This window comes from Dermacentor silvarum, chromosome 4 (genome assembly GCF_013339745.2).
Source record: "Dermacentor silvarum isolate Dsil-2018 chromosome 4, BIME_Dsil_1.4, whole genome shotgun sequence".
NCBI lineage: Eukaryota > Metazoa > Arthropoda > Arachnida > Ixodida > Ixodidae > Dermacentor > Dermacentor silvarum.
The window spans coordinates 166,010,862-166,082,950 of record NC_051157.2 but is presented as its reverse complement, the minus strand read 5'-3'; the positions used below and the strand labels follow the sequence as shown (position 1 = coordinate 166,082,950).

The 72,089-nt window shown below is 47.2% G+C and overlaps 1 protein-coding gene and 1 long non-coding RNA gene across 2 annotated transcripts in view; both read right to left on the bottom strand.

Moving 5' to 3' along the window:
• The window catches only part of LOC119449027 (uncharacterized), a 59,467-nt gene extending 54,523 nt beyond the window's left edge, over window positions 1-4,944 (bottom strand). The window contains exons 1-2 of the mRNA XM_037712224.2: window positions 4,694-4,944; window positions 3,888-4,164 (exon numbers count right to left, since the gene is read on the bottom strand). Coding sequence (XP_037568152.1) covers window positions 3,888-4,164; window positions 4,694-4,826 — 410 coding nt within the window. The 5' untranslated portion in view covers window positions 4,827-4,944. The remainder of the gene's footprint in view (window positions 1-3,887; window positions 4,165-4,693) is intronic.
• Window positions 4,945-21,725: 16,781 nt separating this feature from the next.
• Window positions 21,726-41,313, bottom strand: LOC125944833 (uncharacterized). Its single transcript, XR_007466539.1, has 3 exons — window positions 41,192-41,313; window positions 34,783-34,875; window positions 21,726-21,904 (listed from the first exon to the last, which is right to left on the bottom strand). It is a non-coding gene; the product is annotated as an uncharacterized LOC125944833 (long non-coding RNA).
• Between the last annotated feature and the right edge of the window lie 30,776 nt (window positions 41,314-72,089).

Here is a 72,089-nt window from a genome sequence, read left to right as displayed (position 1 = left end):
TACTCTCGATGATCAGTCCTAACACCTTAATTTTATCCACGGTTGGTATGATGTGACCGTCGCTTGTCGTGAGTGTTATATCGGCGTGTGTTTGTGCTTGGTGATGTTTGGGTGGTCGGCCCTTGAGTGTAGGGCGATATAGCAGTAGCTCGGATTTCTCCGCCGAACAGGATAGTCCTGTCCCTTGCAGATACCGTTCTACTGTGTGAATAGCCTCCTGTAATATTTGTTCTGTGAATCCATCACTGCCCTCGCATACCCAGAGGGTGATATCGTCGGCATAAAGAGTGTGATGGAGTCCGGGGATTTTCTGAAGTTGTGACGGAAGGCCTAGGAGGGCGAGGTTGAACAGCATCGGAGATATCACGGAACCCTGCGGGGTGCCCACGCTTCCCATGGTTATCTCGGACGATGTGAGCGCTCCTACGGTGATGGTGGCTGTTCTGTCCGTTAGAAATGCTCTGATATAATTGTACGTGCGAAGGCCCAAGTTTAGGGTGTTGATCTGATTTAGGATGGTGCTGTGTGTGACGTTATCAAAGGCCTTCTTAAGATCTAGGCCGAGAATGGCCTTAGTGGAGCGGCCTGTGCAGTCTATGATGTGGTGTTTCAGCTGCAGCATGGTATCCTGGGTCGAGAGATGCCTACGGAAGCCGATCATGGTGTATGGAAATAGGTCATTGTCCTCTAGGTAATTTGTTAGTCTATCCAGGAACATGTGCTCCATCAATTTGCCCATGCACGACGTTAAGGAGATGGGCCTAAGATTGTTAGTATTTAGTGGTTTGCCTGGTTTAGGAATGAGGATCACCTGGGCCTTTTTCCACTGCGGGGGCAAGCTGCCGGTAGTCCAGCATTGGTTAATGTATTCTGTGAGTTGCGTGATTGACTCGTCGTCAAGATTACGTAGTGTCTTGTAGGTAATGGTGTCGGGACCTGGGCAGATTTGGAGTTAAGTTTGTGCAGGGTGGCGCGGATATCCGCCTCGGTGAATTCCTCGTCTAGGGTGGTGTTGGACTGGCCTGCGTAGTCTGGGTGCTGCTGAGGAGGAACCTGAGAGATGTATTTGAGCTCTACCTCCCTAAGGAAATCCTCCTCTGTGCCCTTGTACGCGTGTATGAGTTTGTTTATGGTTTGTCGGTGGGCAGATTTGTTGTCTTCTGGGTCGAGTAGGAATCTGAGAAAGCGCCACGTTTTACCTAAACTTAATTGCCCGTCCATTGCATTGCAGGTTTCTTCCCAATGTTGTCGGCATAGCTGTGTATAGCCCTTAAGCATTATTCTTTAAATGTGAAGCAAATAAATTCCTTGCTTACTGCAATTGCGAATTTAGGAAGAAGTAATTCCACCTATCTGAGAAAGCGGGCCGAACTCTGTAGAGTTCCGAGTTGGCGTTCCACATATGGCTTACAGTATCTCAACAATAATTTTCTAGCGCTTATAAATAAATTTCATATATTGGGCAAAGATATTTCACTATTGAAAATATATGATTTGGCGGCATATTCAATTAGGTCATTTATTTACTTATGAATGTACTAATTATTTTCAATGCATTATCAAGGTAACTTATGTGACAGCCTGTATTTTCTTTTTTATTGCTTTAAGGCTTAAAGCCTTGTTAAACTTGTAACCCCACGTTATTGCCATTGCTTGGGTCTTGCTGATAAATTTGCAATGCACACCTTATAAATTTACGCGTTTATCAATGTACATGTATCTGAGGTGTTTATTGTTGTGTGTGTTGACAAGCTGCGCGTCTTACTTACGCCTGTATTGTATTTTGTTTAGCAATTTCTTTTTGCGACTGTATGTTCTGCTGCCCTCCCTCGCTGTCATATGTTGTCAGGGAGTTGAGGGTTCTCGAGCAGTCTTTTTGCGGCTTTTCGTCGCCCTCCTCCATTGTTCGATTTAATATAAAGCCTCAATTATTCAAGTAATAACCGCCTCATGGAGTAATTTATATCAAGTTTTATAATTGTGCTATCTGCCACTGGCAATTTAAAAAAAGTTGGTGCAGATAAATAAAGACATCCTACATATATCGTCAAGAGCACTATTTAAACAAGCAAACATTGCTAGGATTCCTATGCCTATGTTACCAACGAATGGATAGGCAAAAAAAGGGAGATTATCGCTATCTCGCGGATTGGCGTGGTGACTGCGTGACGTCCATACGTAAGACTAACTCTCTGTGGAGCCCGACGTTAAACACTTTCGTGCTACAATGTGTAGCCCTATGTACAACGGTCGCATTAGAAATGTGGCTAGGCACCTGTGGTACTAGGAAGCACCTAAGAAATTGTTGTACCGTCACCTCGCGGAGCTTCGACATTACGTTTTTGCATCAGCATGCATAGTAAATACGGAACGTGACGGCACAAGAGTGGTCGAACTGCACGGCGTAAGATTAACAACGCTACGATACGGAAGCCTTCGTCAACGCAGGAGTACAGCGATAATGAAATCGTCTGCATCGTCATTTACACCGTTTGCTGCCATCTGTTTTGCCGCTTTTGATATCGAGTTGCCTCAGTGTTTACTCGCCTCACTCCGTTGAAAGGACCACCGGTGCCACTACTACCGATAAAAAAAAAAGTTCACTTCAGGGTGGCCCTCACAATGCTAAATTTTTATTACATGGCAGTGAGCAACACTAAAGCGCCCAAGTAGCTATATGTTGCATAAACGAAATACAGTAACTTGGCTTAGGCTTGCCTCTGCGTTGAGGCGGTGCCGTATGTCGCCTTCATATATGGTGTGGCCGCGAAGCTAGACCTGTCATCCCTCTGCTAGAGCTTCAAGCACAGTGCGATCAGACATGCTTTCTAGCATGTGTCAAATAAAATAGACGTGACCATGGTACGTACGCAGCTTGAAGTTTTCTCAACTGGCCATCACAATTACACAGTTGTGTTTCGAAGCAGGCATAGGTGACAGCGACGGGTCGAACAAGCGGCGGTGTCCGCTTTTTTCTCATCCCATGCAGCGCAAGGTAGCGAACATTCTGCGTCGTGCCGCCGCTTCCCTTCGTACGCGCGAACTTCATCGTGATAGCTCGCTCCATGCAGCTGAGGTGTCATTCCTATGCAATTTATTTTCGCTGACCTTCGTTTGTTCCAGACTTGTCTCCGATTGCGTGATACGAAAATATAAACTAGCTTTCATAGGGCGAGGCACACACACTAGAATCAAGAATTCTGCTGAACGATATTTTTCCCCTGTATTTGTTTTTCTGGGGATTTACGTGCCAAAACAAGTGCCGATTATGAGGCAGGCCGTAGTGGAGGGCGCCGAATTAATTTTGACCACTTGGGGTTCTTTAACGCGCACTACAACGCAAACACACGGGCGCTTTTACATTTAGCCTCCATCGAAATGCAGCGGGGATTCGATCCCGTGACCTCGTGCTCAGCAGTGGAACGCCGTATCCCATGAGCCCCCACGGCGGGTATTTTTCCCCAGCCATGTGCATCCTCTTCGTGCTTGCGTTCTGCGCCACAGCACTTGTTTTCTTCGTCCAATGCCTAGGAGAGGCCACTACGAGTTGTCGGGAGAATGCTATCGGCAGGAGTACTGCCCAAATGCCGTTATTTTTGTGTGCCGCAGCGAAACAGCGATACTGTGCAGAGGCAGGCCTTTGAGTGCACCAGTGAATAATTACAGGCGGAAGCTGCAAAATAGTACGAATTAAAAAGTACGATTCAGTGACGATTACAAAAAAAGGCAGTAAAGTGTCTTGAGTGCACGGGGGTACTAAAAGAAGGATGCCGGCAAGAAGACGCGGTGGAAAGACACTTTATTTCACGAAAACAATCATGGTAATGACGATGACAACGGCGAATGAACATTTACAAGATCAGCACCGTGGAAGGCTGGAAAGTGGCTAGGCACGTTCGCCGCGTATGCGTCGTGCTAGTTGTATATCTTTCGGCATTATAGTGACGCGCTTAGCGTGAATCGCACACAAGTTGGAGTCTTCGAAGAGGCCCACAAGGTACGCTTCGCAGGCTTCCTGCAAGGCCTGCACGGCAGAACTTTGAAACCGCAGGTCGGTCTTGAAGTCTTGCGCTACTTCACGAACCAACCGCTGAAAGGGTAGCTTGCGGATAAGCATCTCGGTGGACTTCTGGTATCGCCGAATTTCACGCAGAGCCACTGTGCCTGCAAAAGAAAGCAAAGAAAAAAAAGAATGGCGCAGCGTTAGCGGAAGGAGGCCTTCAACTAAGAATGCACTGGCTGACGTGGTACTGGGAGCATAACAAATTTTCATGGAAGAAAGGAGCGCAGTGTCGACGTACAAAAAGCCACTTCCAGGCGCAGACCACTATTAGAGGCATGAAAGAAGCAGCAGCCAGCATGCACATTGTGTGGTACGGTGCAGTCACGAACGATCGCATACTTGACCACGCCATTGGCCATATTCTGGGCACATCTCATCCAAGGTCAGCTTTGCTTTACTGCACTGAGCTGCACAAGTTCAGAGCGTGTTGAAGCCATACTAGTAACGCATAATGCAAAATGCTTGTACATAATTTTCGGCATAGGTTAAGCAAACCCTGGTTAAAAGGGTTCCGAAGCCTTCCAGTAAGGAGTCCCTCGTAGCGTCAATGTCGCTGTGCAACGCGAGGCTCCAAATAATAAATGGGAGGAAGTTGCAAAAAAAAAAAAGAAAAACCGCAACCGAACTCACCAGGTCTGTAGCGATGCGGTTTTTTGACGCCACCAGTGGCAGGTGCTGCCTTACGGGCGGCCTTCGTTGCCAGTTGCTTGCGAGGTGCCTTTCCGCCGGTAGACTTGCGGGCGGTCTGCTTGGTACGAGCCATGGCGTGTTGCGACGTACCGTAGGCTTTCCGCGTAACCGACTGCGATTCAATACCACGTTGTCCGCCTTTTTATGGCCTCGACACGAGCATGCGCACTTGGATAGACATTAAGGTGGTCTTGTCAGCATGAGTCAGTTCTATTATTGGAACATTTCAAACCACTTGTGTTGGTGATTGCGGTGAACCCGGAAACCACGCCTGATAAGTGCGATTTATCATGTTCCATGCACAGCACACTGCACTGCCGCTTCGTTTTACAGGGCTCTTGACATGACTACTATGTACAGAACTGTCAAATAAGCGCCCATCAGCATTCTGTAATGCGCTGAATTCGCTTCTGTGCGCCTCTAGATTCTGTGACAGGACAAACAAAATTTCACAATGAAAACTGGCAAACAAAAAATAATGAACTTTGTCATTCACCGTTCGAGACTGCACAGGAGTTTATGAGGGACGTTATATTAGAGCTATCCGGCAAAATATTAACCAACGGGGCCTAATGCGCCAATAAATCACGTACACAGCGTTTTTCACTTCACCCGCTTCCATGAATAAACTTGAATAGGCAAACTTAGTCACACTAAGAAAAAGAAATACTGGGATTTGACGTGCGAGAGAGACAGGGAGAGATATAAAAGAAAGACAGGGACGTTAACGAGAGATTACCTCCGGGTGGCTACCCTGTACCGGGGGAGGGGGAAGGGATGCGATAGATGAGAGAAAAAGAATACGAAAAGAAAAAAAAATCCACACACACAATACAGAAGTGCTTCTGTGGGCACTGTCACTCAGTCTGTGAAGGCCTTGCATAGTGTTGCACAGCGTCGACGAACCACCAATACATTCTACCTCACACAGTGTACGAACGAAAATCACGATATGAATATGAGGCAAAGGAATGCGCAGAAAGTTTCATGTGGGGGGCCAAACTATTTTGCAGCGCCCCCCTCCGTCCCTCATCTTCTTTCCTCTTTCCCCTCTAAAGGGCCGCAATAAAGGGCGCCTCTTCGCCACTGCAATCAATCTCTCCCTATGGGCATTTACCAAAAATTGAAAACCTCCATAGAACATGATATTTATTTATTCAGTGGCCGCTTACTGCGCCTGTGGATTGTAATGCGCGAGGCTGTAGTGTAATATGTGTATTTGGCCAACACCTTGCTTTCAATGAACGTCAACCAAGCATAATGCACTTTGATACATATAGGTGCATGGAAACGATTGTAACTGCTCAACAAAAGGCAAAACCATGCCACAGAAGGCGCTCATGCGACATGGAAGTTACGACATGGACATTAAATACCACAGGTCGTTAAAATTACTCCGGAGTCCACCAGTACGGCATGCTTCGTAATGAGATGGTGGTTATAGCATGTACTATCCTATGAATGTTTGTTTGTTATCCAGCAGGCGCTTCTGGGATAGAAAAGCTTTGCGCTCGATTCTTTTTCTATGTTTATGTTGCCAGCGCTCACTTCAAATGCATTTTTTCCGTTTTTTCTGCGTTCTCGTTTTGTCAGTTCCTTTTTTACGAGCGGCTAAAATATATGCCTCAAGGGCGTGCTTCTTGAAGTACTACACTTTTGTAGCCGGTTTATTTATATTTATTAAATAAAAACGCTAGATTATTCTACAGAACTAACGAGTGCACATAGTATCGCCACATTAGCTGCACGCAGCAAATAAAGCAATATTAATCCTTGCGAAACAGTATGACTGGAAAGTTTAATATAACCGCAATCTCATATTTAAAACCTATTTTGCATACATAAAATACTCCCGCACTCGCAAACACTCCCTACAACCCATTCCACGAGAACAGAAGCATACGGAGCTTTTTATTCTTTTTTTTCATGCACGGTTTCAGACTGGCACTGTCCTTACGAATATATGTGCGAGGCAGCTAATTATCGTGAAGCTATCGAACTGCATACGTCATGAGAAAGATTTCTTTTTGCTAGATTTGCTGCAAGAATTGCTACACCATTCTATAAGAGTACTGTTGCCGAATATTTCTGTGTTCTTTTTTCTCACAATATTGCCAAGCATGTTCATGTTGTCTTTTTCTTTATTTTTCGTTTTCTCATTGTATTGTAATCCTGCTCCTGCTTGGTCCAGCTAGGGTGGTCTGGAGTATAGTGAAATATATAGATGAATGAATTATGAATGAATGAGCGCAAGACAGGGGTAATTGGAGATCACAGGGAGAGGCCTTCGTCCTGCAGTGAACATAATATAGGCTGATGGTCATGATGAAGGCGACACGTGATACTCGCATTGATTTAGTACAAATTTGTTTACGTGGGCCAGTTGGCACATATTTTACTGGAGGAGGGGGATTGGACGAGAAGAAGATTTATTTGAAGGAATAAATGGCATTCTTGGGGTGCAGCGCACTTCGTTCATGGCTCCCAAGCGGAGGTGGCTGCCCTATGCCCAGGACGCCGCAGGCAGTTGCCGCTCAGGGCCCTGTTTATCAAACTGAATTGATCTTTAAGGCTGTCGCTGGCCAGCAGCTCTTCCCACCGCTCCACACTCGCTTGGTGTATAGGGGTCAGTCCGGGGATGGCCCGGCACGTCCAGGTGGTGTGCAAAAGCGTTGTTTTTTCAGAGCACCATAGGCAGCGCGCGTGGTATGCCGTTGGGTGAATTTTGGTAATAATACGGGAAACGGCGCCGTTGCCTGGGTGGTGCGGTAGCTACCGTCTTGTTTTCATTTTCGTTCCCTCGGTGAAAAAATGCCGTTGTGTAACCGTTTATCCTAAGGTCCCAGATTACTGTGTTCTTTCCTTCCTTCAGGGGGGGGGGGGGGAGACGAGTGATTTTTTTCGGCTGTCTTGATGAGGCGTTGGACTAAAGAAACCTTGTGCCAGGTAGGGTAATTAGAATTAAAGTCACGATATCGCCGTGTCTGTGTGGGTTTTCTGAATACGGGAAAGGAAAATTTCGGTCGTGTAACACGCAGGCATGAGGGAACAAGGCATGCTTTTATTGCACAGTGCTCTGGTATTTATACCTTGCGCTTTTGGGCTGAGGCATGCGCAGTAGCCGTCTTGTGCGCGTGTGCGGATGACGATGCCTTCTGCCACATCTTCCCTTCAGCGGGAAAAAAAAACTTGGAATACGTGATTAAGTCCGGAGTTCTGGCAAGAGAAACCGTTGTGTTTCTCTGCGCTGGCGCGTGCTCCTACGAAGCCCGTCTTCAGGCGTCACCTCCTGGGTTGAAGTATCACCTGGCGGTTCCGTTTGGAAAGGTGGATCCTGTATTTCTGCCTTTGTAGTTCTTAGATGCTCTCTCGTGCGACGCAGATGTCCGCTGCCGGTGTCGAGTATATAGGATCGTGGCGTGCCTGCCGTGCCTAAAACTACTGCTGGAGCCCAGGTTCTTTGTAGGCGACACTTCATTTGTAGTACTTTTGTTGCCTGCTCCTAATGTCTTCTAGACGGCTTCGAACGGTTTCGGTGGGTATAGTCTTTGGCTTGAGATGACAGTCCAGTACTGGAAGCCTGGTTCTGGTGCGGCGACCCATCAATCTTTCCGATGGGGACTGCAGAAGGTCGTCTCTCGGCGAATTTCTTTTTTTTAATTATGGGGTTTTACGTGCCAAAACCAGTTCTGATTATGAGGCACGCCGTAGTGGGGGACTCCGGAAATTTGGACCACCTGGGGTTCTTTAACGTGCACCTAAATCTAAGTACACGGGTGTTTTCGCATTTCGCCCCCATCGAAATGCGGCCGCCGTGGCCGGGATTCGATCCCGCGACCTCGTGCGCAGCAGCCCAACACCATAGCCACTGAGCAACCGCGGCGGGTGGCGAATTTCTTCATTCCAGCATGGCGCTACAAATTTCAAAGATGCCAAATGAACATTTCTTGAGTAACTTTTTTGCCTCTTGAACGGCACCGCTCTGCCATGCCATTTCCGCGTGGATAGTAGGGGCTCGACGTGACATGGTTGACGTGAAAATGATAGGTGAACGACCTGAAGTTTGCACTGCTGAATGAGGGCCCGTTATCACTGCAGATGTTGGCAGGGTGTGTTGCAAAAACTTCCATGCATGCTTGGATAACTGCTTGCGCTGTTGTACGGCGAAGCTGTCTGATCTCGAAAAAGAACGAGTAAAAATCAACTATAATCAAGTACTTGCTGCCCCCGTAGTGGAACAAGTCCACACCAACAGACTGCCAAGGTAAGCTGGGCACCGGATGACTTAGCATTGGAATCTTAGCGTTTCTGTTTTTGTATTTTTGGCATACGTGGCAAGAATTTGCAAGTGCCGCAATGTCCGAATTCATGCTAGGCCAGAACATTACCTGTCGGTCCCTTGCCGTCATTTTCTTTCTTGTCCGCCATGGGCTGCGTGTAGTAAGTGGAGGACTTCCCGGCGCTTGGCTGGCGGGATGATTAACTTGTTGCTCCAAAGCAGCAGACCGTCCTCGGTATGCAGCTCATCGCGGTAGGCCCAAAAGACTCGCAGGGCATCCGGTACTTGCAGCCTTGTCTCGGGCCAGTCTGTTTTGGTATAACAAAGCAACTGCGACATAAGTGCGTCGTTCTTGGTTGACTCCCGGATGCTTCGTAGCTGGTCGTCTGCAATCGGCAGAAAAGAAACGGCATTGACTTCAAACTGCTCAGTTTCTTCTTGCAGTTGCACTTTACTTGGAAAACGTGAGAGGGCATCAGCTAAGAGAAGTTCTTTGCCTGGCTTGTACGTAATGGTGATTGGAAACCTTTGAAGTACTAGCCTCATGCGTTGGAGGCGTAACGGGCATTCACACAAAGGCTTCTTGAATATCATTTCCAGTGGTCTGTGATCCGATTCGACCATTACTTCTGGTTGTCCAAATATGTAATCTTGAAACTTTGTACAGCCATGGACGATTGCCAAGGCCTCCTTTTCAATTTGTGCGTATCGCTGTTGTGCTGCGGTTAGCGAACGGGATGAGTAAGCGACCGGCTGTCCGTTTTGCAAGAGTACGGCCCCCACACCGTACTGGCTAGCATCAACCGACACTACCACGGGTTGGTCCTGCCGAAAGTATGCCAGGACTGGTGCCTGCATGAGAGCGGCACGGAGATGTTGAAGACTATTTTCCTGCAGGTCCGACCAATTCAACGCTATGTGTTTCTTTAAAAGCTCTCGAAGTGGAGCAGAAAGAGCGGACATATTGGGCCCGAAGCGCGCCAAAAAGTTGACCATGCCGAGGAATACTTGAAGGCCCTTACGATTTTGGGGTGTTGGTGCTTGTAGAATGTCCTCTACTCTCTCCGGGTCCAGGGAGAGTCCCTCTTTGGTGAGTACATGGCCCATGTAATGTACTCGGGGCTGCATGAAGTGACATTTTTTTCTGTTAAGCTTCAAGTTGTTTTCTCTGCGACGCGTCAGCAACTTGCACAGATGGCTATCGTGGTCATCGCGAGTGTTTCCCCAGACCAAAATATCGTCCATAACAACGACTACACCAGCAAGACGCTCTACAACTCCGTACATTGCTCGTTGAAAAACTTCTGGAGCCGACGCTATGCCGAACGGCATGCGCAAAAACCTATATCCGCCATACGGGGTGCTCATAGTACATATTCTTGAGCTCGGTTCGTCTAACTTCACCTGCCAGAACCCCGATGACGAGTCCAAGGTGGAAAAGTACTGTGCTCCCGATAGACGCGGTACTACGTCTTCTAAGGTTGGCATGTGGTAGTGCTCCCTGATGATAGCCTTATTCAAATCTGACGGGTCTAAGCATATTCGCACTTTATCCTTTTTAACCACCACAACCATGTGGCTTGACCAAGAAGTTGGCTCAGTTACCTTTGCGATAACCCCGTCACTTTCCATCCTTTGAGTTCTACTTTCACGCGGTCTTGAAGGGCAACAGCGACTCTTCGTGCTGGTTTAATGGTACCTTGAGCACCGGGCTTCAGCTGTATGTGGTAGGCCACGCCCTTGAGTTCTCCTAGGCCCTGAAAGACATCCTCAAATCCTTAAGGTGTATTGCAACCGGGCGCATCAATTGAACTTATGCGGCTTATCAGGCTCAGACGTTCAGCAACGCAGCCACTCAGTGTGACTGGGACGTTCGGCTTGACGATAAAAAATTCTCCTTCCGTGCACTGTCCTTTGTGGCTAATGGGCAGCTTAATCTTTTTAGATGCAATTCCTTTATGACCGAAAAACGTGCGTAGTGTAGCGGAGCATGGCTGTGCAGGATGGGATGTTATGCGACCTAACACCGCCTCAGGCATTACACAGCAGTTCGCACCGGTGTCAATCTTGCATTTTATATACACGCTTGCGATAACGACTCCCGTAGACCAACGATCAATTCGATCTACAGTACTGACTTCAACTGTTTGAAGAAACAGTTCTTCGTCGTGCGTTATGTGAACTTCTTGTACACTTCGTCCTTCGTTGCGCTGCCGTGACTGCGGCCTTTGACATGCACGCGCGAAATGGTGGCGGCCTCCGCATTTGTGGCATTGCTTACCCCGAGCGGGGCAATTTCCACTTTTATGTTTACCGAAGCCACGCTTAAAGCAAGTGTTGGCTTTTGATTTCACTGCATCTATACTAGTAGCACATGCGTCCTGTATTTCATTGAAACGTTCCTTGCCTTGTTCGCTTGCACGGCAGATTTCGACATTTTTGGCGTAAGACGGATTTTCCAATACGAGTCTCTGCTGCAGAACTTTGTCATTTATTCCAAGAATAATTCTACTGTGCAGCATTCGGTCTTCTAGTGCGCCAAACTCGCATTTCTGTGCGAGCATCCGAAGCTCTGTGAGCCAATCGTTGAACGACTCACCCTCTTGCCGATTCCTGGAGACAAAGCGAAATTCATTGAATGTCAGGTTGGTTGTTGGCTTGAAGTGCGCCTCGAACTTTTCGGTGAGAATCTTAATGTCCTGCTTGTCGTCGTCATTCTCAAACGTGAAAGTGTAGAAAGATCGCCTTGCCTCTTCACCGATTGCCATTAGGAATGTTGCCGTTTGAACCTCCTTTGCTTGTTCTTTCAGCTTCGTTGTCGTTGCGTACAAGTCGAGGTCTTTCTTCCAGACGGTCCAGCTGTGAAAGGCGTCTCCCGTTGAGTCCAGTGGTTTCGGCGGCGAAATTATTGACGACGCCATGCTTGTAAATATTTCGCGACGGTTCCTGCTGCGGCGTTTCCAACGTGGAGGGCTACGCTTTCAATACGAACGATGGTGCTAAACCGCGTTCGCCACTTCTGACACCATGTAACACGCAGGCATGAGGGAACAAGGAATGCTTTTATTGCAAAGTGCTCTGGTATTTATAACTTGCGCTCTTGAGCTGAGGCATGTGCAGTAGTCGTCTTGTGCGCGTGTGCGGATGACGATGCCTTCTGCCACAGGTCGCTCTCTTTTCCCGAGGACATCTAAGAAAGAAGAAGAACCAGAATTTTCACGTTCCACTGCAAGCTGTATTGCCGTTTCTATGGAGTTGAAGTGCGCGAGGAAATTTTCCACCTCGGATGACTTCCCCACGCAAGAAAAATCGTCCACATAGTGCACAAACATTTTTGGCGGGAGTGGGGTGGGTTGAAAGTTGAAAGCGCCCGCTTGTTAATGACCTCCATGCCGATTGCGGTGACTGTGACCGAGATTACGGCACCCAAAACAGTTTCATTAGTCTGTAGCACTGCTTCAGTGAGACGTAAGTGCTTTAAAGGCAGAATTCAAATAATGGCCAGATGTGATTAATAGAAAGGCGAGTGCGGTCTTTCAGTGTGGGGTCACGTTTGAGTGCACAACGTGTAACAAAAAGCACGAGTGGCTCAGGCATGCCAGTTAACAACGAAATCACATCAAACGACACCATGCAGTCATTTTCATTAGGACTCGCATGGGACGCCAATTCCATGAATAGTACTCAGTAGCGAATGTAGGTTCCCGTTTTACCAGTGAGATGAGAGATTATCCTAGGAAGATAGGTTGATAGGGCTCGTAGGGGGAACACGTAAAATCTGCTATGGGCCGTAGAGGAATTACTGTTTTATGAATATTTGGGAGGCCGCACAAGCTTGGGGCGGCCTCCCAAAGATGGCGTTCTAGAGCTCTCGAACGGAGCCAATAAGCCTGCCGGTGACTAATATTATCAAACCGATAACAATACTGCAGTGATTCCTGCTCTTCCACTTGATTGGTGTACTAAACAACACTAGTAGAAACCTTCTGAAGCCCAAATACGCACACTTTAGTATTCGCCAGGCGCCCGCGCCACGATCGTTTTCTTCCACTGAAGGTTAGGCTTAGCCTACCGATTGAGTCCATCTACACGTGATCCGCCAATCTAGGCTCGGAATAAACTAGCCTGACGACGAAAAATCATGCTATAGTTCTGATTTAGCGTCAATGTTTTAAATAAACAATTTTTTTTCTACAACGTCTGCAAAAGAAGCGGTGAGCGCCGATAAGACGCGTTGAATAACTTTCGTTGTGTAACCGTTTACCCTAAGGTCGCAGATTACTGTGTTCTTTCCTTCATTACAATCAGTGTTGTTGCACTTGACGGCTTAACAATCGATTGGGACAACATTCTTTTTCATTCTGTTAAAACATAAGCTTCATTTGCAAGGAGAAAGTGCACTATCGCCCTTGTGGGCGACCTGTAAGCACCAAGGAAAACTGCGTGTGGATGTTGATATGGTAATTTCACTCGAATGTTAACATCCTCCGGCGTGTCGTATTATTGCATTGTGCGTGTGTTAGGCATCCTGCGTAGCGTTACTGAGTGGATTTCGCATCTGGATGCTTGTCTGCCTTTGCCCGATTTTCAAAATTTCATTGTACGACGTAGCATGTGTGCGTTTGTTTTTCGTGTGTGTCGAAATGTAACGTAAATAATTTTCACATGACGTTACTCATACTTGTACTCCTATGCAATAAAAAAAAAAGATTCGGCTTGGCGTAGTGGTAAAGTACTGGGCTTGTGACCTTCAGTTCCGAGGATCAAATCCTGGCACTTTAAGGGTATTTATTATTTTTTTTTTGTTACGCAGAAGTGCTCTCTGTCGCTTTCCTAAGGTAAAAATCTAGGCGGTAGGCAGGCATCGAGTCTTTCTCCCTCTAGAGCTGCTTTTCGCTCCAGCACCCAACGCCTTCCGGTACGCCGCACCAGTCGACTGCCTCACCATCCATTGTGACACTGAGCCTATATTCCGGCATGGCCCCAGACACTGCGTATTGGGTGCCGCAAAAGGGATCGCTTGCTTTATTTCCTTGTTCAACTACTTGCGTGGTTTTCTCTATCCACTCTAACGATTGGTTGTCTGTGTATGTCTTTTCTCCTGCTGCATGACTTCTACGAGTAACTTGTAATCGCAGAATTCGGAAGGTAAATCCTCGATTTTATTTCTCGCCTCTTTTTGCTGTTTATGCTACTTGCTTTTATTTGGCTTTAGGTGATCTGCTGCTATCGCACCCTGTCTTGCGTCGGTGTCTCTTCTGAAAGTTTAAGGTTACAGACTTATGATCGCTTCCCGGGCTTTCTTTTCCTTGTTAATCTATCGTCATTTAGTATAGTCATTCCTAAACCGGTTCTAAGGCTAAGGAGTAGACCATGTTTTATTGCCTATTTACTCATTTCGAGGTTACCTGTCTATGATATTTATTTTCCCTGTTAACTACCACAAGGTTCTGCAGAAATCAATCACTAAATAACTGCTGCAATCAATAAATCTTTCCGAATATTTGATGTGCGCATTCGCATCTGGCGGTAATATTACTTGGTCGACATTCTGAAGTGATTCTTATCATTCCTAAGACAGTCAACCAATTCTGTTTTGATCTCTGCGAACACTACCTGTACACAGGTAAAGTTTTCCCATGTGGATGTGTTGCCCGGAGTATGTATGGCGTTGGAAAAAAATAGTGCAGAGGATAATGAGCGCTCACTTGCAACTTATTTTTATTTTTAAAAAGGGCAAGATATATACACTGGTGTCAAGCAAAACTAAACCATTGATAACGGAGACGAGTCAAATCATTCACAGCACGTGCCCGCGATAATCCCACAACCCGGCCAGGTAATCACGCTCAAACCATGATAGTGCGATAGAAGAGGTGGTTATGCCACAGCCACAATTAAATTAAATTATGGGGTTTTACGTGCCAAAAACCAGTTCTGATCATGAGGCACGCCGTAGTGGGGGACTCCGGAAATTTAGACCACCTGGGGTTCTTTAACGTGCACCTAAATCTAAGTACACGGGTGTTTTCGCATTTCGCCCCCATCGAAATGCGGCCGCCGTGGCCAGGATGTGATCCCGCGACCTCGTGCTCAGCAGCCCAACACCATAGCCACTGAGCAACCACGGCGGGTATGCCACAGCCACAATGCTTTTGCTTGTATTATTTCATGTGTTAACTCGTATCTGTGCCGTGCACTGAATTATGAGCAATATTTCGGCAATCACACAGACTGTGCTTGAGACATCTGCCAGTCTGCGCAACACACATTTTTCCACATGTCAGTGGGATCAATTAAACAACTCCCGCTGAACTACTGAACTATTTCTCTGCAGTATTTTTTTTTGCATAAATCAACTTGTGCACGGCGCAGGACACCGCCATGAACTATTGCCAAATCACGCAAGCTTCCGCCCTTGTAAACTATTCCCAAACACGTCTTTTTTTTACATGACTGTTAAGAGCGGACTCTTCGATGGTCCCGTCCGGCTGTAGACCAAAATGTCGCACTTTCACCCGAAAAGCGAAGCATCAATTGCGATAGCAACTTAGTAGATAGCTATACGGAGTAAGGGTAGTAGTTTTATCCACTGCGCGCGCAGCCCTGCCGGCCTCAGCCACCTGTGCCGCCGACTCTCTCTGGGCTCTCGCCCGCCTCTCCCCTAAAGCCCGGCCCACATTCAGCGTTTTCACCGGCGTCCCCTGCCGTTGCGTCTATCGGCGTCGTTGCATCAACGGCGCCGGAGAGGTCACCCAGCCACATGAGACTCACGCAAACAGCGCCAGTCTAGCGTCGCACAATGTGACCAGACAGGTTTAACCAGAAGCAGTGTGCAATGTCATTCAAGTGAACTATGAGAAATGTTCCCGATTAAGGTTTTTAAGCCCTATTTATTGTTCTGCGGCACACACTCGCGCACACACACACAAAAACATTCACGGCAGCACGCTCGAAGGTATGAGCGGCTGCTTTCTGAGACGGCGCCACCTCGCCGACGAGACACTGGCGCCACATGGTGGAACGCACACGAATTGGTTGCTGCGGAAGTCTGTTGCAAAAGCTGCCAGCAGCGCGGCCGCGGCCACGCGCTGGTTGGTCGGCGCCACGTCGGCGCTCATCGAGCCGCTTCCGGCGGCGGCGCCGGCGCTACAGTGCCTAGAATATACTTACTATACTCGCGGACAACTTTCTGTGGCAATGAAGGGAAAGCTACGGAGGCAAAGTGCGCCCAAGTGAGAGCGCTTCTAAAAAGAGTCCCGCGTTTTAATCCACGCTGGTTAGGCTGGGGAAGAGAAAACATAAAGAGCTTATTAGCAACAGTTAGATAAGACAGAACACACCACTGAATGTAAAAGTTTACTTATTTTGCGGCTTGCCCCTTCCGCGTCTGGGCAAACGCGAAACCGTCGCACGTAGAAGCTGCGTCGATTCAGCGTCTGCTCCGAGCAACCAAAAGCACTGTCAAACGCTGCCGGTCTACTTGGCGCGGTAACACATGTGCAGCAGCCACGCGCCCGTAGCTTTCCCTTCACTGCCACAGAAAGTTGTCCGCGAGAAAAGTGTGCCGACCGCCCGGCGGTTCCAATGGGAGACGCTGGCACCGCCGGTATAGTGGCTAGAATGGCCCATTCTAGCCACTGTACCGCCGGTGATGCCTTCCGCCGGAGGCCGCCACACGGCGACACTCTTTGGGACCGTGCTCACCGAGCGGCGCATCACGCGTCGCTTGCGCTTCGGATGCACTTCGGATGCGCGTTAGTAAGCGTAGTCGGTTGCGGCGCGTTGTTGCTTTCAAGCAAGTAGCGTGTGGTGCCTCCGCATGTCATTGCTGGGTTTCTTTTTTGTGCTCGTGGTTCGCACTTGTGTCTGTTCACGATGGAACCGCGATGTCGTCGCAGAAAACGAGGCGTAAAGACAGCACCTGTTTTGTCCCATATTGTACGACTGGATACCGCTCAAACAACGAGCAATTCTCATTCAGCGCGCGTGCTGACCAAGAACGTTTAGCCGAGTGGGAGAAGAATCTAAGAGGGCAGATCCAACGCTAACTCTGGCGGCTGTCGCTTGTGAGAAACACTTTAATAATTGCTACATTGAGCGCTCGTTCAAAATTAGTCGACGGTGTGTCGCCCATGAAAATGTGCCCTGTTTAATTACCGTCATTTATGGTAATAATTTAAGTTGTGGTAATTAGATACAAATTGGTATGATTTTAGCATTTGTGGACATGTGTCGCGTATAATAGTTTACTGTAGAAAAAAGCTTACACTTCTTCGGAAACCACGTATATTCATTTATTGGTATTTTTCGCAGAAACACCCGGTATCGTGTAGCGTTATAATTGATAACTATGCGTACGATCGTTTGTAAGTGCAACAAAATCATATTCGTTCGATTACGCTTTGCACCTAAACCAACGTTCCGCGGAGCGAAACGGGCTGGGACAGCCTAAAGTCCCTATATATATTTTTTGCTTTCTTAAAGAAGAACAAAATTTAGGGACTTTAGGACAGCCCATCGGCGTCTGTCGCACACGCGCGCGTTGGCTAGAGACGCTGCTCGGCATAGCACGGTCCTTACGGCTATCGCCGTCTGGTGGCCGCCGGCGGAACGCATCATTCTCCGTGTCACCGGAAAGCCCGCGGTCGGCACACTAGTAAGTATATTCTAGTCACTGTACCGGCGCCGAGATCTCTGGTGTGCCTTGAGCACGACGTTTCGGCTTGGCGCCTACCTCAGCGTCGACGCTGAGCGACGCCGCGTGACGAAACGCCAGGAAACGCCGGGAAAACGCCGAATGTGGTCGGGCCTTAACAGTGTCTACAACGGCGTTTAGCCGTTCCGCACGCAGCCAGCGTTTTGAGAGTGGTTGTGTGCGGTCACACAAACAACGCGCACAACTGTTGTCCACGGCGGCGGCGTTTTGCCCGCGTTTGCACCGACGTGTTTGGTGACGTGTTTATGAAGAACGTGCCAACCTTTGCCGTACACCCTATGGCGGTGCACCGCAGCGACCACAAGGCCATGGTCTCTGTGGGTACTAAATAAATGAAAACCACCAAATCATATATATTTATCATTCTTTAATGGTTCAAATAACCAATTAGACCATCACTTCTTTATAGTTATATTATAGTTATAGTTATAATTGAAAATGCGCAATTCCCACCATAGTACATCTTCGCTGGTCTTCCATCTCCACCCCAGTGGAAGGGTTGACAGTTTCTTTTTTCAGATGTGCAGCTATTCCATAAGTGCTCCTTGCATGTCTGTTTTAGGTTTTACGACTAAATAATTCGCCTAATTCTCATTCCTATACACCTCAGCCTTTCCTTGAAGCAGTAAACCTGTCCTACACGTCCCATACAACGTTCCAATAACGGGTGGTATCCTTTGTAGTCTTTTCCTAACTGCTTGTGGTCTCATTCTACTCCTTCCTGGTGCGTCGGTACACTGAATACTTAATCTACCTGCCTGAGCGCCGGCGGCCCACCTAAAAAAAAGCCACTGCCGATGCCGAGAATCGATGCCGAGAATCGACGCCCCACTGGTGGGGCTACCTTCTCGCCAAAAGGTATCTCGTCACGTACAAAAACGAGTTCGCGGCCTGCTCGGTGCACTTCCGGTTGATATCAGTGATTGTGAAGTTCATTGTTTAGCTAGCATCCAAACCTTGGGATTTACGTTCTCCCTTTCAATTTAACAGCCCTTCATTTCGACATGTGGCACCGCGCACACTGCGACCTGCGCATCCCCGGAAGCGTATTTCTATTTCAGCCCCCGTACAGCGCTCGACCGCTGGCGCCGCGCTGCGCCGCTCGCGCGTACCATGTTTCTAGCCGCCGCCGTTGGAACGGAGGAGGCGTTGACGGAGAACACGCTGGGTTGGGGCTGACTAGCCTGCTGTTAAGGGATCGGTGGTATTCCTAAATAAACGCATCACTGTTTTGATGATCCAAATATAATCTCACTATAAGGGAGGGAGCAGTCTACCTGACTGGAGCAGTATTTTTTTATTTGGGGTGTTGATACGCTGCGCTCCGCAACACCCCAACGACCGCCGCTTCGCGTCGGCGCCCGGCACCAAGGCCGGGGTTCAAACGACCGCGCTGGCAAACAGACAGGAAAACAAGAAAAAGCGTGATAGAATTAAAAAAAAAAAACAACATGAGTCAGTAGGGCGGAAATCGAACCCGCGTACGCGGTATCCCGAAGCGAGCGCCGTAACCACTCAGCCATACAGCCACACTTGCAAAGTTAGCAAGCATGCGAACAATATGATTGCGTTCGAGCGCCCTCTGTGAAAGCAACCACCTAGAAACGCGGTACGCGCGAGCGGCGCAGCGTGGCGCCAGCGGTCGAGCGCTGTACGGGGGCGCAAATAGAAATACGCTCCCCGGAAACGTCACTGAGTTCGTTAACGTTAGCACTTCTAGGTATATGATAGAAAATGCAATATTTTTTTCTAACTTCAACGCTTCTTGGATGACACAGATATAATGCCCCTCGCCGTCGTTAAAGTTCCGTAGGGTTTGTGTAACTTAGTACGACCTGTACTATTTGTAATATATTCTCGTCGTCTTTGTCTTTTGTTGCTATAGAGGGCATGTGTTTCCGTTATCTTGTTAGTGTTATGTCTGGTTGTAGAATTCATCATTGCTGTTGCACAGCTGTATGTGCATACAGGGTGTTTCACTTAAGTCAAACTTTTAACATTTGCAAATGCCACGTAGCTGAACAGAAACAAGGTAATCTTTTTTGCCGTCTGTTGGAGATACTCAGATTATTTTTGCAGTCCACCTAATTAGATGATTAGTCTTAAATGAATATTCAAGTTCTCAATATTTTAATTAGATTAAGTGTGTCAACAAGAAAATTGCTGAGCATCATGAAAAGCGCCCGATGCAGCTTTCTGTTGCTCAATACGTGCTACATAAAGGTGTTTTTCCGAGCTTGAAAGACGCCCGCAAATACACACAAAATTGCCGCGCCACTGTCCACTCGAGACACTTTCAGTGTATTCGCGGGCATCGTTCACGCCCAGAAACACACTTATGTAGCACGTATTGAGCAACATAAATCTGTATCGTGTGTTTGTGATGTTCCTCAACACTTTTCTCGTTGACATTTTGCCTGTAATTATATTATTGAGAAGTTGAATATTAGGAGAAATTATGAAATTTTGCGGGATGTAAAAAAATTTATCTGAGTATCGCCCAGCGACGGCAAACTAAATTATCTTGGTTCTGTTCAGCTACGTAGCATTTGCATATTTTTAAAGTTTTTCCAAGTCAGGTGAAACATCCGCTATATACAAAAAAGAAAAAAAATGCACTTTATAATCTTTTATTTTTTCAGAATCTTCTGCCGCTTTAGAGGTGGGACGCTTACCTGCCCTTCCTCTGCGTAGGGTAATGCATTATATTGATTCTTGCAAGATCTTCCTTCCTATCCTTTCCGAAACCATTCTAGTCAATTCTGACATTGTCTACGTACTGAGATAGCGGGTTCACATATCCCTTTTTATATATAGGGTGTTTCAGCGAACACTTTCAAAGTATTTAAAGGTTCCCTGTCTCAGATAGCACAATTCTTGCTTATGAGCTGATCTACTTGAAGAGGCGGACATTACTCGCACATAAAACTGAAATGCATCTTGGACTAATTATGAGAATTCACTAATTCAGTTTTAAACTAACTACCTTATGGCCCGGCCCATATTGCACTTTACAAATTCTACCGTGCAGTTCGCAAGGCGGATCCACTTGGAATTTCTCAGGAGGGCACTAGTTTCGATGTAATAATCCCGAAATTTGCAGAGAAATACATTAACGTTCCAGTTACTTTCTTAACACGACGACGTTTTATGCATTGAAGCACAACAGTAACTGGAACGCCGCTGCATTTATCCGCAAAGTCCGACAATTAATATCTCGTAACTGGTGTCATCCCGAGAATTCGTTCCTTGGAAGCTCCACGGCTATGATTTGTAAATTGCAATATGGGCCACAGGGTTAGTTAAAAACATACTTAGTGAATTTTTGTTAATTATTCGTTTATGCATTTGAATTTTTTGTCCATGTATCTCCGCCTCTTCGAGTAGACCAGCTCATAAAGAATTGTGCTATCTGCCACAGGCAACGTTTAAAAGTTTTTGAAAGTGTTCGCTGAAACACCCAGTATATAGCGCCTGCAAAGACGAAACCTCGTTTTCGAAATAATACAGCAATTTAGCACAATGTAACCTGTTGGCTTTCAAAGTGTGCTGCTTTACTGCCGCATGCCTTTATGTCCACATAGTGGCACTTCATATAGTACGTTATATTCTTGCAAAAGAAACTTCAACGTTAGCCATCTTCTATTCTCCAGATGTTCTCGATCCTTATTAGCTTTAGTCAGCGATGTGTGATTGTGTTGGTAGTAAAATACGCTCCATATAAAAAAGAAGTATCATTAAAACATTACAAAAAAAGCTGTGACTACTCATGTATTTACGTCCAAGAACGAGGCTTTGCACAAAATGATTTACAGTTTGCAGGCGTTTCAATACTGTCCTCATCACTGGTTTCCGCCGGTTTCATTAAATCTATGGTCTATTCCGTTGGTTTAAGCAGACCTGCAGCAGTACAGTAAATTGAGGAAGAGTTAACCCCGGAACGTCTAGATATATTGTTCAGGGATAAAACTACCGACAGTTCTAGGCGTTTATTCGCAGGAGCGATTTGCAGCATTGGATCTTCCACGTTGATGAACTTTCAGAACTTGATGTATTGACAGGCTGGGGGAAGTTGGCTTTGCTTGCAAAGGACTTTGTCACTGTTCTCTTGTACGAACGTACCATTTACATATGTTTCTCCTTCGACGAGATGCTGAAAAACACGGACTATACATTCTGTAAACGATATCGAAAGCCTCAGTATCGAACAGCTCCAGAGAATTGTGAGTATGAGTATCAAGATGTTTATTGTTCTTGGACTAAAAAGATTATTACATGAAGTGAGAATGTTGGGCGCCTTTGGTGCCACTCTATAAATCGATAAAAACGCGAGAAGAGAGACACCAGCCTTATTTTTTCAATAATAATCTGTCTATATATCACAACTTTCTGCTCATCTAGTAACTGGCGGAAGAACATTAAAATAGGCAATTAAAAGCGCGAATATATTTTTTTTGGGGGGGGGGCGAGCACTTAACGATCGTTCACGCCGTCTTCTTCACATCTGCTACAAGTCCAGAATCCTTGAGAAGATGGCGCTTAAACGCAATGTCGTGCTTCGCAGTTGGTTCACTCCATCCGGCGGCCAATATACTCTTTACGGTAGACCTGCCATTTTAATATTGCGAAAGAATTCAATGGCTCATGAGGCGGAAAATCCGGCGTAGTTTTCGGCGTTGGCGTGACCGCGATTTTCTAAAAATCTACAAACCCTGGACCTTTAGTTGGAGTCCAAAACGGGCGCAGCTCCTAAGCAACTAACGTGTGCAGCTCCGAGAGCTGAGCCTGTTAGTATTAGCAATCCTCTAAATCGGAGGAAGTGATCTGACGGAGACATGCTCACTTCCGTCTTCAGTTTTCCTACGGTATTTTCTATCCAATGACGTGATTTTGCCCGACAGTGAAAACACTGTTGGAGATCATGGCCTTATTCATGGAGAAGCAGGAGATTCGAGACATTTCCAAGAAGTCGTGTTAATTCTGACCCTACAGAATACGACTCGAAGTGCCAAGAGACGCTCTCGACGTCCAAGATGACGAGGCCTCCGTCGTCACCATAGACGGCTTTCCGTTTGCGTTACTCTCGCCAGGAAAGCATATGTACAGTCTGTTTCACACTTAGGGGAAATGTCAGAGTGCATTGCATCGCGATGCGGCGAGCGCTGGAGTCGGGTGCCGGCAGCAGCTCGTGCAGGCGCAGACGGTCGAGGTGCGTTATCTTGAACCGCGTCGACTGCAACGGCTGCGCGCGCTAGCCGCATGGTCGGGAAGCGTGCTACTGTCAAGGACAGTGCACGATTTTCATCGTCACTGCAGGAACTAAGCCGATATTCCTAATTAATCGTTGTGCGACGCCAACCTCTGAGCCTTCATTGGCGTCAATGGGGTTCTAAGAACTTCTTTTGACAGCATGCTTCGTTTGTTCTTTCGAAAGGCCGGGGTACTGAGTGCGTGCACGTATATTTCTTCACTTTGTGTGCTACCTTAATACGCAGCGACAAGAAAGAGACACCAAAATGTGCGCACGATGTGCTCGGTTTTTATTTGACGCGAAAGGAAAACGAAGCACTCAGCAATAATATCTATGCGGGCCAACACGATGAACACCTGTCAGGTTTCTTGAACTATTGTCGAGAAGAATCACTTCAAGCTCATTGTCTTAACCTAAATCATTCCTTTATTCGTATCCGTTTGTTTCATCATTGGTTGTTCACTGGTTGTTCTGGACCCTTGAAGGTCCACAACAACCAGTGAGCTATTCACACTCGCTGATACAAAATGCACATTCGTGTCCACCTTGCCAAAGACCGGCAGTGTCCCCAGGAACCATGAAAGGCGTAGTAGAGGTTTCTCTAAAACTAACCACCATTTGCGATACTCCTTGTTGGCCACTTGGTAGTTACACTAACCACAAACCCTGATTTGACAATTGTTGGCAGCTTGCAATTGAACCGTTCTAGGGCATGCTTAGTCCGCTGCGCTATGTCGTTGGAAACCGGGCTGTGCGCCATCATGGCGCACACCATTTCTCATGCGCCTTTAAAACCCATTTCCTCTGCAGCGAATGTTCCTGACATGTTGGAAGGGCCTCCATTACAAAGTCCGTGCAAAGTGCCCTCTTTTTGCCACCTGCTTCGTACGGGCTGCCAGCTTTTGTGATATTTTTCGGGCAATTGTTAACTTTTCATGCCTAAGAATACCTTGCTTGGAACTTCGTAGAAAATTTCAAGATTATTTCTGTGTGTCCACTAGACCAGCCCAGCTGATACACACTTTAGAGTGTCACTGAAAAATGCTTTAAGCTACAATGCGAGATGGCTAACTATAAGTACCCTTCTAGGCAAAATTCCTTCATGGCGTCGCCGAAATCAGTGTTTACGTAAATAGACGCTTCTTTTAGAACATAATGCTGTTTCTCATTGCATCGTATGCGTCGCGAATAGACCCATGCAGTGCAAGAGACGTTGCAAAGTTTAACAGAATGTGATTTTTAGTTTATGGCGTTCCAATTGCGAACCAATGAGCCACAGCAATGATTTCCATAAAGCCGCTAAAACGGCGTTGGAATCATGCCTAAAGGGTGGTGGCAGTTTGGGTTGGCTGGTATTTCATAGTCTAATAAGTTTAAAGCGCAAAACATTTTCTAGAAACATGTATAGAAACTGCGGTTTTCCGCATTAAACTGAGTTGGAAGTAAGCGCCTGTCTGTGTTTCTTGTCTTCTCGTCTTCATTGGCGCTTTAAACTTACTACAATAGGGCGGGTATTTTTTTTTGCCGGGGGGGGGGGATAAAATTTCACGCCGAAAAAGCATTGTGTCAAGTACTGCATTGTGCCCAGCATTGTGCAATTTGCTCGTCTCCACGCAGCTCGGCGTCATTATCAATGTTGTGAAACTTCATCCGACAAGTATAAATGACAGCGCTGCGGCGACACGATCTGCTGCGGACGGCGCCCCAAGGTAAATTGATGGCGCATGCAAAGTACTGCAGGCGGCGGCTTTATGTCCATTGATGATGTTGCGGATCACCATAGCCATTATCGCTCTTTGGCGCCTTATGGCCCATACGCGTTCAATCCGCACATCCGCTCCGCACGCCTCCGCCCTCTTGTGGACCAGGGCGGAAGGCCAAAAGGCGGATCGTGTCGAAAAATTCGTCGTACGCTGCATCCGCACGAGCGGATTGCACGCGCACTCCGATTGGACGACGCGATTTGTTGACAGCTGGCAACCATTCGGCGGAGCAAAATGTTCAAGGTTGGCAACTACCTTTGACAGCAGACGACGCTGTCATATTTTTGCAGATGCGACTTGAAGTTTCCGCGTCACAGCGAAAATGCGACTCTAGGCTGTCACATTCTGTTCTGTAGCCGCATGTGTTGCAATTGGCGCCGTCATCCTTGTTCGAAACACCGCACAGTCATCTTATCTGCGCCACCTTTTAAAAATGTATTGCAATCACATCATGTCGCAACATGGCACGTATCCTCGGACGATCACTGTCATTGCGCGCTGCCTTGGCTGGTTGAGCAAAACCTCTCGAATCATCCAACGTGCCGCGTTCTACGTTACGCGAAAGCGATAGTATCGCCGAGCGATTCGACCAAAATCCCCGTGTTCGGTGCGATGGCGCTGTTTCTGTAGTGTTAGTGACAGTTTGCAAGAAAACAGAACACACGCACAACTCTTGCGCAATACAGCTGCGTAGTCGACACGACACCCCTCTTTACTATTCACCACGCGTGTGAGGCTCCGATTACACCTTGCTGATATTGACACGTGTGCATGTTTATCTTTCACCGTTGACCGCTTTTCACCGACTAAGAAATGTTAAACCTTATCGCTAAGCGCAGGACACGCCTGCATGTTTCGGTAGTTTCTCGAACGTTATCGATGCTTCTATCCGTTGTCTGTTGTCACCGACGCTTACGTAATCTGATTGTATGACCGACGCGAATTGTCTAGAACTTCCTGGGAGACTAGTGGTCGCCAGGGAATAATCTGGAACCTTCGATGGCTCATGCATAAAAGCCGACGCGTTTCGCCGCTGATCAGATTTTCGACGATCGCCGACTGTGTTCGCCGCTATCGTTGTGCTTCCAGTGTAACTTGCTTTTGTGGGCACAGGTTCGCCCAATAAAGAATCAGTTTCGTCATACAGTATTACGACTGTGCAAGGAAATGCTTGCATTTGCTTGTTCATGCTTTTTTTCACTCTGCCAATTTTAGGAGTGCTTAAAAAGCACTTGGATTCATGAAGTGCCTTTTCATTTCTTTTTTTGCATATATAAAACCACCAAGGACGAAGCACGGCATAAAACGTGTCTCTCAGAAATTAAATACTTGCTGCTTGTAAGCTTTCCAAACAAAATAAAACCTTAGATTGGCTCAGTCATGGATGAAGTTCTCGCAGTGTGTAAAAAGGTTGTGCATAAGTGCTTAACTTGACGCAGCAAGGAATTGAAGGTTAAGCAGCAGGTGTACAATTCATTAGGACAGGCATAAAAGCAATATGTACAGTCTGTTTCACACTTAGGGGAAAACAGGCGCTCCGAGTTTTCCCCTAAGTGTGAAACAGACTGTACGTATAGTGGTCACCTTTCGCAGACACATTACTCATGAGATGTTTTCAAGCAGACTATTTATTTGAAAGCTAATAATAATTTATATTGCTGATAAGACAACTTATTTCGAGTGAAATCAAATAATTACATTCTTTCTTATCAGCCTGGGTGGCCAATTTGTTGCCCCTTTACTACTTAGAGAGAAAGCTCTTTATTGAAAATTCATTGTGTTCAGCAAGCATATTTTCGCATACATGCTACTCTGCAGTGAATGGGACGAAGGAGAAGTAAGGCCCTAGAAAAGGGTAAGCAGAAGAAAAACGAAAAAAAAAAACATGCAGCTCGTGTCATGTTATCAGCAGTAGAGTAAGTGTTCGAGGTAATGAAGGTAGACGGCCAATGCAAAAGAAAATAAGATCACAGTCCTGATGAGACGATGAGCGTGAGTCTTAGTTTAGACAGCAAACCTCAATACATTAAAGCAATAAGTCGAGGCCTTAGTGCTGTTTTGATGGGCAAGGCCAGGAACCCAACACCCATGTCAATGTCAGGGGGCCTTTGTCGAGCTTTTCCATGTTCATTTTACATCGATGTCGCTCGTCTCCTTAAGCTTGGCACTCAAGCTAGATGTGCTCTAGAGATTGCACGGCGCCACATGTAGTTGGCACAACATGGGTTTGTGGACTGGCCATTGCAAAAAGAAGATAGTTCATGTATGCAACAGTCAGTTGAAGCCGGTGAAACAGGGTCTCCAGATGCCGTGGTAGACATTGTGGCAGCCTTGATTGGAGTTCTGTGTTGATGCAGAACAAAAACTTTCAATTACCTCAAGTTGAAGACTACCTTCTATGCCGCTCATTGAGTACATATCGGCTCGCCAAAGCTGAAGCATCACTTTTAGTGAAAAACACTTTATAAATTTTATGTAATCATGTGCTTTGCGGGCTAACTCATCCGCCTTTTCATTACCTATTATACTGCACTTATACTAATTCAGCATTTACACAATGTAAAACACATTACCAAAGTGCACAAAAATTAAGCAGTACCATGATAGGCATGCTACCTCTCTCAGCCATGGCAGCAGACAAAGATGATCGATTTGAGACTGTTTGATACAGTCAGCATCATACATGCGTGTTCTATTTCGATCACTCTATATGTGAAAAATAAGTTCACACAGGATGTACATGATAAGTTAACTATTGTAAGCTCTACTAAGGTTATTTTAGTGAGTTGGGAATGGGCTACGCGTTGTCTATGTATTTATGTAGCAACAACCTAGTTAGCTGATGCACAGCCAGATTTTAGGAAAATGAGAAAATGCATACCATAACAAACAGTTGGCCAGTACCTGTATTTTATTTGACAGCAAACCAAGATTATTAAATGACATAGCTTCGGAGTGAGCTCAGTGATCACTCGTGTGAAAAGGTATGTGACGTAGTAATTGGTTTTGTTTTTGTCTTTCTTAATTAGTAGCTGCTTTAACATGTACATGACAATGAATTGAAGACTCATATGGTGGAAGACAGGCCCGCACAAAAAGGGAGGAAACATTTATTGCCATTTTTTATTTTCGTAACAAACCAACAAATAGTTATTTTGGTTCAGCTTTGTGAATAATGCGCGACGTGTTCTGCATAAAAGTGCAAGATTGGTGCGCTACATTATCTATCTATTCACTATTCAAGTAGCCAAATGAATGGTACCCCCATGAGCACCGTGAAAGAGATCACTGAAATATGTAGTCAGGAGGCCACAGTGGCTCAGCCTCTGTACCAAACGTAAAATCGTTCCAGAAGAAAACAATACTGGTGAATTGGGTATGCATTCACATGTAGTATTCAAATCCGCACATCACAAGTAATCTGTTATTGCTTGCTGCATTGCTCACCATTGTACAGACTTTATTCTTCTTCTTCTTCTTCTTTCTTCTTTCTGGGGTTTTACGTGCCAAAACCAGTTCTGATTATGAGGCACGCCGTAGTGGAGGGCTCCGGAATAATTTCGACCACCTGGGGTTCTTTAACGTGCACTACAACGCAAGCACACGGGCGTTTTTGCATTTCGCCTCCATCGAAATGCGGCCGCCGGGGCCGGGATTCGATCCCGCGACCTCGGGCTCAGCAGCGCAACGCCTTAGCTGACTGAGCCACCCCGGTGGGTATGTACAGACTTTATTGTAGCGCTGTGTGTTTGTGCAGTAAAATAACTTGGCAAATGAAAACTGTGGTTTTTCAGTACACTGAAAGCAACTTTGCGTGTGGCTTAGGTAATATAATGCTCCTACATATGGGTCAGCTTAGTATCAATCGACTTTTTTACTAGTTGTTCACTATTACGCCTGAACTATACGGTGCCACCAGGCACTGCTGTATTCCTGCAGGCACACCAGAACAGCTTGGCTATGCACAAACATCCCTTTCCATCGCACTTAAATTAAAGTGGTGCAGATTTGCTGGCAAAATGTGCTTATCAGCATAACTGCCTAGCATTCAAAAATTCGTTTGAAATGTAAGGGTGATTGCTCGGCTTTGCTGGTGTGACATTTTACATTTATAGTGAAAATCCACATCACTGAACAGGAAGGACACTACACAAATACTCGTGTTGTGACCTCTCAGTCATAATGCAAGTAGTTTCCCGAGGTTTCATCTGTGGTTTTTAGCTGTAAACATGTGAAGCAATCTGTAAATTCGAAAGTGTATTAAGTGAACTGAGACACTATGAAATGCACCATAGCACTGCACTACAAGCAATATAACACTCAGGTGCACAGAATTTTTTGTCACATCCGCTCTTTGTGGTGCATATATATATGCACTATTTGTAGCTGAATACAGCATGCATTTCACATTTACAGTTCAAAATGATCAGTGCAACAGATTTTTAATGCGTCAGACATTGACACGGTCACTTTTCCATTGCTTTGCACGTTGATAGCTGTTTGGTGCAACTTGAGTAGCATATATATAATGAACTGCTGCATACAACACCCGTTTTTCACTTCTACTTTGACATTCTACCCTCCGACACAGAAGGCCAAAGTACAGACTGGAATTTTTCTTCACATCAATATTCAAAAGGCAAGCAGGTTTTCGGCACCACACGTCTGCATTTTTCTCACATGGCACTTAATGCATGTTCTGAATGTGCATTGATTGCCGGTGGAATATCTTCTAATGTGAAAATACTTTATTTGACGAATTTACACCTGTATATTTTTACTTACCCATAAATTCTCTCTGCTCTACGTGTACAGATACCTCCTTCAGTAGGGGCACGTGTGCAGTGCCTTCATTAGTGCAGTAACTGTTATGAAAGCTGTGAATTCATAACATAGAAAGGCTATTAAATATAAACAAGAAACCAACAGGCAAGAGCATCATGACAAGCCAGCTGAGATGGTGGCACTATTGTACAGCTTATTTCCCTCTTGTGCTGTCATACGGTTGCAATACGATAAGCTCACAAAGGTTTGGGTCCTTCCCATTTCAAGTGATGAGTGACAGTTGCATAAGTACATCTTCATCTGCCTATATCAATGACTTAACTATATGTAGCAGCTTAAGCTGCGTGATTATTGGTGTAGCTGAAGTAATGTATCATACATAGTTTCCGCACATAATCTGATTGGATAAAAGCATGCAAGAATTGGTCTTGGAGCTATTGGTTCAGTGGTAGCTTTCCACTAAATTCACTGTTTGATAGATTTCACTTCATCGAAAGGCCCAAGGGAAAATGAGCCTAGAACTCATGACACCAAATGCAGTCACCATTTATGATTGAAGAACAACATGTGACAGAACGATGATCAGTGGAATTCTCTCACTAGTGTACAAAGTAGTGTAGCTGTGTTCAGTATTTCAGTGCTGGTATACTAAACACAGAACTTTATACGAGTTGTTTAAACGGCGTAATCAACAAGACCCCTCTAATAAGTGATGGCAAAGGATAAATAAAAAGCTGCTGGCTCAGATACTGTCATTGGCCTAAAATATGCATTCTCACATGCAGCAGATACAGTTCATAAACTGATTTACATACAGGTAAGAAATGTAACCACATCACGTGATAATATATAAATAAGACCAGCTGAGTACCATATAGAGTTTCTTTCATAGGGTCAAGTTGTAGTGACATGTCTTGATATTAGGAGTTGTGCTGTTTTATTCACACACATGCATGTAAACGCAATGTACGCATACAATTTGTGTTTACGTGTTACTGTGTGCACAAAATGAACAGCACAATTTACACAATCAATACGTAAATACGAATAAGTTTTTTTACTGGATTATACACTATTAGTTTCGCAATGATTTCTTTTGTCACATGCAGCAACTCAACTGCGTGCATACGTTAAGCTGATGTTGCTAATATATATATATATATATATATATATATATATATATATATATATATATACACATATATATAGCTGGGCTTGGCTACCATGTCCAAAATATGACAAAATAAAGAAGTGTCCATGTGTATGACTAAAATTGATGGTTTGCCAATATCTTATCTGCCTGGGTAGTACACTTGTGCAAAAAAAATGCAGCACCCTGACCAAAACATTGCGGCTAATCTAACATATGGAGCAAATATTCTGCCGGCAGAGTCACTTGGAACATTTTGCCACCAATTCATCCTCATTGGCTGTCTTCAATCACATATCTAATGCTGACATAATTGTAAAATATCTGTTTAGAATATTCTCATGACAGCCAATAGGCACCCTTTTTATTGTGATAGCAGCTTAACTCTCAGGCGCAATGCACTGTGGCCATGAAAATGCTTAAGAATGATAAGGTGAGGCACCTCTTTCCATAGTCTGGCAGCGAAGCTGAAAAATGTTCAGTTAATGAGTGGAAGCATGGCCTGTGCAACATAGAGATCACCGAGATGGCCACTCATAGTGTCCAACATCCTACATCCACGAATAATAGATAGCAGTACGCTTACAGCTAGATGAAAATGCACCGGAAGAACACCTAATGGACATACTTTGCAGGCTCAAGTCAGTTTAACACAGATTATTTGCTAATGACTGTGGGCAGAACAAACAACAGGATAAAAAAATATAGCACTTCCTAGTCAGATAATGCTGGTCCCTGTGATAAATAATTTTCGCATTAAACTGAAGGCTTGTGCCAAAACAGGTGACACGAATCAGAGAACGAAATAGGGTGGATGCACGCAGTAACGGCAAACTTTCGTTTAGCTTATTCTGCCTGCATTACTCACGTGACCATAGCTATCCAGTGACGAAGAACTCTGGGAAAATTTCTCGCATACGATTCTGCTGGCTGCTAGCAGAATGTATCACCATACCTGTGTTCAGTCCTAATTTTTGCATGTATAATGTATTTTGTCAGGGAACGTAAGTTTGTACTTAATCATAAGGAAGTATCCAGTACTCATTCATACCATATTCATCTACAATAGCACTGGTTTCTTCACAGACTCCGCTTAGTCACCAGCAAAAACCAAGCAGTTAGCATTCTTGGGTATGCAAGCCACTTGCATCACAAAATATAAAGCTATTTACTTCATGCAATCTAGAAATTCCTGATATTCACAACACTGCCCACATGATACAAATCAAGGCTGATAGAAATTTGCATTCATAGCATTAGTACTCAGACGCATCCACATTTCAGGACAGCACAGTATGACTTGACGTATGTAACTATTATGATGTTCCCTAAATTACCCTAACCGATAGAAGCATCTTAAAAAGTGCCGTAACAACTTTTGCAACTACGACACATGTACGAAGCAGAAAGGTCGGTGTGATAGGGCTTCTCTCTCGGGGTACTACGCAAGAAAACGCGATCTGCAACACTTATGCACAGTTCACTTCTTAGCATACGCACATCACATAAAACGAGCACTTTTACGCCTAGTACCACTGCGAAACATATATATATATATCCCGATTTGTAGCTTGCGAACACTACGTAACAGCAACAACAGAGGTCGAACCGGCTCGAACGTCGCGGTCACCACGGCGCATCGCAGGCGGCAAAACGGCTCACGCAGTATAGAACACGAGGAATGACAGCGATAACGAGGAAACAAATCTTATCGCTACTGATCTTGTCATCACTTCTAAAGGTTGTAAAGGACTGGCCTTCACCACTTCGCGGCAACAAACTGCATACACAGAACACATACAAGTCGCGTACGCTGGGTGCGCCGATCGGACACTTTTCACTTCGCCACGCCCTGAATATGTGCTGTATACTCAGAATACACGGGCATGTGATGGCCTTCTCGTTTGCAATTCACACGCGAAGCACGGCACAAGAAATCACGAAGTCGACGGCTTGAAATATTTCTTCCGACGCTCGCGCAAGCACAACACACGTCCTCCGCTCCGTCTGATTCTGTCGGCGATCGCCCGCACTGGTGAAGCCTGGGAGGGTACACCGGCTTGCTTCTCTCAACGACTATCTTCGTGGGTGCTGGATAACTCTAGTAAGAATCACAAGAACGAGCAAAATAGACTGTTTCTGACGCGGCTGTAGCCTAGGCCTGGCGTCACCGCTTCGCTTCGCTTCGAGCAAGCGCCATGTTTGCCGTGATGACGTCCTACGCCGTCCGCCTCGTACCAGCCAATGAGAGACGAGCAGGCATGCGGATGGCAAAGTTGCGTCTGCCCGTCCAGACGATCGGGTAGGCTTCAGGTACGTCCACACTAGCGGCTAAAACGCGCGCGACACGCCGCACGCGGCAAGCGCCCGCGCGGCCGAGTCACGCAGGCAAGTCCACACTCGCATTTTGCGGCACGCGGCAACGGCGCGTGGAGTGCCGTGTTGTCTTGTTCCATTCGATACTTCTCGTGACAACGCGCTCTCCGTTCTGCCGGTTTCGTGTTCCATTGGAAGTGTCTGTGTTTCTTTGCGCCACTGCCGGCCACGCTCAGCCATGTCGGATATGGACGTGGAGCTACAGGTGACTGTGAACACTATAAAGCTTATTTGTTCTTTAACTTGTGCAACGTCGACGTGCCAGAAAGCGGACGAGAAAGTTTTGGGTGCGCCCTGTATGGCGGTACAGGAACACTGAGAGCCAGGCGCACACTCTGCATTCCCGCATGTGCCAGCGGTTGGCACACAGCTCCTTGTCCTTAAAATCGACGTTCGATTTGTCATAGAGGCACGCATATCCGCGAACGGTTTCCAAAAACGCCTCCATTGCGAGGCGAATTCTTCGTCGACGTCTCGGTGGCGGTGTGGGAAGGCTTAACAAAAACAGCCTCCTCGACTGGACATGGCCTCTGAGATTTTACAGCGTGCGCGTCACTGTTCGATCTCAGAGCCCCTGCATTATGATTCTTTGCTTGTGCGACAGGTGGCGCCACAACTGCGCAGCTCGCTTCTGATTGGTGCTCGTTTTGCGGCTGCCGCAAAAAATGGGTCTCGCATCCATTCGAGCGTTTGCCGCGCGTTGCTGCAGCTTTTCTTGAATCTTGCCGCGCGCGACAGCATCGCTCGCCGCGCGCGGCGTGTCGCGCGCGTTTTTGTCGCTAGTGTGGACGTACCTTTCCGTCCCAGCCCGCATGCTTGCGGAGCGGATGTGCGGATTGAGCGCGTATTGGCCATTATCCATGCGTGTCGAACCATTATGAACCGTGATCAACGCTACTCCGGTGGCGGAAGCGTATGGCGCGGCCACTCGGGCCCAATCTTGAAAGCGATCCACGAGGGGGAGACATTTTGCCATGTGCTGATAGCTTCGTGCGCGCTGTGTTCTCGCTGCTTAGTTAGCGTTGAAGCGAGACGCGCAGGTCTTTTCTTGAAATTGATCTGCGATGCGGACACAGTGCGCCGAGTGTTGTATTCTGGTCGCTTAGTTCAGGTTAAAGCAACAGGCAGCACAAAGGACAATTTGCTTGCAGCGCCAAGCCTTATCTTGAAAGCGTTTCTCTTACTTGACGGACGGAGCGGTTTCCTCGTTGGGCAAGCATGCAAACGCTTACGCATTTAAAGCCTAGCTATTATGGAATCTTATGCACGTAAGTTAGGATGACCGTAACGTCTTCGCTGCCGTTAGCAATAATTTCACCTCCATAAGGATCTAGATTTCGCAAGTGAGTAGCGCAGGCTCCTCAATTCATTCAGGATGTTATCTTGGGAGTAGCATAGCATGACGAAGCTAAAGCACCGTATACATGCAATATCTCACTCCTATTTCTCTATTCGGGCAACACTGCAGTTGTTTCAAATATTCTCGTGCATTTGCGCAGGTACCCCGTATCTACTTAAGCAAAATATTTGTTTTTACTTATCCTATAGCTTTAGCACATTGTGAAGCCCCTATCAGGGCTTAGAAATATTTATGTAGCGCGATGAACAAATTGATGTTTGTCTAAGTAGTGGAAACGCTCCTTCCCTCATCAACCGATGAACAACATTCCAATATTTATCTCATGGATAAAACCACTATTTCTTACCTTACACCGAGTGCCCACCGCGAAAAATCCGTAGTGAGTATTTGTGCCCTTCCGACATGTGAAAGCATAGCCAACATGATCTCCACGTTGAGTCTGAAAGAGGGACATCTGTGAAACAAAACGTGTAGTACTAGCGGGCCTCCTCTCCGCCGAATTTCAGTAGTTTTATAACACTAATCTTTACCAGCGTGCGAAACATCATTTCCTCAGCTAGATGGAGGAATTCATTTAAAGTAATTGTGCTGCTAGTCTCCTCACAAACGGTTTTCTGCTGGAAGAGAACATGGAAAAATTATTAGCGATGCACAGTTCCAATAAAGAGAAGCTACCATGTTTCTTCTGATAACTCCTGAACCAAAAACACACAGCGTATGGTCTTAACCCTTCCACTAATAACTGCACTCATAGCTATACACATACAAACCGTAATCACGACCACGCTCATGACTTTTCGTGACTTTAACGCCAGATCGCTTTTTTACGTAATTACGGACACTCAGCATTCATTAGGTACCTTCTTCTCTGGTATCATTTCAGTTATATTAAAACAAAGAAAAACTTTTGCGATACCAGGATCGAACTCAAGCCTTTTTGGACGACAGGCCGATGCTCTAAGCATACAATCACATTCGCACTCTTTTAACAGATATATGTACTAATATACTATAATTACAAATGTAACATGTACACATAATCCACCAGCTTATGTAACATTGGTTGCATTTACCTATTTACTTCCAAGTGCTTCGGGACACATAATATATGAGGCGCTTCATCTGTATCCCTATCATATTTCAACACATCTGCAATTATTACGTCGCTCTCAACAAAGCAAGCGCAAACTGATTGCTTTAGGGGTCAGCATTTCAAATATTAGTACTTGACCTCAATATGCTTTAGAGACCGACAAGCATTAAAAATTCCAGGCGCAGTGGTTTCTTTGACAGGAATAAATGTCATGCTTCGCGCATATATTTGAAGGTCTTTTCACAGTTTAATTGAAGGACAACCCCATAGATGTAAGCGCTCATTCCATGAAAACGTTCTCTACGGTCTCTAGTGCTGGGTACAGAAGGCAATTTGCTCACCACGGCACAAAGCATATTGTTCGAGTCAAGATTTTACTTACAGCATGTTCCGTGTGCAGTTTATTGAAATATATTGCTACCCCTGCAGGCACTGACATACTTCTGACACATTTCAAGACTTAGTTTCCAGGTGACTTCTGATAAAAGGATCTCTAAAGATAGACCTGAGGTGCTCCGTCAACAGATATATTAGGAGCCGCGCTCTGTCATACTGCTCAAGTGCTCCATGAAAAATCTGCTTATAAGAAACCTATACGAGGATGCAAGCTAACGAGGATACAAGGTAACGAGATATCCTACATGGATCCTTTCACTTGTTGACGACTACCGATTGTGGTATCACTTCCGTCGACATTACTTGAACGGACGTAGGAAGAAAAGAGTGGTGTTCCTTAATAAAAAAGAACTGCTGGTGGGCTCTTTTTAGCAAAATTATTTGTTCTTGGCCCACCAAACATCTCTGACCTTCAAAAATATCAAACTGTGGTGATCACTTTAACTTGTAATGCCACACAAGTGCTGAAAAATCACTGTAAAAAGGCTGAATATTACTTGTGCAGTAGAGCACTTTGATTACGTACCATATTGGCTACCACGATAACACGCGGGTTGGAGAAATCTCTGTTGTAAGGCTACTGCGTGATTGATGTTATTCTTTCTGAGCAGAAGAGTGGAAATTGCAAATGCCACAATCCCTAATTCGACGAGCAGGTGCACTCAAATAGTAAAAAAGTTGCAGCGGAACGCGTGTTCTTTCAACAGATATAATTAGCTATAACTGTATATAGGGATGCATGGTCACTGAAACATATATTAAGATGTTTTAAATGTGCTGTCATATGTGTGGAAACTATGCGAGACTATAAATTTTCTTCCTTCATTGACATGTGGTTTTCCTCTCCACGTAAGTATATTTTGCCCGCTGGAAGAGACAATACTTGCGTTTCTGTTTTTCTACATTCACACCAAATTATTGTACAACAGATTGCAGAGTTTCTGTTCAGTCATTTTGAATCAACGGCAATACTTAAATCGAATTCAGAATGCTAAATATGCTACTGACCAACATTTAACGAATTAAGTCAAGGGCAACATTACAGCACTATGAAGCAGTCTACTACAGTATGCATGTCAACATAACCTAACCTATAATCTTGACACCAATCATGTCTTTTTTATTATGGACATTCTTATGAGATGATCAACAAATTTATTGCTCGAACATGTAGTCTAACGTAGCAAATTGATCAGTAATTACAAAACTGTGCTCCATCAAAAGATCTATTAGGAGCCGCTCCCTGTCATACTGCTTAAGTCATTAAGCTATGTGATTTTTTGTGCATGCAATACCAGGCTATAAGCAGCTATGGAACTACACGTATGATTACTGATTCAATGGTAGCACCCTTGTTGAAAGCTATGTAGACGAGCATTAAACCGCATGTTTGTGTGATTTCATGTTCATTATGTCTCAAGAAATGAGCTGCCATTGAACCGATAATGACCAACTAGCTCACCAATACGTCCTCACCAGGTAGAGTTCTATTAGCGAACTTCAAGTTGAGCTCTTTTCTAAATTTTATTGCTTATATCGACACTCCCAGTGCATTCCTACCATCGCCATCGTCGTCGCCGTGAGGTTCGGTATAAAGTCCAAAAGCAATAAACTCGTCGCCGCGCGCCGTATGCTGCATGTGCACTCTAAGAACAGTTGCACCCTTTGGGGTGCATTTTTGCATCTGTCTTGCTTGCGTTTCCTATCTTGAAAACTCTGCACTTGCTACTTTCCTGTCGAGAACGCTGTCACGCTGATAACGCTCTTGTCGTTCGTGACCGAGAAGTGCCGGGCGCACGGTGTTAAAGAAAGGAAAGCCACGCAAGTCAGATGATGATTATCGTTCTGTGGCAAAAATGCGCCCCAAAGGGCGCAACTGTTTTTATAGTGTGCGAGTGAAAGCGCGCGAGCGACGCGCGCTTTCACGGAGAGCGACCGCACGGCGGAGAGCAAGCACGACGTCCCCGGTCATGCGAAAGGCCGTGGGGGAATGGGAGGGAAGGAGGGGAGGCGACGTTTAGCTGCGGCACTCAATGCGTATCTTGCGAGCGGGAGTGAAAGGATGAAAGAGGGAAGACAGCGCGGGAGGGAGGGTGCGCGGCTTCGATACTCTGCTAGAAACTGCGTACTTGTACTTTGCCCGGCTGCAGGTTGCCGCACGCACCGTATCTTCAAAGCGATCTCCACACGGCTCTGACCTTTTTATGCGCTTTGCTTTCGCCGCTCAGTTTCCCTTGAAGCGATAGACCGCAAGAACCTTCGGTCACTGCTCCTGCCGCGTGCGTTCACGCCAGCGTTTTGACTATGCTCGTCTACGGTCATTGAGTGTGATCTATTCATGTTTGCTTGAGCACGCTGACACCAGGCTTCTTAATTCAGTTTGTAAGCGAATGTGTCCAAGTTTATGCAGCCCATAAAACTACTATCATTACTCCGTATACTGTACTAGTAAATTTGCTATCGCAATTGATGTTTCGCCGTTCAGGTGAAACTGCGACTTTTTTGTTCAAGTTTCAAAGTACATGTAATACTTGCACGCAATAAACACTCCCGGCGTTGTGCAAGGCTATAGCTGAGCAAAGCTGATGTGTCATGAAAAGTGTACAATATTCTGAAATTAGACAGTTTTGACACTATTTAGACACAATAATTGCGTGTAACAACGTGACTTCTTATCACAACACAATGACCTACAGCATGGGAAACCTTATAACCAATACATGTTTCTGGCCGATACCTCAGTAACATGTCACATCAATAACGTACCACACCGTACTGACAACGTATGACATCAATAACGTGCGTTTCATTAATTTGTTTCTTGTGGCATCAGCAGCTACATATACGAAATAGACGCTCTGTAACATAACACTTTATTTACCCTTAAGTTGTATTGACAGACTCATTTATGCTTTTTTATGAAGTGCGATCGAGACCTTTTTTTCACCAGAAAATTTTTACTAGGAGCTCACCTGGGCGTCGTCTGCACATGACGAACACCTACAAAATGTCACCAAAGGTAAAACGTTTTGTTGCGTGTTGATTACCAGTTCCTGTTGTTACTGAATAATTTTAAATACAACTGCTGCATATGTTTGCGAACTGTCTCATTAAACACGGAAGCATGGAGCTAGTGTAAGTATGACAATCATCGGTAGAAAAATATACACTTGAGTATTACTAAACCAATGTGTTCTTATGCGTAAACAATAAAGAAATGCTATGTCAGTCTACTACTTTTGAACAAAATGATTTCCATGATACCTTGCTTACAACAGGCTTACAGCTGCTAGCATCATTTCTTACATAAGGAATGCCACAGAACATACATAAATAAACAACTCTGGCTCTTTTGCAACAATATGTTGTTTTCTAATACAAACGAGGCTCTTCGTTCCTTCAGAAAAGACAAATATCCGATATTGGTGGATGTTCTTGCGAGAGAGAATTGGCTAATTAAGAGTTACACGAATGCGAACCAGCCCGGAGTCAGTGAAACGAGAGTGCACGGCGTAAATGATTGTGCGCTAATCCGCAAAAAAATAAAAATAAAGCAAACTGAGCGCTAAAGAAGGAGAATGAATTTTGCCCAATTTTTAGTCTTGAATGCATGAGAGCAGGCCTCCACAACATCCAGTCGAAGGCCCACATGCGGCCCGACAGGTGGTTTTTAGCGGCCAGCAGCCGAGTTTAGGCATGTATGACATGCTGGTGCTTTGTCACATCATAGACATAGGAGGAGGGAAAAGACAATTTTGTAGGCAAACACTACAGACGACGTGAACTCTCAAACATATGAACACAAGATTATGTGAAATTCCATGACGTATCTTGCGTTATGAAACATCGGTAGGCGCTTAGTTGATCGCCTACCTTGCGATCAACAAAGAAAGATGCGCGCACAACCAGTCAATTCGCCTAGTTACCAACGCCAAGATTGCAATACTGGCGTTCATTGTTCAATAGAAGACGCACTTTCCCAACATAGTTCTGTTGAATGATAGGTGGCAGTAGCACGTGCAAGAAGATGCTTCATTTTGGTGGGAATGGCTTTCTTTTCATTCTTAGTATTTTTTTCACGCTGCAGCACATAGGGGCTAAGCTTCAATCAAGGACGTTGAGTTGTAGTAACATTGGGTTCGAACCATTGTACTAGGCTAATAAAAATACCACCCTGCTCTTCATCGACACGGTTGAAAGAACTTCTAATAGGTTAACCAATTTGGTGACCAGCCCTTCTCGCTATATCGGTACACGTATGCTGATATTGCGACTTCTCAATTACTCCTGTAGTGAAAGCCGCAAAGTTTCGTGTCGGTGTAATACTTCAGAGCTGAAATGGAGATGGTGTCTTCTTGAATGATTTTTAAATTTTTTTTTTAATTTGAAGTTCAATTCAGAATTCAGTAACACTGGGCTAGTTGATTCTACATGACAACGACTCGTTTTAAACACCACAGAAAGAAAGAATAACATAAGGAAGGCACATTTCAGCGCTTATAGTAGTGTGTATTTCTTTTCTTGTTTTATTTGTGCATTGACTATTGCCACAATCCTTGGAAGTGAACGCTCCTGCAGTTTAGAAAGAAATCGCAATAAGTTTCGCAACAAGTTGAGAACCTTTTTCGTAGCATCCCAACTGGATTTTATGCCACTCGAAAATGAAAAAAGTGCAACCAACTATTTCGCAACGTTTTCGTTGTGATCCTTAAAGACTGCGACTACGCAGTGCTACAAGAGCTAGCTTGCATAAGTGTGATGTTCACCAAACTAACTGGCATGGAGAGAAACTGGCCATTCTTTTCGAAGAAATTTTGATGAGCAGAAATATCTAACATGGTTAAGAATGCCTTAAAACTGGCGTCTAGTTTGGCAAGCGACTACATCTGTGCACATATATTTTCTTAAATCTAAACCGTCCCCTTCGGTCTTAAACAACCGACGTCATATTACAAGGCACGCTAAGGACAGCAGTGAGGGCGACAATACCAGACGGCCTTTGTGCAAGCACAAGATGCGCAACGTTTTCGACATCAGTGCAGCTCTTGTGGCTACCAGAAAAAATGGTTTTAGCCCACGCTAGTTTTGAGCTGTGCAATCCTGCACTAGAGCTTCAGTAAATAGTCATGTCGAAATAAAAAAAAATTGTTGCATAAAGACAGGAGTGGGATAGACGAGCTCAGACTTGTGTTCACGAATGACCGTGCATATCATGATTCGGCGTCCCATTCACAAAACGTAGTAATAATCTGGTCAGTACGCTTACCTTTTGGCCATTTCTTCCTTGTGACACATCGGTACAGCCCGGAAGAAGTTCGGTATATATACATTTTTTCACCTTGGCAAGTACCTCGCTTATAGTCATCTTCACCATTGTACCCCTTATGTTTTACCTGCAACGAACAATCCATGCATGACTTCTCAGTCCCGCAATGAACAATCCTTGTCACCCTAATTATGCGCTAATACCTTCGAGGAGAAGAAATTTTACTTTTACGCAGTAGCGCCTATTTAGTCAAAATTGAACATAACTTTAGGTTGTGGCACTCATGTTAAGGCTACTTATTATGGCATATCAGTGAAAAAGATTGCGGCATTGGCACACGTTGCAATCCTATTTTGAGAGGCCTCTTTTCACAGACCTGCAATTGCAATGATGCTGATGGTGCGTAACCCAGCCTTACTTGCTGCCCAGGTTTCTGTTACACAGTGCATAATTTTTCATATGTAAGAAAAATTTGCGTTGGGTGCTAACAAAAGGGAAGCGCAGTCGAGGACGGCATAAAACTAGGTGAAGTGATGGAACTGGGAAATTTGCAGGTGGAAATTGGAATCACCTAGTGCAAGACAAGGGAAATTGGAAATCGCAGATAGAGGCCTTCGCCCTGCAGTGGACACAAAAAACAGGTTGCTGCTGAAGATGATGATCGTTAACCATTCTTTATTTAAAAATATTACGTGTGTTTTGTTTTTTAATAAGGCTTGGAACTTTTAATTTAATTTGGAGTGCGCATCAGCTGTTCCGGAAGGGCAGTGTAAGGAGATATGGCACACCTTCACAGCTATTTGCATCTCAGTGTTCAGCGCTGTGGTTTGTCTCATGTGCCTTCTATGTCAGTGTCCTCCTACCTACTTCAGATCAACTTAGAAGACGTCCAATGAACAAGCCCTTAAAGCAAGCCTCATCGTACATATGCAGTATTCAGAATTTGGGTGTGCACACAATCATCCTGTCAGTGAAGATTTTGTTTATTCAATAATTTTTCCAACTTCCGAAAAAAAACTGTACATGGTGCTCGTAATTACGCCTATGGGATCCCTACTCCAAGCCATATTCTTGCACCAAATTAGGTAGCAAGCATGAATCTGAAAGTCTACGTCTGCACCTGAAGGAAGCCACAATTTATCTTTCTGTGTATACCGAACGTGGAATTAAATTTCTGTTTCTCTTAGCGCTAGCCTGGTTCATCCATCGTGACGCTTAACTGTGGGTATGCATAGCAGTCCTCTCTCAATATTTCTAAAGACGTAAGAATGCACAGCACAAATATTTGGGATGCTGCACTCACAGGAGCTGATGCATGTACGCAACATCATAGCATTCTAACAGGTACGGTTGTCGTCTAGGTCCAGGTCCTGAGTCTCGTGCTGTTAGTGTACTGTGAACATGTGCCATGACGCACAAAAATAAAATTTTGCAGTACGTATTGGGGTGGTGTAGCCCCACGGCAGACATGAAATATGTTGTTAGGAGTATATTTGTTATGAATAAAGTAGTGGCATATTTTTATTAGTAGTGGCAAGCAAGAAGTAGGAAGTAATCGGAACTATCGGCCAATCTCTTTAACGTGCGTGTGCTTCTACGTATTTGTGCACATTATGTTTAAAATGGGGCTGAAAACCCTACATTACCAAAACCCGTTCAACTGGAGCTGACAGTTTAGTTATTGCTTCATGAAGTCGTTACAAGTTTTGACAAATATGAAATACAAAAGGGAGATTTCGTTGTCCAAAACTGTATTGGGACTTTCCATACAGTCATTAACTCTAATGTTAACTTCCATAAAAAGTAAACACCCACATGAATCTCCGAAATTAGTCAGTGTACTTAATCACCATTAGACCGATGTTAGAACATGCTAATAGGAGCCATTAACACTACATTAAACGATCAAAGTAAAGAAGTGGAAAGAAACTTTTCAATATTCATGTAATTCCTGTGCAAGGAAACACGGGGACAAGGAAAAAAGCACACACCCCAAGCGCCGACTTGCAAGTGGTCCCATTCTGAAAAGTCCATCATAATATAGTCAAACTTTGTACATGCATCACTACGTCTAAGGCAGAACAAGGGAATCGAAAAGAAAAAATATTCATACGTCACAAAAAAAAACAGTATCTACCACGCGCCAGCCTTCGCCCCCCCCCCCCACCCCGGTATCGTGCTACGCACATACCAAAACTCTATATCTCTGACGGCTACTGTCTGTTGGCTTATGCATCGTTCTTGTTGAGTCTACGTGGGAAAAGCATCGGCGGGAAGCGCCTTGCATGGCATGAGAAAAGGAGAAAGAAGGCGATCCGGGAGGCAGCGCGGCCCGTGAGCACGTAAAAAAAGAACTGTTCGACCAGAGACCTGCGGGTGTCGGTCTCTTCTCTGCCGCTGCATTATTAGTGCCGAAAACCAGGGAGAAGGCCGGCATCCATCCCACTGATACCGTGCCGAGGACGGAAAATTTGCGCAGGCATCGAGGCGTCCTTCGGGCTGCCACTAGACGACTCCTTTCCGAGGCCAGGGAGATGCTCCTGCAAGGCCCTCATCCGTCTTCCGCCGGCCTGCAGTAGATAATCGACAGGCTGCACGACAAAGACACAGCTCTCGCCGATGTGGATAAACCAATCGCAGACTACCTTGACGATGAGAAGTTCGAAGAAGAAATTAAGGGTGCAATCGAGTATCACGAAAAGATCATCAACGCCGTCAGCAGGCTTCGGTCCGCGCTGAACGTGTGTGCATCGGTTGGTCGGTTGGTCCCGCTATTGTCGAAGGCAACCAGCCGAGAGATGACGAATCCAGCAGTGCCATGGGAGCGGCTCACTCGATCGGTGGTCAAGACCTCGCGAATCACAGCAGGCCGCGAGCAGCGGCCCTACGAGTCGCATTGACTAAACTTTAAGTACCCGTCTTTAGCGGTGAAAACCGTGAGTGGCAGGCGTTTTGGGAGCACTACGAGACGACCATTCACGCGCATCCCGAGCTCACTGACGTCGACAAGTTTAAGTATTTGAGGACTTACTTGGCTGCGAATAAGCCATCGAATACGCCTGGCAGAAGCCAACTACAAGGTCGCCATCAAGATGCTCAGCGACCGTTTTGGTCGTAAGGACATCCTCATAGATAACCACATCGACAGCCTACTTGCCATTGAACCCATCGAGTCATCGTCACAAGTATCGAGGTTGCGGGATCTATACAAGCAAATACAGTTCAGGACCGGCTCCCTGGACAGTCTTGGCGTGCCATCTGCAGAGTACGCGGTTGTTTTGAAACGAGCGCTTATGCGCACATTGGCGGAGGACCTGGCGATCCTGTACCGGAAGCGCACGAAGTCCGACGCAGGCGCGGAATCTGCACATCAATCAAGAGAAGAAAAAGTGAAGGCAATCATGAGTTTCCTTCAAGTTGAAGTGGAGAGCTGGGAGGATGGTCGTCTGCCACGCGAGAAGGGACATTCAGGCAGGACGTCAGTAAACCGCAAAGTAGCGAATGTCACGACACCGCCTCAACTACCGTCCACCTTAGCAATAGCATGGCCGTCCTCATCATCAAGTGCCACTTGAATACCTGGACTGACTACGTGTCCCATTGTAATATACGCGCGACCGTGCACTTGTGGTGTGGTGGGACCGACACAAGAGGAGACAGAAAGAGAAGCAAAACTGAGAAGAGAAAAGAAAGAGGAAAGCAAGAGGCACGGGGAAGGAGAGCGTGCGCGGTGGGGCTCGAAATGGTGGCGGCAAGGAGGCGGGGCTGGTTCGGGAAGTCGCCGTAGCGCGTCTGGAGACCGAACCAGGAGGTTGTTGGAAGGAGCCAGACTGTTCCGGTGACGTTCACGGACAACGGACCAGACTTCCGGGGACGTTCACGGACGACTGGCCAGACTGTCGCGGGGACGTTCACGGACGACTGGCCAGACTGTCCCGGGGACGTTCACGGACGACTGGCCAGACTGTCCCGGGGACGTTCACGGACGACTGGCCAGACTGTCCCGGGGACGTTCACGGACGACTGGCCAGGCTGTCCCGGGGACGTTCACGGACGACTGGCCAGACTATCCCGGGGACGTTCTCGGACGACTGGCCAGACTGTCCCGGGGACGTTCACGGACGACTGGCCAGGATGTCCCAGGGACGTTCACGGACGACTGGCCAGACTGTCCCGGGGACGTTCACGGACGACTGGCCAGACTGTCCCGGGGACGTTCACGGACGACTGGCCAGACTGTCCCGGGGACGTTCACGGACGACTGGCCGGACTGTCCCGGGAACGTTCACGGACGACTGGCCGGACTGTCCCGGGAACGTTCACGGACGACTGGCCGGACTGTCCCGGGAACGTTCACGGACGACTGTCAATGGTCGAGCGGTGTTGACGTCATGGAGTGGACTGGTCAGTCAGGCGAGAGGACACGGCCTGGACCCACGACCCGGGCGCCGTCGACCGTTGCTAACCCGGTTCCGCACTCGGTCTCACTGACGTCTCCAGGAGAACATAGCTCCAACCCACTCATCGACCATGCTGGTCGCAACAACCCAGCTTGACGTGGCGGGAAGCGTCGACAAGGGGCTCTGCGATTCATCCTCCGCCGCGCCCTCGGCAACCACCCCTTCGTCTGAGCCGACGCAACTGCCCGGGTGATATGTGTGTCACAATCGCCGTGACTTTACTATTTACCGCGTCATTGACGAGCGAAACGTTATATTACTTACCATATTGTAAACCTTTCAACGCATTGTTTTTTTACTCTTTCATATGTGCCCTACAAGTGATAATGTGTTATAAGTGTACAAACGGGGTTTGTCTATTACACGCACCAAGGTTGCCCTTGAGTGCGCAACAATAAACCAGAACCTGTCATCACACCGCTATGCAGTCTCCAAGGACGTGATGCGTGATTGGCGGGCTACGCTTTCTGCGGAATAACAGTGCCAGCGGCTTCCAGACAGCAATGCTGCTTTAATTGCGGGAAGCAGGGGCACGTTGCTCGCAGTTGCTGAACCGCAGCATGGCTCAAGTGTTACCGATGCTCAGGATGCCACATTTCTACGCTGGGCTTCTTCGATTCTTGGAGTCCAGGCAGCCCGCTAGCAGCCAGACGGCAGCCAGCTAGTTCCGGTTCTGATAGGAACTCACGTTCCTATCATAACCGCACATCGCGGCATATAGGTGAGCGATGTGAAAAGGGATACTACTAGAGAAAAATCAACCGAAAAGGCACCGCGATGTGTGGGAATTGAGCGTCTACAACTTCGCGAACAACTTGCGCGGAACACGATGAAAATACCATGCAAGCATAATCGACAGCGCCCATGGTGACAGTGCCTCGCGCGCTGTTTACGGCAGGGAAGAAGCATTCACGTAATACACACAAAAAAAGGAAAGCTTCAAATATTTCACCTCCGCTCATATGGCACCGCCTCGCAATGCGGAACGGTGCGTTAGAACCCTAATAAGATTACGCTAGAAGTAACGCAATCAGCTATCCACGCACCGCGCCGACCAGTACGCGAAACGAAGTCCAATACCACAACAGCCGGGGCGGCTCGCGCTAGCGTTCGACGCAAGCCAGTTGGCCGAGCGAGGTAAAAGTCCTCAAGCGCCCGCGCTGCAATCCATCAAGTCCCCACAAAGATGGTGGCAAGCGCTCATCGCCTCTTTTTGTCGTCTGCTAGCCAGAGAACTTCCAGAGAGCAGCCAGAAGAAAATCGTCCTGGCAGGTTCTGGCAGCCCGCGGGTAGCCAGAACCGTCCAGCCCGAGTAAAGCGAACGCGTGGCGGAAGTGCGTCACACGGTGGGCGGAGCAACCCGAGAAAAACGAAGGCGCTCTGGCTGGCTCTGGCAGCCCGCGGGTAGCCAGAACTGGAAAATCGAGGAAGCCCACTCTGTGAGCTTTGGAGCCGACTTGTCACCCGCAGTCCGCAATCCACTGCTCCTGTCTGAGCTGAAAACCGAGAGGCGGCCACGTGTGAAAGGCAGGTAACAACAGCTCCTGCGAGCAGGACGCAGCCACTGTGTGGGCGTCCGGGAACCGTAGTCGCTTGCTCGTACGGCTGATGCTTGACACCGGCAGCCAACGCACGTTTATACGTAAAGACCAGTCGCAGCAGTTATCTCTTCCTTCATCTAGTCAATCTAGAAGCTCTGGAAGTTCCGGAGGTCTGTATCGTAAAGAGTCCGGCCATAGAGCGCAACGTTATCGACATGATTCGTGATCGCAATTTAGCCCTCGCGGATGAAGCTCCAGCGGACCAGCTGCCAGACTCGACGATAAGTGTTTTAACCCGGTCAGACAACTATTGGAGGGTAGTGACCGGATCCGTCGAACGTTTCGCCTACCGCCTATGTGCCGTAGGGACTATATTTGGCTAGGTTCTTCAAGGAATGTTCGCTAGCGCCTACCACCCGCTGTCTTCGCGGAACACCAGTGCAACTGGTGTTCAGCGACCATACCAGGAGAACCATCAGAGATGTGGCGTTTGGATGCCATTATTACTACGGACATACAGGATGATCATGATGTCAACAGGCACCCAGCACTCATTCATTTTTGGAGCGCAGTGCACAAGAGCGCATGGGGCTACGTAGTACTGTGGATGATCAAGCGCCAGGTCTCCGTCATGCACTAACCAGACGGTAGCTGAAAGTATGCTCAAGCGTCAGCTTCAGCGGTTTGAGCATCAACCAGAACTTCTACGGGAACATGATGCCGTCATCAGCGAGTACTTTAAGGAAGGCCATATCATCGCAAGCCGTACATGAACCGACACCACTGCTGGACCTAGAAAAGCATCTCACTCTCCAGAATTTTCCGAGTAACTGCCTGGATAATAAAGTTTGTTTGCAACGCTTCCAGTAATCAGCCATCCTTCTCTCGACCGCTGACGTCTATGGAAATGAAGTACATCATCATCGATACTAAAATTGTTTATAAAATCGCGTGGTAAATAAGTTGATTCTTTAAAATGCTCCCAGTCAGCCGATGCTAATTTCCATCGAGGGATAGTGGGAGCGTTATCATGCTGCGTTATTAAGTTTAAGGTTACGGGGAAGTGGTCACTTCCAAAAGGATTGTTACTCACATTCGATTCGAGGTCAGGCAGACGAGAAGCAGATCCAATTCCTAGAGCTATCGATGAGTAAGAATCGTGTTGGGCGTTATAGTAGGTCGGCTCTTATTAAAAAATGTGGTTGATCCCTCTTATATAGGAATCGGTATAGAACACGAAAGTGAAACGTGTCTTCACAGAAGTAGTGTAATTTTTATTGCACATTGATATATAATGTCTATTGGTGTTTTGTGGCTAAAGCGCCCTTAGGCGTTGATGCACCCACGCTGACGCCTGGTGGCACGTCTCCTCCATCACGACTACCAACGTCGATGACCATGAGCAACCGTCGTGCATATGGAAGCTGCACTACGCTGCACACGCTAGCACAACGCGAAAGACGAAGCACGTAACTGACACACTAATACAACGCGCAAGACAAAGCACGTAACTGAATCGTCACCGAGTCAAATCAGCGCGTACAGCGCGTCGTAATTGCAGCCTCCGCGATCAACTTGAGAAACATTTTCAGAGCTAATTGCGGAGGCCACGCTCCGCTGTGCTGAGTACGGTGAACGCCACCTAGGTGGCGTTGGTAGTGCTTCTTGATGCCAGCGTCCCTTCGAATGCTGGCATCGAGGCGTCGTAGTGCTGAGACCACCGAAGCGTTCACTGTCGGTGCGCGGTAGTGTCATAATGCAGTACTTCTCTTTTCTGCTCGTAGGCGGCGGCACCGCCCCGAGCAAGAGCGCGGGTACACGGAGGAGTGTTAGATATATAAGGCGCGTCTGTGTAGCTCTCTGCAAATGCGTTTGTGGCGCAATGGGTTAAACGCTCGGCGATCCATCGTCGCGGACCGAGAGGTCGTGGGTTCGATTTCCAAATTTTGCATGTTTGTGGAACTTTTTCTTCTGGTTTCTTTCTTTGTATTATGTTCTATGACGTATTTCCGTGACGGAAATACGTCAGTGAAGTCTTGGTGGACCCCGGCATAAAACACTTTCGTGTTAAAAATTGTCGCAGTTAATGCGTGGATTTGAGGAGAGACCTGAGTGACAAAATTGTCGCAGTTTCACCCGAAAGGCGAAGCATCAATTGCGATAGCAAATTAGTAGAGAGCTATACGGAGTAAGGATAGTAGTTTTATCAGCTGTATAAACTTGGACATGCAGCAGCACCATGCAACCCGCAGAACTGTTGTCGACGCCGTCGTTTTGCCCGCGTTCGCACCGAACGCGCGCACGGCGTTTTTATATAAATACGCATTTGGTACCGCAGCTAAACGTCGCCTCCCCTCCCTCCCTCCCTTCCCGTCCCCCACAGCCTTTCGCGCCACGGAAAAAGTCGCGTTTGCTCTCTATTTATGGAAACGAGGAAAGAGACGCTTAATTCGGCAGCCCTTCTGGGAGCACAGCGCAGATCGCGCGTTTGCTCTCCGACGTGCGCTCGCTCCCTGTGAAAGCGGGCGTCCGTCGCGTCCTTTCACTCGCACATACAGCGTCCGGAGCGCGGCGACGATTTCATCGCCGTTGACGTCATACGGAACCTCACGGCGACGACGACGGCGACGCCGACGGCAGGAATCTGCTTTGGAGTGTCCATATAATTGCTATCGCAATAAAAGGCAGGCACCAGAGGTCAGGAGAAAATTTTCAATGAGTCGACCTCTCGCGTCGCCTCGCGAGTCTCCCCACAACGTGTTGCGAGCGTGAAAATCTCCTACGAGAATGTAAGGTTCGGGAAGCTGGTCAATGAGGTTATAAAAGTCTGTTTGTTCAAGGTGATGATTGGGGGTATATAAATGGAACAGACAGTTACTAGTATCTTAAATAGAATGGCCCGAACTGACACTGCCTCAAGGGGCGTCTGGGGGGCAACATGTTGGCAAGCTACGGACTTATCTGCTACTATTGCTACACCGCCGGACGAGACATAAGCCTCATCGCGGTCTTTTCGAAAGATGGTGTATTGACGAAGGAAGTTTGTGTTTGTAGGTTTCAGATGTGTCTCTTGAACACACATCAACTTTGGATTATGTTTGTGTAGGAGTTCTCTTATATCGTCGAGGTTGTGAATAAGTCCTCTAACATTGCATTGTAGTATTTGTGTCTTCATAATGAAAAAAGTTTTTGTGCTGTGTGTTTAAGAGACTAATATTAACTCACGGGGCCCTTTCCAGGCACCGTGACGCGGGTTTTGTCTTTTTTGGAGTGGTCGAGAGAATCCCGCCGCTCCTTAGACGCTGGCTGCGCCGTCTGAATATGTGTTATGTCCATCGCCTCTTGTGAGGCGCTGGACATGCGCCCTTGAGAGCGCTGTGTTGGGCGTGAAGGCCTCGACACGTCGGACGAGACCTTTGGGGCCACCAAGCCGGAGGTTGACCCCCTTCGCGGACGGCGAAGAAGCGTCAGCTGCTTTCGCCACGGGGGCTTGTGGCACAGCCGCAGCCACACTGCTTGAGGACCGGGCCGATGCTAGAGTCTGCTGCGACGCTGCCCCTTTGCGCAACGCATCAGCCTACCTTGTGGTATGAAAAGCAGAAACACGTTTTCGTGCTTCTTGGAACGATATGTTTTCTTTGATTTTCAATGTAATTACATCCTTTTCTTTTTTCCAGGTTTCACAGGATCGGAAATATGCGGGCTGGTAATCTTCGCAGTTTACACAGTGGGGTGTTCCAGAACAGTTTTCGGAAGTGTGGCCTTTGTCACCACATTTTACGCAGGTGAGTTGACCTCGGCAGCTTTGCGAGCCCTGGCCGTACTTCTGACACTTAAAACATCGACGAGGGTTTGGAATGTTAGGTGTTACACGGATTTTGGTATAGCCTGTCTCAAGGGTTTCTGGTAGCACACTAGAGGCAAATGTAATGATCAGATGTTTTGTGGAAATTTCTTTGTTGTCTCGCCTGATTTTTATTCTTTTTACCTCAATGGCGTTTTGGTCTTGCCAGCCTTCCAACAGCTCTGCTTCAGTTAGTTCTAAGAGGTCGGGATCTGAAATCACGCCCCGGACTGTGTTGAGGGAATGATGTGGGGTCACTGTTATTGGGATGTCTGTACTTTTACAATTCATGTCTGCAAAGGTTGTGAGATTTGCGAGTTTTTCATGTTGCAGCTTGTCACGAACCTCAAGAAGGAGGTCGCCGCTTGCAATCTTGCTAGCTTTATAGCCTGGTCCAATGGTGTCCGTTAGGCATTTCGAGACGAGGAAAGGTGAGATAGCTCTTACTGGTTTTCAGGTTTATTGCTGTGGATTACGTGGTAGCGTGGAAAAGATTCTTTCCGTGAGGCGAAAAAGTTGAGGGAGACTTCGGTGCACACGCGCTTTGCAGCGGTACAATCAGTAAGCAAAGGGAAAGATGCGCTATGCATGCTTGATGAAGTTGTTTCGGTAGCAATGGCAAGCCACCCACCACGGAGCCCAACAAGGGGACGCTACAAGTTTGACAGAGCAATAACTTGCACGCGCCAGCCGTGCATCGCTGCTATAACCCAATGCGCCCTACTCAAGGTTGCATATAGAGCACCAGGTTAACCCAAGGCACCTAGAAGAGACAGAAAAAATTAGGAAGAAAGGAGATGACAGGACAGATAAGGTAAGTTGATAGGAAAGGAACAGGTTGAGGAGGGGGACAGGAAAAGGCGACCACTAATTTCCCCTGGGTGGGTCAGTCCAGGGGTGCCGTCTACGTGAAGCCGAGGCTGAAGGGGTGTGTTGCCTCCGCGGAGGGGCCATAAAGGTCCAAGCACTCAGCATTGGCTCAACCCCCAGGATCCCCTTTTCCCCGGACACGGCTAAGCCACGCATGGTTAAGCGCCGGAGGGTCCAACCTCTGTGTGCTCGGGTCCTTGGTGTCGCAACACACCAAACGCCTGCTTACGCAGACGCCCGTGCGGGGCCCGTGGCAGTGCAAACTACAATTGGGACAACTTGCAAGAATCCTCGGGTAGCTACTGCTGCATTCTACGTACACAAATTACGGAGAGTGCCATGCGTCGCTCCATTGGACAAGCCCGCATCACAAACTGGGACGCCTTCCGTCGCGTGAGTGGGCATTCAACAGGCAACCTCACCCACCTCACTGGTGCGAGCAAATTAATGAATTTCGGAACCGTTGCACCACCGTCATTAAGAAAACATCTCAACTCCCAGAAGTGGACGGCCATCTCCTGCACCTGTGGGAAGCCACAAGAAGCCTCATCCGCAAATGGAAGACCCGAAAACATAACCGACGTCTCAAGCTCAAGGTCGCAGCTCTTACTACCCACGCTGAGCAGTATGCTGAGCAACTGGCACGAATAAACTGGGCCCAATTCAGCGACTCCCTTCGAGGCTCACTGGGTGCGGCCCGCACGTGGCACGTTCTACAAGCCTTGATTAACCCCACTAGAACAAAAATTGAGACAAACAAATCAGTCCAGCGCCTCATACACGCCTTTGAGGGCACATACGACGAGTGGCTTTCTCAAGTCCAGCGCAAATGCTATGGTGATTATCACCCGCCTCCCTATCGGGGGATGTATCAAGGTTGCTCAAACGACACCCTGGACCGACCGATAACGTTGGACTAAGTCCATGCTGCCATTCGCAGCAGCACCCGGAATACGCAGCCGGCGCAGACAGAATCACGTACTCTGTTATCGGGAATCTCAATTACACCGCCGTGCAAGAACTCACGAACTTCCTAAATGACCATTGGCAATGTGGCGTGCCCCCCCCCCCCCCCCGAGTGGAAGCACACAGAAGTGATAGTGATACCGAAGCCGGGTGAGAAGCTCCAGATCGAGAAACTTCGATAAATTCGACTTCGACTTCGAGAAACTTCGACTTCCTGCCTCGGTAAACTCTACGAACGTTTCATCACTAGCCGCCTGCAACACTACCTCGAGGAGAATGACCTTCTCCCGCATTCAGTGTACGGGTTCCGGGCACATCTTTCAACCCAGGATGTACTGCTTCAACTTAAAGAAGTCATTGACACCGCCCCAAAGCAAGGAGAAATCATCAATCTGGCCTTGGACATCAAGGGCGCCTTTGACAATGCGAGCCATGAAGCCATTCTCGACGGCCTCGCTGCCCTTCACTGCGGACAGCGTAGCTACAATTATGTTTAAGCATTCCTGTCGGACCGCACCGCCATGGTCTGTCTCGGCTCGATCCGATTAAACATCATCAAGGTTGCGAACAAGGGCACTCCATAGGGCTCAGTGAGCTCCCCGCTACTGTTCAACGTAGCCAAGGTTGGTCTTGCGCACGAACTCCATCGATCGATGGCATCCATCACGCAATGTACGTGGATGACATCACAACCTGGGCCACGTGGGGGCCCCTTGAACGGGCAAGCATTTCTTTGAAGATACGCTGTTATTCTATCTTTGCGTATCCGACTTCGCCGGCTGCTGCCTGGCACTCCAGTAACATCAGACCAGACGGACTACATCCGCGCATTTAGAGCCGTCCTGCCGTGATATTTTAACAGTGGAGCTGTTCTTAGTCCTTAGGATTGTAAAGGGGTGTACTGAACAGTTCAGATGGTAGCGTCTGTTCGTAATCGAAAAGGCAGGTGACGCAGAGCGTGAACAGCTGGTTGCACGAACGGCTCCCACTCGTGCTAAGCAGTGGCGATCCGGCTGGCCTACTGGTTGCACTGCAGGCATTGAACAGTCGATCTGGCTGGCCTTGTCCGTGTGCTCTTCTTCATTACAATTACCCCCGGTGCAAAAGCGGAGCCATCCTGGCGACTTATGACGTGGAGACGAGCGGTTCATAGAATGGTTTCAGGCGGTGAACGTGGACAATATCCCGTCCACGGCGGCGCAGGTCGGATGTCGGTGTAAGCGGCTCTATGACATAGTTGACCGGAGAGGTGCGTTCGACGATGCGGTATGGTCTATCATACTTCGAGAGAAGTTTTGTCGAAAGTCCAGGCTTGGTATAAGGCACGGACAACAAGACAAGTGTGCCGGGAGCGAAGATCGGATTCGTAGCGTCGCCATCGCGGTTGTCTTTTTGTCGTTGTTGGTCGTCGGAGGTGAAATGACTGGCTAATTGACGGCATTCCTCGGCGTATCGGGCGACGGCTGATACGGGAGCACACTCTGACGCGTCTGGTGTATAAGGCAAAACCGTATCGATGGTATGGGAAAGATCGCGACCGTAGAGGAGGAAGTACGGGGAAAATCCCGTAGTACTTTGGGTAGCCGTATTGTATGCATACGTGACAAATGGGAGGATGATGTCCCAGTTTGTATGCTCCGATGAAACGTACATGGCGGGCATATCACCAAGGGTTCGACTGAAGCGCTCCGTAAGCCCGTTAGTTTGAGGGTGGTACGCCGTAGTGGTCCGGTGAACTGTGCGGCATTGAGCAAGCAGAGCTTCAACCACCTGCGACAAAAACACGCGGCGTCTATCACTCAGCAGTTCCCGAGGCGGGCCATGACGAAGAATGAAACGATGGAGCAGGAAGGATGCAACGTCACTGGCGGTTGCTGCAGGTAGAGCGGCGGTTTCGGCATAGCGTGTAAGGTGATCAACCGCTACAATAATCCATCGTTTGCCAGCAGGTGTTAGCGGTAGCGGCCCGTACAGGTCAATTCCCACACGGTCGAAGGCACGAGCAGGGCACGGAAGCGGCTGTAATACACCGTGGGCCGGATGAGGCGGAGATTTGCGGCGTTGGCATTGCGGGCACGAGCGGACAAACTTTTGGACAAAAGTAAACATTCCTCGCCAGTAGTAATGTTGCCGCAAGCGCTCATACGTCTTAAAAACGCCGGCGTGTGCACATTGTGGGTCATTATGGAAAGACGCGCACATGTCGCAACGCAAAGACCTGGGGATAACTAGGAGCCACTTGCGACCATCGGGCTGGTAGTTGCGTCGATACAAGAGGTTATCCCGGACAGCAAAATGGGCAGCCTGGCGACGCAGGGAGCGGGAGATGGGAGATGCTGGCGAGCCAGAAAGGAGATCCAAAAGAAAGGCCACCCAAGGATCCTTGCGCTGTTCTGATGTGAAGGTGTCGATGTCGACCAACGACACCGTCTCAAAGGTGGAGTGGGAGGCAGTGTCGGCTGGCAGCGGAGAGCGGGACAGAGCGTCAGCGTCAGTGTGCTTGCGACCTGAGCGGTAGATGACGTGTATGTCGTATTCTTGAATGCGAAGAGCCCAGCGGGCAAGGCGTCCAGACGGGTCTTTTAAAGAGGATAACCAACAAAGGGCGTGATGGTCAGTAACCACATTGAAAGGTCTGCCGTATAAATAAGGGCGAAACTTCCCGAGTGCCCAAGCGATGGCCAGGCATTCTTTTTCTGTGACGCTGTAATTGCGTTCCGCTTTGGTCAGCGCACGACTGGCGTAAGCAACGACGTACTCGGAGCAGCCAGGCTTGCGCTGCGCAAGGACAGCACCAAGGCCAATACCACTGGCATCGCTATGCACTTCAGTTGGGGCGGTGGGGTCGTAGTGTCGCAGTATAGGCGGAGACATCAGCAGACGGCGTAAGGTCACGAACGCGGTGTCGCATGCAGGAGACCAGGAGGATAGGTCGTTGGCGCCACTTAATAGTTGTGTCAGAGGTGATATAATCGAGGCAAAATTGCGAATAAAGCGTCGGAACTAAGAACAGAGGCCGATGAAGGCGCGGAGTTCTTTGAGTGTCTTATGTTTAGAAAACTCTGCCACAGCGCGAAGTTTTGATGGGTCGGGGATAATACCGTCTTGGGATACGACGTGACCTAGAATCATGAGCTTCCGCGCGGCGAACTGACACTTTTTCAAGTTCAGTTGCAGGCCTGCGTTGGTCAAGGACGTCAACACTTGCCTAAGGCGGAGGAGATGCGTGCTGAAATCAGGGGCGAACACAACGATGTCGTCGAGGTAGCATAAACACGTGCTCCATTTTAGGCCGCGCAATATATTGTCCATCATTCGCTCAAACGTAGGAGGCGCATTGCATAGGCCAAATGGCATCACATTAAATTCCTATAAACCATCTGGAGTAATGAATGCGGTTTTAGGGCGATCAACTGCTTACATCGGGACCTGCCAGTAGCCCGAGCGTAAATTCAACGAAGAGAAGAATTCAGCGCCTTGCAAGCTGTCCAGAGCGTCGTCAATGCGCGGTAGAGGGTACACGTCTTTTCGCGTTATCTTATTCAGACGGCGATAATCGACGCAGAACCGAATGGAACCATCTTTTTTTGTGACGAGAACCACCGGTGATGCCCACGCGCTATGGGAAGGTCGAATGACGCCGCGCTTAAGCATGTCGTCGACGTGCTCACTGATCACCTGACGCTCCTTGGCTGAGACGCGGTATGGGCGCTGCCGCAAAGGCGCGTTTGAGGCAGTGTCGATGGGGTGGCTGACGGTTGACGTGCGGCCCAGAGTAGGCTGAGTGACATCAAAAGAAGACCGGAACTGGGCAAGCAGGTGAAGGAGCTGGAAGCGCTGCTCGGAAGTAAGGTCATCGGCAATGGAAGGTGTGAATAAGTCAGGTGATGGCGGAGCAGAAGTGGAAAGTGCACAGAAGTCAGTGAGCTCTGCATGCAAAGCATCTGGCGCGTCGGTAATAAACATGTCATCAAGAGGCTGAACACGGCCAAGTGCGTCGCCGCAAAGAGCCTTCAGGGCTGTAGGAAGGGGATTGCAGACAACGATGTAGCTGAAACCGGCTGAAATGTCAAGCGTGGCGAAAGGTAGGGGAACATCTTTGCGGGTTATGAAGTGTTCCGAAGGAGTAAAGAGGACAGCGCCTTCAGAGACAGCGCCACAAAAGACGGGAACAACGGCAGACGAGTACGGCGGTATGGCGATGTCTTCCCGAAGGGCTAGCTTAGCGGGAAGAGAAGTGGCGTCGACGAGGGGCACGTCACACAGAGGCGATAATTCGACATCAGCACGCGCACAGTTGATGACAGCGTTCTTTCGCGAAAGAAAGTCCCACCCGAGTATCACGTCGTGAGAGCATGACTGCAGAACGACAAACTCCACAATATAGAGAACGCCCTGAATAATAACTCTAGCTGTGCATGCTGCTGAAGGCCTAACTTTGCTGGCCGCTTGCTGTGCGAAGAGAAAACCCAGAGAGTGGCGTCGTAACTTTTCGTAAAGCGCGAGAGAGGCGTTCGTTTAGGACAGACACGGCTGCTCCAGTGTCAATTAGCGCAACGGTAGAGACGCCGTCAACAGTAAGGTCGACAACGTTCGCAGGCGACAATGGAGGACTTGTACAGATCGACGGCGACGCAGTTCCTGCCTCCTGAATTGCGGCGCTTAGTTTTCCTCTTGCGTGGGTGAAGGGCGCCGACGCATCGGGGACAACGAGCGGCGACGCGGGGAAGGTGAACGACGTGTAAGGACCGGGCGCTCAGCTGGTGGCCTGTTCGACTGCCGACTAAAAGAAGTGTCATGGAAAGGTTGCACGTCGCCGTAGGGAGGCGACTGCGCAAAGCCATCAGAGTGCAGCATGCGGTGGCGGCAGAGTCGTGCAACATGGCCGGGAATACCGCAGGCATAGCATATGGGCCTGTTGTCTTGCGTACGCCAAGGATTAGCAAAGGCAGGAGGAGGTCGATAAACGGGATGATGAACGGGTGGTAGCGGCCGTGGATGTAGCGCAACGAGTGGTTGACGAGGAGGCTGCGCGGCGACGGATGCGTAAGTAAGTGGCGCTGCGACAGGGGACTGCTGATGCTGCATTGGTAGAGCCTCAGCAACTTGGTCTTCACTAACCCGCCGGAGAGTCGGAGCGAGCTGTGTAGGAAGCTGTTGCGGCAGCGGCTGCTGTTGGGGTAGCTCAGCGAAGGGTAGTAGAGAAAGCTGTCGTGCAACTTCCTCCCGCACGAAAGCCTGGATTTGTGTGAGCAGGGGGGAGCGATCAGAGAATACTGTCATGAAAGAGGGTCTCGTCAGCCACTGAGGGGCGCCTGGTCAAATCGCGCTGCCTCCTCAACTCGTCGTAGCTTTGGCACAAGTTTATGAGCTCTGCTACGGTACGCGGACTCTTGGCAATCAACATTTGGAAGATGTCATCGGCGATGCCCTTCAAAATGTGTTTCAATTTGTCATTTTTGGGCATAGAAGCATCCACACGTTTGCATAGGTCGAGAACCTCTTCGATATAACAGGTGAATGTTTCACCGGGTTGTTGAGCTCGCTCTCGTAACCGCTGCTCGGCGCGCAACTTGTGGACGGCGGGGCGACCGAGCACTTTAGCGAAACTGGTCTTGAACGCGGACCAGGACTGAAAGTCGGCTTCGTGATTTTTAAACCACAGGTGAGCCACTCCCGCAAGGTAGAAGATGACGGCATTTAACTTGGCGGTATCGTTCCAACGATTGTGCAAGCTCACCCGTTCATAGGTAGACAACCAGTCATTGACGTCTTGCTCATCCGTACCGCTGAAAACCGCGGGATGGCGGAGCGGGAGAGCAGGCAACGGAGAGTAAGGCATGACGGAAGGCAGAGTCCGAGACCGGAGTTCCAGGGTGTAAATGTTCTTGAATACCCAGCACCCTCCACCAATTGTAAAGGGGTGTACTGAACAGTTCAGATGGTAGCGTCTGTTCGTAATCGAAAAGGCAGGTGACGCAGAGCGGGAACAGCTGGTTGCACGAACAGCTCCCATTCGTGTTAAGCACTGGCGATCCGGCTGGCCTACTGGTTGCACTGCAGGCATTGAACAGTCGATCTGGCTGGCCTTGTCCGTGTGCTCTTCTTCATTACAGGATGAATAGTTGAACGTGTTGGTTAAGCATGGTCAGAAGTGAAGGCGCGAAAACGACGACGGACGAAGAGAGAACACACACACAGGGTGCCACTTCCAACAATGTTTATTCAGAAAAAACGCCACTATTTTATACAGCGAGCGCTGTCACAGTTTCGTTGTCGAGTGCGTGTAACACTGCTAATTTCATTATACCGGCACAGGGTGCTACTACGCTGAGCATGCCATACTTAACATGCAATACTTCTGGCAAGGTGTATGGGAACTGGTAGTGAAGCTTCTATAGGATCCCACATGTCCAGGAAGTGGCGGCGTGTTTCAACCGTCACCATCTGTGTGTCGTAGGGATCAGTTAAGTAAAAAGACAAACTTGGAAGAAACGATTGCGTCACACCCGAAAACTGAAGTGACGTCGAGATCTTTTGCTGCTTGGCGCGAATTTTTGAATTCCTTTAGGGTCCGGCATTTACACATTCAGCCTGAGAATCGCCTCAGCTGACGCGCCAGCGTGCCATTACATGGTGGGAGTAGCCTGTGCAATAAGTTGAACATAGGTTGTTATTGACCGCAATTGCTTCGGTACGTTCCTTAGGAACGTGAAGGAAAACCCACCCAAAGAAAACAACTGCGAAGATTCCTGCGGTTAGTAGGTGTATTGGCTGTGTGATCGATTGCTGGATGCTGGTCTGGATGCGCGAACGCCGGAATTCGCTCCGCCTGAGCGGTTTGTACTCGGGTGCATCACTTACTACGCCATTCCAAGGACGGCGTAGCGCACCACAGCAAGGCAAGTTTCATGCAATTGCTTCGGTACGTTCCTTAGGAACGTGAAGGAATAAGCCCCGTATTCACAAACGCACCTCGACTCGACCCTCCACTCGAAATGCTCCTTGAGGGCGGCTTTTCATTTCACAAATCGCCCTCCACTCGAAACGCGCCTTGAGTGAAGGAAAGCTCGAGGGTTTTACTCGAGAATCTCAAGGTAGCCCCGCAGCTACCTTGAATCGCTCCTTGAGTGAAGTCAGTGCGCAAACATGGCTGCGTTGTGATCAGTCGCTCGCCTCGTAGGCTTTTTCGGATGGACGCCAGTTGCCTCCGCAGCTTTTCTTTAGTTAACGATGCTGCGCATCTTCAAGGGCATCGTCTTACGGACTGGTGTAATCCCCTGGAGCATTTCGGCAACGGAGTAATTCTACTGTGGCACCGAGACAGACCGGCCGTCCTGTCAAGAAGACTGCCAGCTGTGCAGTGGCCGGTCGTCTTATTCCGTGCATGAGCCACTTGATGACCTGCACACGTGTATTCTTCGTGCGAGTGCTCCGAAACTACTATCAGCGCCAGTGCCGTGTTTCTCGCGGGGGATCATACAAAGCAGCACCATTTGAAACGCGGCACGATACATAACTGTGGCGGACTTCGAACCTATGAAAAGAAAACAACTGCGAAGATTCCTGCGGTTAGTAGGTGTATTGGCTGTGTGATCGATTGCTGGATGCTGGTCTGGATGCGCGAACGCCGGAATTCGCTCCGCCTGAGCGGTTTGTACTCGGGTGCATCACTTACTACGCCATTCCAAGGACGGCGTAGCGCACCACAGCAAGGCGAGCTTCTCTAAAAACGACCAGGTGCGTTCACTTTTCTGTTTCTTTATAATTTCATGCAGTTAGTTGCTCTAGGGAAACCAAAAAAGTATACTGTCTTTTTTTTGCGTGGGACGTGTGACAGTAGCGGCTATTTACAGTCGTTAGCAATAATTACGTGAGCCTTGCTTCAAAATATTCAGTTTAATTAGATTATGCTTATGAACATCCAGACCCAACGAGGAAGTGCGCAACCATGACATGGTTTTCATAATTATACCTGCACGTATACAGAGGGAATGTAATATTTTATTCCAGTACAAAACATTGAATAACAATACAAGAGAGGATAGTTTTTGTACATCACATTATCTTTATTGTAATAAAAAAAGCTGTAGCAGTTGACCCAGCCCCTAATACAGAAAACGCTAGAAAGTGGTAGCAGATATATGCCACATATATTGGTTGCGCATATTCCAGCTATTAGTGAGTGCATTATGTAAGTGTTAGATTGCTGTATGTCGGTCTGGCTGAGCAAAAGCCAGACCAGCTTAAAACTGTATCTTTGCAAATAATAATGAAAACAGTCCGAACTTATCAATGTAAAAAAATCGGCTTCCTGAACACAATGAAAATCTTTAATGAATGTATTTACTTCGAAAAGTAAACTGATGAAAACGAATACTGTACCTAAGCTAGTCTTTATGTGCATTAACATCATTGTATGTTTATAACCAACCCCTTCTCTTATGCAGGAACCAGGCTGCCAACGCAACCACGCAGAGTTTCAAGGGTGCTGCGCTTGCGTTGGTGTGCAAGCGTAGAAGAGTGGAGCTCCAGTTAATGTGTCCTGCTGCACTGTAGTTGTCGCACTATTAAAGACGATAGTCTTTCTTGGGGAACTTAAACGCTGAAAATTTGGTCTGTCCGTCTGTCCGTCTGTCCGTCTGTCCGTCTGTCCGTCTGTCCGTCTGTCCGTCTGTCTGTCTGTCTGTCTGTCTGTCTGTCTGTCTGTCTGTCTGTCTGTCTGTCAACCGATTCAGCCATCCGGCCAAAGTTGGACCACTTGCTTACCGCCCACACTACTTAAACTGGTACGGCTGTTCATACTTGTGAACGTTATCGATCAAAAAGTAAATATTACGCATATCTGAGGCGCAACATCACTAGGTAAGTATTAGGAGGTGTGTTCCTTTAATAGAAAATACATAGATACGTAACTCTAAAGACCCTAGTTTCTTAAGCTGCGCTGAAAATGCCATGCTATGCGCGCCGACGAGCGACGTCTGCCACGAAAGGAGGGAACCCTCTGCACAAGCTCGTGTTTCCCCGACTGCGCGCCGACGAGCGCCCTCTGTCATGGAGGAAGGAAACCCTCTGCACAAGCTCATGTTTCCCGATGTATTGCCAGATGGCATCCATGTCTCACGCAGCGCCTCCTCAATTTTATCAATGCAAGCCAGATGCGGCCGATTCCGCCTCCTCAATTTTATCAATGCCAGCCAGATGCGGCCGATTCAACATAAAGGAAGCGCTGTCTATGCAGGGCAGAACATAAATGGCCGCTTGATGAAATAATCACTGGCGATTTCAACGTCAACTTGCGTAATGGCCAAAACCAATGGCTACCAAACTTCATGCGTGACCTCTTCGGCATGAGCTTGGCAAGCGAAAGCGAAGTGCCTACAACCCGGTTTGGAATGGCTCTCGACCACGTCTTCCAACGCGGGCTAAAGAACGTGGAAGTACTGAAGTACGCCTTCTACTTCAGCGTACACAGACCTCTGCTCTGCTTGGTTGCCAATGCGTCGGACGACGAGGGATGTCATGGTGACACTCAGTGTGCCAGTGGTACCAGTGCCACTGTGGAACGTGATCGTGCCTCACACCCTGGCGTCACCGGAGACGGGAAGGCGTCTGCTTCGGCGCACCAGTAGTACATGCGCACAGCCATTGACCCTTCCACGCAATAAAATACATTCATGTCTCACAAATGGTTCTTCTTTGCAAACTATCATGCTATACAGTATACCACACGCGACCGAAACATTGCTGACATATTGTGGAGGTACGAACGCATGGCATGCCAGCAGTGATAATGCGGTAAAATGAAATCTGTTCAAACAAACCTCCATTGCATTTATCATGCCAGGACGGAAATGGTACGAGAACAGCATCACGGGTGGCCGCGGATCAGACCAGCACTCATGTAGTACGGCCGGCAGAAGACTATCGTCTTTCGACGACATTTGCAGCGAAGCACACAGATACGCGGCCATTTTTTTGGCTAAAACCTCAATCTCCTTTCCGACATCCTAACAGCTCAAACATCACCACTAAAGGCATTTTGCATACATCTGCCTTCATAGGAACCTTGCTGCTTAAGTCTGTATTTTTCATCCAGGTTTCTTTTCTTAACCCATATTTAATAACGCAGTCTGTATCACTGAATTATCTCTGGTCAATCCAAGTGTCAATCTCTGAAACAATAAAGTAAAATTATCCTCGTCTTTTTGTGTTCTGATAGGATTGCAAAAAGAGCGTGGACTGTGATCCTACAAACACAAGCAGTAGTACTACTGAGAAAGCTATTCTAGAATAAAACACCATCCATGTTCGGCACAGTAGACTAGCAGTGTTCTAGACAGTAGCATACCGCCGGGTTTGGCCACCGGACGGTATGCAGTGGTGAATCCTTACAGAATATACGCTGTTTCAGCTCCGGTTCTAACTTCAGCCTAAGATGAATTATGAAGGCCGGAACCATGAATTTGTTCCATTCGATGCGGATCACAGTTGGCTTCCATGGGGCTTGCAGAAGTTCAGTAATTGACCCAGAAACAAAGCGTGTCTTGTGGGATCCCACAACAGGCCAAATGGAGATGCAGACAGTCACAATGGCGTTGCTGAAAAATACAGTATAGAGCGCATTACTACCATGAGTTCAACAAAGCTGAGATCAACCATTACAATTATGGTATATTTCTTGATGTACACTTGCTCATGCAAACGTAGCTTCAACATTCCACTAATACTAAAGTGCTGCATTACAAAGTGTGGGCAGTAACAAAGCTCACGTCTCAACCGTAACACATTACGAGCAACTCATGACTTCGCACATCATAATAATAACTATGCTCTTCAAAACAATAATACATGACTGTTGAAGAGGAATGAAATATGAGTTTGATTTCATTATGGGATAGCTGTTTCATGTTTGCGGTTTTAAATAACACGGCGTGCATTTCACGATTTTATCAATAGTGGCCTGACAAAATATCAATATTATTAGTAATAAGTATGAAAAATAACCACAGACTAACTACCGGGCAGATCAGTCAAGTACTTCCGCAGCACCTAGGTTCTTTAGGGGAAGCGAGATGGTGAATTTCCAACAGGCAGGCACCGTATCTGTCGATGCTTTAACGTCAGTCACATTCCTTACCGTGCAACACAGACGTTGATTTCTTTCCCATCAGCTGGTCTTTCCAAGGCCCACATCCTGCAGCAGAATACCAAAAATGATATGTACATAGGGCGTTCGCACGCCAAGTTCAGTGCAGCTAAGCAACTATAATGAAGAGACATAGCTCAACTAAAAAAAAAAAAAAAAACGTAGCCGTTGCGTGAACTTGAAAGCACTGTTCATGGAACGTGCAGGAGATGCTACGACATAGCACATTGAAGAAAGGTAAGACGAAAAAAACACTAATGCTGGCAATGAACTACTGACAAGTGAATTTTCGGACGAATAAAAGATTGCGTAGCGTATATTTGAAGTGAAGCAGCACTGGAAATACAGGCACCAGTGCTGGTTCATTGACGATATGTGCTACAATTTGAACAAACCGACTAACCACCACGGCTTCTAAAATAAAGTACAGGACTGAAAAACGTTTGTTTCCTTAAAACTGCCGGAGATATGCACTCAACCATATGCATTCTGCCACATGTATGTTACAACTGCTTCTTCTCTACTGAAAGATTTTTTACGCGGTACTGGAATGATCATCGGACACAGGCGTGGAGCGGTGCCTTGTGCATTTATGTTTAAACAACTGAACCGATAACAGATTGTCGCGCCGAATATCCCACAAGCTCGAAAGCAAAAAGAAAAAAAAATAACGTCTCGCGCAATCTTATGCTGCCTCGAATAGTATGCTTCGGGTGGTAATGCCCACAGCATGAGCAACTGGAGCCAGTCATGCTTGGATACATCGGACACCTTTTATTGATAGCGCGGCGGCAACTTTACCAAACCCGCAACAACGTAATGTGGTTCCGTGCATAAACTGCTCACTCACCCTTATTTTTTGTCCTGTTGCTGCTTTCAGAAAGCTTTCAGCAGCACTTGGTCTTGAAGGTAAACAAAGCTGCCCATCGGTCGTTCCATGCGTTGCCTCCTTCGAAGTCAATCCGGCTCGGTCACAGTACACACACGGACAATATCATCCATGATAACTACGATTAACAACTGCAACGTGAACCACAAATTAAGCACAAGGAAAGAATGAGCTGCAGACAAATGCGGCCGCAAATTTTCTTGTTTCTCAGCCATGCGCTATGCTCAGCTGCTGGGGTGCGATCGTTGCCAGACCTCAAACATAGCTCCCGCTTGATCTATCAGTCTAACGCTAACAGTGGCAGCGCTGCCGAGCTAAATTTGTGCATTGCGCCGTGTTGTCATTTGAAAACGAAGCCAAATTAACGGAAACAAATATGTGTCTTAAATAATTGGGTTTTGCTGAGCGCATTTAAAAATAGCCTCGATATCAGGCGCTTTTCTCGGTCGGCGCACTTCACTCGAGTCAAGGGCGCATTTTCAAGGCGTTCCTTGGCGGAGGAAATGTGAAGTAGTGTTCATGAAACGCAACGGCGCCTTGAGTGAAGGAACGCTCGTCGCCTCGACTTGGCTGAGTCGAGGAGAAGCGTTGAGTGAAGGCGTGTTTAAGAATACGGGGGTAAGATTGGAATGAATCACAGTGCCCGAGAGGTCTCAAGAGCAATTTTAATTTTATTCGAGTATAAATATACACCCAATAAACAAGACCAAGAAAAACGTATGTTGTCATGATGAATATTGCAATGATCAGCACACAGTCACAATATAATAACATATGCGAAAAGTTTCCACGGAATCTTTGAAGCTTTCACAATTTCATGCGACACCCTGCTTTCATATCCAACGGTTGTCAGACAAGGCAGTGTTGCACCTTATTATCACTTAGAAAACATTTCAACCTACCCATTTTACTGCCTGCGTGGAACTCGCAGCCTGCGTTACGCAGCGGGAACAAACATAGTTGGACGTTACTGCGCAACGTCTATCGTCATGACGAGATAGCGCATCTGATAAGCTGCGTGAACATTACAAAATAACGAACAGTGTGAGCTGACACATTTCCCTAATAACTGCCGTGCGCTAGCTCAGGCAAAATTTCAAGTGAAGCGCACGCCACACTTTGAACAACGTAAATAACAAAAAAAGAAAGCTCTGACAAACTGGCGCGTTTAAGCTGTCAGATGGCAAGTCAGGGCGCAGACTCCTTTCCCAAGCACTTCGTCAACGCGGAAGTGCCACAGTAAAGCAAATCATCTGCACCGTCACTCACGCCGCTTGCTGCCATCGGTTTTGCCGCTTTAGATATTGAGGGATTGAGGTGCATCGCTGTTAAATTGCCTAACTTCTTCGAAAGGGCAGTCGGCACCACTCCTTACAAGTGGAAAACAAAAGTGCCCTTCAGGCTGGCGCTGCCTTATTTATATTGCACGGCGCGAGCAAAACAAACCGGCGAAGTAGTTACGTTGCATAAAATAAATGAGTAAATAAGCTCAGGCTCGCCTCTGGGTTGATGCGCTACCGTAGGTCGGCTTCATGTGGGGGCATAGCAGTGAAGTTAGACTTGTCATCCCCCTGCTAGAGCTTTAAGCGAAGTGCTATGAGATAGGCTTTTTTGCATGTGCAAAGAAGAGACACGATGCTATTACGCACGCACCTTGAACTTTTATGACCAGTTCATCACTATTCACGCAGTTGTGTTTCGAAGCAGCCATAGGTCACCGATGCGCTTCGGTGAACGAAAGGCGGCTAACGCCGTTCTATCGTCCTATGTAGGGCAAGCTCGCAAACATTTTATTTAACTTCTTTACATATACTGCCGTCTGAGTGTGAGACATTGCAGGGGTGGGTACATAAGTAGCCTAAATAGGCAAAATCAAACATTATATAGCATACAATCAGTAGAGCATGTTACATATGTGCATGGTCAGTACAAACAATATTGCGCGTAAAAAAGGCATGTATTCAAAGCTACAAAAAATAAAGAGTACACCAGCAGGTCTTAGAACTAATGAGAGATGTGATAGATTTCTTTCGTGAATTGTGCGGGAGGTAACTGTCGCAGTGAGCCGTCAAGGCCATTCCAGTGTTCGACTGTTGACGGGAAAAATGAAAATTTAAAAGTGTTCAAGCGTGATTGAAATAGAACAAGGTTAAGGGGGTGAGTGCTTTGAGCTGCACGCGCAGGACACTTCACAAATGAAACCGGTGCCGCAATAACCGACGACCCGTGTATGATTTTATGCAAAGTGATAAGACGCGCACACGTGTGTCTGTGTGCAAGTGTGTCAAGCGATAGGTCATGGGCATGTGAAGAGGGTGAAAAATGGTGGTTGTATCTGTTATAACTATGTCTTATCGCTTTTTTTGCAGAGATTCTAATTTCTTAGCGTCACATGAAAAATACGGAGACCAGACAACGGACGCATAGTCCAAAACTGGCCTGATCAGTGTCTTGTATGCAGTTAGTTTGCAATCCTTAGTAGCGTCTTCTAATGTTCGTTTTAAATATGCTAATTTGCGAAGTGCCTTCGAGTGGATGCAGTCTGTGTTTCTGCCATTTCATGTTATGAGCAAATGTTACCCCGAGATACTTGAATTCGATGATGATGATTGTTGGAGTTTAGTGGCGCAAGGGCCAGGTATGGCCAAAGAGCGCCATGACAGTATTAGTTCGCGCCAAGACGATGGTAATGGCTTGTTAGTGGTAGATGAATAGGGAATTTTATGAACATTAGATGTGGCATGGCTGTAAAGGGGCCTAAAATCAGTCGCTGTAAAGTGCGTAAAATCTATACGTAATAAGATTATGGCAATGAGTGATTATGTGTACTATGGACATGAATAATGCATTGCGAAAGAATGATACGAGTTACAAAAATTAAAGATACAAGTATTGACCAGAAGCACAAGTGCCTAAACAGAGCCCTTGAAACACAAGGGCCTGGAGGCATGTGCAGTTAAAAAATTATCGCAGCAACATCCTCTAGAGAGAGGATGCACTACGAACTTATTGGGCTAGTAACATGTAGCACAACATCTTTCAAGAAAGCAAGGACTGCGTTGGTGCTAAAAAGTGGTTCTTTACCGAGAAACATAGCGGGATGCAGAGGGACACAATAGCGATATGCGAGAGGAAAATGTTTCTTTCTTTCTCTTTCGGCTTCCCGACACTCCAAGAGGACGTGGAGGACGGTGAGCCTGTCGCCACATCTACCACATGTTGGAGGATAATTTCCATTCAATAGAAAATTGTGAGTACCATATGTGTGTCCTATTCTGAGACGACAGAATAGGACATCAGTTCGTCGTGCCGTAGTTGTACAGGGCCAGAAACCTAAATGTGGCTTAATCAAGTGGAGCTAATAAGTTGTTTCAGCGTCCCACAGACGCTGCCAGTGGCCTCGCAGTTTCCTTCGCAAAAAAGGCTTCAGATCTGTGGAGGAAATAGCAGCGGCAGGATTAATAGCTTGCGATGTAGTTGATGTGGCCAACTGGTCTGCTAGCACATTGCCCTCGATGCCTCTATGGCCAGGCACCCAGCATATTATTACATGTCTACGAGATTAGTAAATGTTACACAAGAGTGAGTAAAGCTCGATAACAACAGGATTCTTATGCTTTTGTAAAGATGTTAGTGCTTTTACAAGACTTAACGAGTCTGAATATTATTGCCTTTTGTAGTTTCAATTTCTCTATATGCTTCACCGCAGACAGTACTGCGTAGGCTTCTGCGGTGAAGATGCTTGTTAGGGGGTTCAATACGTCAGATTTAGAAAAGGAGGGGCCAACAGCGGCGTAAGATACGCCAGCATGGGACTTGGATGCGTCGGTATAGAATTCCGAGCACGAGTACTCCGATTGAAGTTCGCGGAAATGCATTGCAATTTCGAGCTCGGGAGCGTGCTTTGTGACCTCTACAAAGGATAGATCACATTCTATCACCTGCCACTCCCAGGGCGGTGAAAGCTTAGCTGGAGGCATTAGGCGATGTTCTAGAAGTGGGATATCCATCTTTTCGCTAAGTTCTCTTACACGCAATGAGAAAGGCCGCCTCATAGAGGGTCGAATTATAGAAAAGCGTTGCACACTTCAAATCATTAAGGGTTGCAGAACAAGGATGTTCACGATCGGAGTGTACTTTGAGAAAATAGGTGAAGCTGATGTATGTTCTCTGGAAATTGAGTGACCACTCATTGGATTCTACGTATAAACTTTCGACGGGGCTTGTTCTGAATGCGCCAGTGGCCAGGCGGATACCTAGATAATGGACGGGGTCTAGCATTTTTAGCGCGCTCGGGGCGGCAGAGTGATATACTACGGCACCATAGTCCAATCGTGACCGAATGAGGCTCTTGTGAAGGTTCATTAAACACTTCCTGTCGGTGCCCCAGGATGTGTGAGATAAAATTTTCAGTAAGTTCATTGTTTTTAGGCATTTCGCCTTTAGATGTTTTATGTGGTTAATGAAAGTAAGCTTAGAGTCAAGTATGATGCCTAAAAATTTGTGTTCTTTGTTCACAGGTATTTGTTGTCCATACATTTCGATAGTTGGATCTGCAACAAGACCTTTCTTCCTGGTGAAAAGAACACAAGAACTTTTGTGGGGGTTTACTTTGAACCCGTTTTCCTCTGCCCACTTAGACACTTTGTTGAGCCCCTGCTGTACCTGTCTCTCGCACACTGCGAGGTTACAGGACTTGAAGCCTATCTGTACGTCGTCCACGTAGATGGAATAAAAGATAGCTGGTGGTAAAGAAGCACGAAGCGTGTTCATTTTAACGATAAAGAGTGTGCAACTGAGCACGCCTCCTTGGGGTACACCAGTTTCCTGCACAAAAGGTCGTGATAAAACATTGCCAACTCGAACACGGAATGTGCGATTCAGCAGATAACTCTCAATCACATTTAACATATTACCACGTATACCAAAGTGGGAGAGGTCTCTCAGTATGCCAAACCGCCATGTGGTGTCGTAGGCCTTTTATATGTCTAAAAATACAGACAAGAAGAACTGTTTGTGAACAAAAGCTTCGCGCATCTGCGCCTCAATACGTATCAAGTGGTCAGTGGTGGATCGACGCTCGCGAAAACCACACTGGTATGGATCAAGCAGTCTGTTTGATTCTAGGAAATGTAATAGGCGACGGTTTATCATTTTTTCGAAGACTGCAGAGACAGCTTGTTAGCGCTATGGGCCGATAACTCGATACAGAGGATGGATCCTTCCCCTGCTTCAGGATAGGGATCACTATGGCCTCTTTCCAGGCAGAGGGGATCTCGCCGGAGGTCCATATAGAGTTATACAGACAGACAAGGGTTTTCTTCGTTTCAGAGGGTAGGTTCTTCAACATTTCATATAATATGCGGTCAGAGCCTGGGGCAGATTGGTTGCAACAGGCGAGAGAAGCATGAAGCTCTGCTAAAGAGAAAGGTAAATTATATGGCTCGTTCCCGGTGCTCTTTCGGTCTAGTTTTTGTTTTTCTATTGCTGCTTTGTATTTTGTGAATTCCGGAGAATAGTGCGATGAACTCGACACATGTTCAAAATGTGCACCCAGGTGGTTCGCTTGGTCTTCCAAGCTGTCGCCCTGTGTATTTACCAAAGGGAGTGATTATGTTTGTCGTCCGCTCACCTTGTTAACCCTGTTCCATACTTTGGCCTCATCTGTATACGAGTGTATACCTGATAAAAACTTATGCCAACTCTCTCTTCTGGCCTGTCGGCGCGTTCTCCTGCCTTGTGACTTTATCTTCTTAAAGTTGATAAGATTCTCCGCAGTAGGTGAATCACGTAGCAACCCCCACGCTTTGTTCTGTTTCCTACGAGCGTTCCTACATTCGTCGTTCCACCATGGGACACGGCGTTTGCATGCCACACCACTTATTTCGGATATGCATTTAGAAGCGGCATCAATTATGAAGGCAGTGAAATACTCTACAGCAGCATCAATTCCTAACGAAGACATGTCAGCCCCGGAGATATTACTAGTAAGAGTTCGAAATTTCTCCCAATCTGCTGTATCAACCTTCCATCGAGGGGCTTGTGGTGGAGACTTATTTTCTGTGGTTGTTCTCAGTAATATGGGGAAGTGATTGCTCCCGTACGGATTTTTGGTAACTTCCCATTTAAGTTCAGATAATAGAGACGGGGAAGCTATGCTAAGATCAATAGAAGAAAAGGTTCTGTTTGCGAGACAGTAAAATGTAGGTTCCTTCTTGTTCAGGAGACACGCGCCAGAGGAGAAAAGAAATTGTTCAACAAGACGACCTCGCGCATCGATACGAGAGTCGCCCCACAGACTACTGTGCGCATTGAAATCGCCAAGAACAAGATAGGGTTCTGGCAATTCATCTATAAGGGACTGAAATTCATGTTTATGTAAGTGGTAATGGGGGGTATGTAAAGTGAGCAGATGGTGATGAGCTTGTTTAGAAGAACAAGTCGAACTGCCACTGCTTCAAGGGGCGTTTGTAGCTGCAAACGTTGACATGCTATGCTTTTGTGAATTACAATGGCAACACCTCCTGATGATGCGAGAGCATCATCGCGATCTTTACGAAACGTATCATACTGTCGGAGAAAATTTGTATGTTTCGATTTTAAGTGCGTTTCCTGTACACACAGCACTTTTGGATTGTGTTGGTAAATAAGTTCTTGGACATCGTCGAGGTTCCTAAGAAGGCCTCTGACGTTCCATTGAATGATTTGTGTATCCATAATTAAAGTAAATTGGTGCTGTGTGTACTAAAAAGGAAATGTTGCTTTAGATTACAGAGCCCTTTCCAGGCCCTGTAACGCGGGATTTGTCCTTTGTGAAGCGGTGGAGGGAACCTCGCCGCTCCTTAGGCGCTTGGTGCGCCGTCGGGATGGGTGTGGTGTCCATTGCTTCTTGTGAAGCGCCGGACACGCGCTCTTGCGAGCGAGAAGTTTCGCGGGAACGTCTCCCCTCGAAGGACGAGGCATTCGCGCCCACCAGCCCTGAGGTCGATGGTGCTGCCTTTGGGCCTGAGCTGCGCCGGCTGTTGCTAGCGCCAGCAGGGGCCGATGAGGGTGAGGCAGCCTTGACTGCACCCACCGTGGGAGCTGCTGGCGGGCCTGCGGGTTCGCTGCGCGAAGCGCAGGCTGCCACCGAGGACTGTTGTTGTGCCGGCAACCCTAGGGTAACCGGGCCTGTTTGCT